We start from the raw sequence: 72,089 nt of genomic DNA on the forward strand, positions 1-72,089 counted from the left end.
CGGTGAGGCAAGATAGCCTATATTGTTTGTAGTATCGTAATTTGGCGTCATTTTGATATCAATACTTTTTAGTAACTTGGCATTTTTGTACGTTGAAAACGTGTTTTTTATGAGATACAGTATACTGTAGGTACCCCCAAAGTGAGCAACCAAGAATTTGAACATTGGGTAAAAATATTTGGCTGGCATAAATTTAGTGAAGTATTTTTAGAGAGCAGTCACCAAAGCAACGTTATATTGCTTCACATTCACACTCAGTGCTTAGATAGAACACTGTGACAGTCTTTGTATAATGACAGCAAGGTTTGAAGAGTTCAACACAGTGAGTGGAGCTTGGCATTAGCATATCTCAGTGCACCACGGGAGTCACATATAATTTCACATAAAATCTTTTGCGTTCATACCACATAGCACAGATTGTCTGGCTGGTTGATTTTTATTGGACTTTTTGTAATCCAAGTTCTTACTTGGGGGGGGTGGGGGTCGGAGGTGGTATAATTAAAACAGCAGTGAAATCCAGGCAGATCACCCACACTACTTCAGGTGAACAAGTTCACAAAAATTCTTTGACGTTTCAGAAGATTGCCCTCTGGCTTTTGTCTATTTTTGGTGTTCACCTTTAATTGAAAGCTGAAAGCATACAAGACAGGACATGGTCTGCAATCACTTGAGGATACTTGAGTCATGTTCAGGAAGTTCTTTGTCATTTGCTACTCTGACTGCAAATAACAGAATATAAAAGCAGAACGCCTAAACCATTTGTTTTCAGTTTGCATAACAGCATTACACAACTCCACTGGCTAATATAACTTACTGGCTTGATTATATTGTTTTTGCAACACCGGCAAAAGGAGACACTGTTGTAATAGAACTGAGTGTCAGTGTCAGTGCCAGAGCTTCCGTTCCTGTCTCCCGGCTGACACAGTAAAGACACACTGCTCTGTTTACTCTGTTGAGGCACACAGAGCAGGCTGTTTGAGGCCTAACACTTGTTATCAGTGTCTTCAACTGTCAAAGACCTGCAGGTCCGAACTCCAGCGGAGGGAAGCGCAAGCTTCATTTACCAGATTCTATCAGTCAGGCTCCACTGTTATTGCTCAGCCTACAAAACTCGAACCCGCGCAGATTAGATCTCAACTGACAGCACAGACAGCCCCTGACTGCAGTACATGTGCGTCTGGAAAAAGTCTTATTGTGCGGTTTTTGCGAAAACAAAACAAAAAATACCTGTCAGAGGAGGTCCGCTGTGATGCACAGTCAAAACATTTCATGAACCTTCACTGTTGGACTTGGAAAGCAAAAGAAAACTTAACTCAAGTAGATGTGACAATTCAAGACATGGAGTTTGCCCAATATTAAAGGAAACACTAATAGCAGTCCAAACATAGGTCAAGTGAAATGCAAAAGATACATGGTGTGAGCCTGTAATATGCCTCTGTACGTGTTACACGGGAGACTAAATCTCTTTGTTCTATTATGTCCCTTCTGCAAGATTTCACATTGAGTCATATGCGTTGTCCGTAACAATTCCAAGCAAGAGAAGCATTCACTTCATTCTCATGTCCTGGAAATTGGCGAAGACACAGGCATGCTGTTCCCGGCCTGTGTGTCTTAGAAAAGGAAGAAGTTGTGAACGAGTAAACAAGAGAGCCTAAGAGAGAGAGAGAGATGAGAGAGACGGAGAAACGGGGATGACACAGCAGCACCAGTCGGAGACTGATTCTCGGAGGTTGTCTTCATCCAAACGCCGCCCCCCCCCCCCCCCACCCCACATCTCCGAAAACACACTAAGGACACTCTGGCAGTGTCGCTGCACAGCCCACAGGGAGAGCTGCGGAGTTTCCAGCATTCCCAGCTGTGGGATGAGGCCATGGGAAAGTGCTAGGATGCAAGGGGAGGGTAAATCAGGCGACGTGTGGGAGACTGGAACTGTCCAAGTGCCACAAACACTGTAAATAAAAACCAAACTTCCCACGGAACGTCACGGCCGAGCCGATCGGCGTCTCCCGTCGATCCGGTCTGGCCAGACCAGCGCAGGCTCTCCCCCCGGTGTGGCGCGGCCCACCGCGGCTCGGCTCGGCTCGGCACGGCTCGGCGCGGCGCGGCGTGAAGAGGTGATGCCGACGAGGCGAGAAGAGCCCTTTCCCCCCGGCGGAGTCGATCTCCAGCGAAGGGTTAAAAAAAATAAAAAGAGAAAGTGCCGCGACGGTGGCGGCGGCGGCGGAATTCTGATTCTTTGCCGCGGCGGTGCACTCGGGGTGGAATTTCCTGTGACTTCATATTCTGCCGAAATAATAACAGAAGTACGGCTTTGGCTGATTATTTGGGAGCGCGCAATTCCTTCCGGCCCCCTTTCCTGCAGGTCGAAAAAAGGGAGAGGGCTTTCGGCAGAGGAAGTGGGAGCGTGCAAAGATGAACGCGATCGCGACGCGAGGCTTTTTTGGATAGCTGCATCTTCAAAAGGGAAGAGGAGGAAAAGGAGGGGGGGGCGGGGGGGTGGGGGTGGTGAGTGGGAGGGGTGATGCGCAGAGGGGGCCGGTCACGTGACGCGACGAGAGCAAATCAGCCCCCTGGAATCCAGGTTCAGAAGAAAGTTTACTGGGTCAGCACAGCTGTGCGCGGGAGCCAGCCAATAAGGTTCAGGCTCTTGTGTCTGGAAGTGCCAGTCGCTCAGCGCGAGCGAGAATAGCGCTCCAGACAGAATGCATGCGCCTGCCTGTCTGCTAGACTGGGTGTGTTAGAGAGAGGGAGGGAGAGAGAGAAAGGGAGGGCGAGGGAGGCAGAGAGAGAAGAGCATGTGTGAAAGAGGCAGAATAGAGTAGCAATGAGAAACCTTAAATTACTGCCTCCATTTCCAAGGGGGTCTTTCTTGTGTTACATAGTATGAATCTCTATACATCTGAGTGACAAATGTTTTTTTATTATTATTTATTATAATACATGCAGTAAATAGCAATACAAATGTAGCAGTTCTGTTTATGGTGTCCATAAGTATGCATTCCGGTTTCATACTGTCGGCTTTGTTAATGTAGCGTGGCTTCGCACACTACAATAGCAAAAGCCACGCGGTTTTCTCTGAATTCCTCTACCCATATACACCATCAGATATGACTCGAAGCATCCAGGCAAGGAGAATGCATCTCCACCTCCACAATGACTCCATCTCTTCGTCTTGCCAATGTGACAATTCAGTTTGCTCGCTAATGCATCCGCCAAAGACTGCATTGTGTGTCACATTGAAAGGATGTCCAATTACCAATAAAACATACTAAAGCTCTTGACTGCACAGCGTGCAAAAATCCCATGCAGCTACTCCGTGACAGACATAACCCTGCAAACACGGCGAGTCATCGCTCCCCTTTGCTGTTAAAAGCGAGTAAAAATAAAGCCATTTAGCACCTGAAAAAAAAATTCTAACTGACTTCTGTCGTGAGGAATTGGTAGTGCAATGTTGCTGCTGCTGCTGTTGCAGTGCTGGTGTAGTGGAGTGCATGGTGAAGGCTGTAGGTGTCAGGGTTCTCTAACGGATCCTCTGGCCAGAGAGCAGCCAGTCCAGAGACATGGAAGCCAAGCTGAACAGCAAGCAGGATAAGCAACACAGCTCCAGATTCTCCGATTAAGAAAATCTAAATTTCAGTTTATAGTGGCACCACTTACAAATGGTGAAATCCTGTAAATTAGATGACAATAACATGCACTATAGAATTGTAAACCCTCGATATACCCAACTGTGTTTGCTGGTTTTCTTTACAACCACAATTGCAATATCAGAACTTTAACAAGCTGTTAATTTTTCTTAATTAGGTGTTTTTCAGGTTTAGAAGGATTATTTGCCCTCTAAGTTACAGCATGTCAGAAACAGCAATGCATGCCATGATGAATAAAACATTGCAAACAATTACATAAAAAGTAGTAACAAAAAATTTTGAACAGGTCAAATCAAAGACTGAGATGAATCAACCAACATAAACAGTGGTCCCTCAGGACTGAGTTTGGGAGTCACTGTCATGAGGTTTAAAACCACCTTTATTATTTGTTGAGTTATGAGAGACTGAACAGTATGAGAACTAAACATTTGTTAAGAAAAAAAACATAAAATGTTGTTTTTAAAACACTACTCAAATATTCATTCACAGCAAAAATCTATAGAGAGGAAAACATAAGATTCATTAAAATCCAATTTGCATTTAATCTATTTTCAACATGAAAGTTTTAGTCTCATTTCTGTTCTCAATTACTACATATGTTTTGAGTGTTTTTTTTCCCTTTAATTGTGACTTACATCTGTGGTAATTGACTAAAAATTCAGATGAAATAGAACACTAGTGGGCATGTATTTAATCACTGTACAATTAACCTTTACTGAACTCCTCTTAATCACAAATGAAAAGAAACTGTCAACTGAAAGCTTGTCTCGGGTTTCGCATACTCAGTGGAACATTTAATTTAAAAAGATTTTGATTATGCAGTAGTATCATTTTATTTCTTTAGCATAGAGGTCCTGAAGGCTTTGAATGCATGCCATGTCAAAGAACATCAAAGGTTAAAACTGACATATGGCATATCTGATTACTACACTTTCTATTAAACAATATGTGTGCATTCTCAAGGTTTTACTGAGCTGAAAGCAAATCTCATAAATGTGATTCCCTTTCCTAGTATGTCTGTAGTTTGCTTATCTGAGTATCTTATCCAAGAAGACTTCCATAGTTTACATGGATGCACATTATCCATTTATGCAGCTGCAGTCTCCCTGAAGTACATTTTGGCTCAATAAGCTCCTTCAGAATACAACACCTGGGAAACAACCCAACCACCTGGATGGGAGTTCAGTTATTATGCCACACTACTGACCAATTTGACTGGCCAGTTCCCCTGAGATACATTGAAACCAATGGACATAATCACACACACGCAGGCACAAGCACAAACATGCACTGCTATTGACACACAGTGAGACATCATAAAGAAGTGCCTTTCAGCAATCAGCTTAAGGAAAGAAAATCTATCAGTCAACAGGCACCACTGTGAGCGTATTGTGCTTCGTTTGCGGTTTTGTTTTGAGAGCTGAAGACCCCAGGTGTACAAGGATCATTCTGGCAACTCTGAACATGGTTCAGCAAAGAAATTTCACAGGGGTGTGTTGAACCAGGCAGAGTGAAACCCACCTCAATGTCAAAGAGGCTTCCTGGAGGGCAGTCAATCAGTGTTGACCCTTGACCTTGCTGTCATCACAGGTCAGCTGCTCCAAAAGCAGGAAAGGGAGGACCTTCTGAAAAAGAACAAGAGCACATTTTAGGCTTGATGACAAAACTAAAAGAACATATACCAGCCATCAGCTTTAGAAATGAAAAGTCTGGTCTGGCTGAGAATTAGGTCTTGTTTGTTTATACAGCGAGCCATTTTAGTCTGATGGACAGACGTTCAAGTAATTTTGTTCCCAGTTTCCACAGCTGGGAAAACCTCAAATATAAAACTAATGAAGTGCCCCAAGTTGTGCAGTCCAGGAGGAAGGTTACCTTGACAGACTTGCATGCTGGGAAGGGTCACATAGGACTCATCATATTCTCAGTGGGCGTGAGAAACCCTCACTTCCCAGCATTAATGTATGTAATATTTTTTTCATAGTACATTTTAGTACAGATGTTCTACAGACAAACCAGATGATCAACTCCTCATCTATTGAATGCCCTCTACTTTTTTTTATTCCAGGAGGTTCTGGTTTATGAAAAGCTTCCAGTGCTGACCGCTGTTAAACTATTTTATTAAAATTGACTTCAACCACGCCTCTTTCATGAGTATTCATGAGTATACAACTGAACTTTGACAGTGGCAGAGGCAGAGTATTCAATGTGAAGATTATGGAGCTGGCCATCTGGTTAGTATCTAGACAATCTGTGATTCCGCATCAGTGGGTTTGTTTGGACAGTGGGAAAACAGGGGGCGAGCTTGGGCCAGCAGTGAATTGTGGGTTGATAGAATTTGGATCTCGGGTCTCTTGCGCCTAATCAAACGCAGCCTGATTGAGCTTCTTCTCCTGCACAGCCATTTTACGGCTTGCTGTGTGTTGCATCATACGCGGCATGGTATCCACTATTTCTACCCTCGATTAATAATGCACCTTTTCTCCCAGAGCCCATCAATATGGTGTGTTTCAAATGGACATAATGAATGTCTATCTTTGAGTGTGTTTGTTTTTTCATGCAATAGTGTGTTTATGAGTGCCTTTGCTCCAATGAGTGTTTTTGTCTGTATCCATCCTACCTTATTCAGTGAAGAACAGGAAAGTAGAAGAAAAAACTGAAGGACCATTTCAAAACCAAACACACAGAAGTGACTAATTTGATGTGACAAACACCACATAAGCAATTGGCCATAAAACGGAAGTGTTTCTTTATTATGATTCAGTGTGATTACACATGCTAATTTGTGTCTCTATCAATCAAGAGTCTATTCCTGGAAACGACAACAATGTAAATATAGGAGAGAACAGGTAAATGTGAACTGGTTAATATGGAGACATGAACATTTGGCAGAGATGGCAAGTAGCTTAACATCACCTGGTTTGAATGCTGAGATTCATCAATCTGAAATATTTCCCCTGCCTAAAACTGAACAGATAATAAAACAGAAAGATAAGAAGAACATAAATATGCCAAAAAAACAAAGTACAGTATTATTTTTATCACTGAACAGTAATACTGCACATTCATAGTACTTAATGAGAATCGTAAACAACTATATAAAGCCCTGTTTGAACAAAGTAGAATATCATTTGGCATCCCTCCCCGACACAGAACTGCATCTCTTTAATTTATCAGTCCTCCTTGCGCCATCTTCTTGTTTGCATTGAGGTCACGAGGCCACCCCCCATGTGACCTCAATGCAAACAGGTCCCAGGCAGCCCAGCATCTCCTCTCCTTATGATGGAACCATGCCGCTAATTACCCGTCAGCTGCGCCTCACCAGGGACCAAACCCACACACACTCCCCTGCGAAATAATCTCGGATTGATAAGAACAATTAGATAATTAGCCTCAGAATTAGCACTAGCGGAAAACTAATTCCTCATTAGGGCGCAACTAGCCAGCCTAATTGAGCCGGCCCTCTATCCGGGCAGTGTAGCTGTACCTTGAGATGATAGCAAAGGTCTGCACACCAGCAGACAGTTCTAGCACTACTCCTCAATGCTGCTTTTCTTTGCACCTGTTCGTTCACCTGTTCCCACTTTGACTAGGCCTTTTGTCATGGATTCAGTCAACGTTTGTCTCTAACTTTGACTTTCAAATAAATGAAAGTTTTGCTTTCGTTGCCTTCGCAAACAGTTTTAGCATTCACCGCTACTTAACTCACCAACCTGCATTTGCCCAGAAAAGCCAAGAGTTGCAAGTCAAATTTAAGGGTGAATGTTGATGGAGTACAGAACTTTGATGCGCTGCAGAGGATTAGCATGCACTGGAGCTTTATAATGCACAGCATTGTGTGCATGTCAGCTGAACAGTGCCTCTTTCACAGAAAGCATTGTTTATTAACTGTTTTATTATTTTTTTTTACTTCACTGCCGTACATCGCTGAGTGCAAGCTTCCTATTAGCCTTTACCGATCGCAGTCCTATGAGGCCGTATGATGAAGGAAACCTGTAGCTAGCACAAGCAAATATCACTAACCGATAAATGCTGACATTTAACATTAATTCTTCAACAGAAGGTTCAGTGAGACTGTAGCAGCACTGACAAACTTTACCATGCCCTCACTGAATGACAATAGTCCCTGTATAGATTTAATTATAGCTTTAAAAGTTACGCATTTTCTGAATCACCACCTATGTTGCTTGATCACTATCAATGATCCTAAGCAATCTGTGTGTACAGATCATGTACACACATACCTGATAATGTGTACAGTTGTTATGAAAATGACATTATAAGTTTTCAAAATCATTTGCTGCCAAAACTTTAAGGCACATGTCATCGTTAACGGAGAGACTGAAATGGAAATTTTCAGAAATCGCTTCAACTACTGACCAATAATTTTGCATGTATCAGTTATAGGATTTATTGTGTCCCACAAAATATTAACCTTCCTGTCTTTCACAATTTGGACAGTTAGAACTTGAGCCAAATAGCAAAAATGAGAATGTTAAACCATTCAAGAAAAGCAATCATTAAGTGTTCCAGACCCCAAAATGCTTACATAATGAAACGCCCAGGTTTTAATACTATTATTATTGATGGAATGTTGGGGAAATTTGAGTTTTAAAGTTCCAAAAATAATATATCACATTAAAACCTTCTTTTAGCCTGCCACCCAGCCCCTGGGATAACCACATTCCAGATGCAGTAACGATACGGGTCGTGAACATATCAGACTGAAATTTGACTTGACCATATTGGTCCCTGTGAACCCACACCCTAAGTCCAGAGAAGGATGGACTCCCCCTCTTCAGTCTAGTTCCTCCTAATGTTGGTTCCTACTTGCCTTCTAAGGAGATATTTCTTGCCACTGTCACCTTTGACTTGTTTTTTGGCAGTTAGTCTGGGGTTTTCCTTGCAAAATGCACACTAAAAATACATTTGGATTTTATTTTGTTTGAAAAGCAGGAAGGGGCGGCAACCCGATAGGGGGAAAGAGCGCAGCTGTGTAACAATACCCCGGACAGCGTGTGCCCACACACCAGGCTTTAGTTTTGAGGCTAGCTGGTTTCTGGAAGGTGGGACTGCGCTTGTTGGCACCTTTGGTAAAAAGAGTGGAAAGTTTGGAAAGGGGTGGGTTTTCAGGGTTGTCTGAGGTGGCTGGAGTGATGTGGCGAAAACTTGCATCACATGCCACCCTTCTCCTTCCCTCCTCAAAAACAAACCCAAAACAAGCTTTGAACCTTATGGCTGCTGTCTTTTAAGGGTAACCAAAATACCTGTCTCCGCCCACCATCTCCTGTTCCAGTCTCCAATGCCCATGATGGACTGTCACTGCACAAAAAAGTGTGTGTGTGTGTATGTGTGTGTGTGTGTGTGTGTGTGTGTGTGTGCATGTGAGAGACAGTATTTCTGTGTGTGCCTGCCTGTGTGTGCATGTGTGTAGACGCATGTGAGCGAGTGTACGTTGGCGTTCATGCACATTCATTTGTACATGCCCGCATGTGTGTGCGTCCTTGTCATATGATCCTGCACTAAGATCACTGTGTTCCAGATCTTATGGGGACACCTGCCCCTCCAGCACTCTGCTCACCAAGCCTCACACTGCACACAGCAGCAAAATAAGCAAAGACCAGGAAACAATGGAAAAACAAACAACTGAGAAACTGCATACCAGTCACAAAGATTTCTTGCAGATAGGGGGACTAAATTACTCTCAGTAAATGAATCTTAACTCGGCCTCAGATGTGGACAAGCCCACTTGCATGAGCCCCGGCATGCGCTTCTTTATGGCATGACTGAGCGTGAGAAAATGGAGCACAGGCTCATTCTGAATCCGGCAGAGGCGTCTCGGCTCGCATCGATCTCCCGAGACAGACTTCCTGAAAGGGAAGAGCTGCTCGTGGGCGCCTGGGGCTGCCGAAGAGGAACAGGAAGAGAGTGTGGCAAAGGGCCCCCCGCGCCAAATCTGCTAATGAAAGCAAGTCTGTGGACAGAAGATAGCGCTAGCGGTTGAGCGAACCCCATCACCTAATCAAACGGTCTTAAGAAACCAGGAGGCGCCCCTCACGTGACCAGCTAACAGCGCTCCGTGCGCTGCCTCCATACTGCCTCTCACAGCAGGTACCTGACACTGCCTCTCACAGCAGGTACCTGACACTGCCTCCATATTGCCCCTCACAGCAGGTACCTAAAACTGCCTCCATACTGCCCCTCACAGCAGGTACCTGACACTGCCTCCATACTGCCTCTCACAGCAGGTACCTGACACTGCCTCCACACTGCCCCTCACAGCAGGTACCTAAAACTGCCTCCATACTGCCCCTCACAGCAGGTACCTAAAACTGCCTCCATACTGCCCCTCACAGCAGGTACCTGACACTGCCTCCATACTGCCTCTCACAGCAGGTACCTGACACTGCCTCCATACTGCCTCTCACAGCAGGTACCTGACACTGCCTTTCACAGCAGGTACCTGACACTGCTCCATACTGCTCTCACAGCAGGTACCTAACACTGCCTCCATACTGCCTCTCACAGCAGGTACCTGACACTGCCTCCATACTGCCTCTCACAGCAGGTACCTGACACTGCCTTTCACAGCAGGTACCTGACACTGCCTCCATACTGCCTCTCACAGCAGGTACCTAACACTGCCTCCATACTGCCTCTCACAGCAGGTACCTGACACTGCCTCCATACTGCCTCTCACAGCAGGTACCTGACCTGCCTCCATACTGCCTCTCACAGCAGGTACCTGACACTGCCTCCATACTGCCCCTCACAGCAGGTACCTGACACTGCCTCCATACTGCCTCTCACAGCAGGTACCTGACACTGCCTCCATACTGCCCCTCACAGCAGGTACCTGACACTGCCTCTCACAGCAGGTACCTGACACTGCCTCCACACTGCCTCTCACAGCAGGTACCTGACACTGCCTCTCACAGCAGGTACCTGACACTGCCTCCATACTGCCTCTCACAGCAGGTACCTGACACTGCCTCTCACAGCAGGTACCTGACACTGCCTCCATACTGCCTCTCACAGCAGGTACCTGACACTGCCTCTCACAGCAGGTACCTGACACTGCCTCCATACTGCCTCTCACAGCAGGTACCTGACACTGCCTCCATACTGCCTCTCACAGCAGGTACCTGACACTGCCTCTCACAGCAGGTACCTGACACTGCCTCTCACAGCAGGTACCTGACACTGCCTCTCACAGCAGGTACCTGACACTGCCTCCACACTGCCAGCAGACAGACCAGACACAGCCACAGGCTGAAAGAGCCTGGTGACTGATAGCAGGCAATGTACAGTGTATCAGTTTCAAGAGTATCGCAGTTCTCACATTTTCACCTCATTGGCAGTACACCCAAGGTGTGTGAGACATGTATCAACTGAAAAAGGAAAACAACCATCCAGAAAGATTAGATACACGTTTCTTTTACTGTTAAGCAGCTACATCAGCTCATTTATGTGAAATATTTTCCAGGAGCACAGCAAATGGGTTTAATATTAAAACAGTGAACTGCACCTGGGCCGGTTAAACATTGTATCAAATCTCAATCCAAATCCCAAATACCATTGTACTCCTGAGCAAGACACAGTACAAAATTACTTGAAAGGCTTCAGGAAATATCATTTCAACTGTTGGAATGGATATGTAAGAATGCATGTGGAGAGTCTGGTTAGAAATTTATTTTTTAAAGCGACAGCTTTGCTTTTACCAGCAGAACACAGATTTCCACACCTCAATGTGGAGAAAAAAAGAGCACTAAATATGGTGACTGTGGTCCATGAATGTTGTTCAAAGTCACAGGGGGTTAAATAGATGGCTGAGGCCTTCATCTGAGAGAATTATTTCTTTTCTCTCAATTTCTGTTTCAAAGACGCACAGCATGCAACTCTTATTATTCATAAATGACAAAAGAAAAAATCAAATGAGCTGAGCTGTAATGTCTCCCGCCAACATGGGGCAGTTCTTATCAGTGATGAGTCACGCTCCTCCCACCGTCTCACACCAAGCCGAGCAACAACAGAACAGAGCGTTCTATGATGTGTTGCTAAGTAGCACGTGAGCGCTCTGTGGTTGCCCATTTCTCACTTCCTCCAAAAGCACTTTCACACAGGCACACGATACTGATGTACACAGGGCTCAACGACATGGAGTCAATAAACTGACTCCCTCGCCAGAGCGATTCAAATCATCGTTGAGCTTTCGTTGTTCCTGAATTTCTTCCTCAAAGCAGTGCCTTCCCAGCAGATTGCGGAACTAACACGCCACAAACAGCCCTGTTGTTTTGATTTTCAATCCCCGACGACTATTTGACGTTCTCAGCGAATCACACAAGCATTTCAGACAAGAAATGTGATAAATCATCATTTCTTTTTGCTTTCCCATTGTGGGTTTTAATTAGTTTTGAAATGTGCTCTGGGAATACATGAGGAATTTCTCTCTGCACTCTCAGGGAACACGTGACTGTCTAAACTCCATGGCGTCCGTCTAGCCAGCACACAGGATGTATTCTTTGTGCTAGGTAGTGTTACATGATTACATCAGTGTCAGAGCAGTCATGTGAAGAACATATGCTGTGACACCGTGGTGGAAAAACTGAAAAACACAACACTCCCATGAGCACGAGAGAATTTGATGACATATGCAAATGTCAACTGATAATAGACTCAGTGACTGTTCATATTGTAATTCAAAACCCCCGCAAGTTCAAAACTGTCATCTTTTCAGTGCGACGTCATACACTAAAGAACATTTTTAAGAGAACCTTTGAGTTTGAGCCTTTATTATAACAGTTATGCCCAGTTCGTTGGAGTTTTCTGACCGGGAGTAGTATGAGCTTTGCTGATTATTTGTGCAAGATTCCAAAAAAGGAGAAAAAGATGTGAGCCAGGAACAGTAAACACTCAGTTCCTAAGTGTTCTTTATTCTGCAGAAGGGGACTCAGTTCACACCATGATGTATGCCCAGTCCCACAGAGTATTAATATTATTTGTGTCACATCATTTGGTCAGTACTCCCTCACCAGCCCAGACCCTCTCCCATCTGAACTACAGTATTGGTTAAAAATTGCAGCTATGGATAATATTGATTAGTTACGGTGTAAGTCAATATAATATTAATATCGTCCCTCTCCTGGATCAATGACACAAACTGGAGGCTTACATGCATCGACACGCCCCTCTGAATTGCACATTACTATACATCTCTCTGCTTGAACAACCTATTTTACCAATAGACCACCTCTGACCGTAACCTACCCAAACCAGATCCCTCATTGCATTTCTGTTACCATTCATTCTATCTTAACGATTTCTCTGGGCTGGCCCGCAGAACAAGGGCTCCCCCCATAGCCAGGTTCCTCTTGAGATTTATTCCCAGTGGGAATTTTTCTCTAGCCACCATTTCAGTATTTTTCTTCTCACTATGAAGGTTTTTACTTCAATTGCTCACTTTTTTGGGAGGTTCAGGCCTGGTTTTTTGCCCAAATTTCTTTTGTATTTTCACTGTAAATCTTCTTTGTAACTGTTTCTCTGTAAAATGCACTATACATCAGGGCCGCCTGGGTAGTGTAGAGGTATAAGCACTCGCCTACCGCTGCAGAGAGTTCAATCCCATGCAGCGGTACTTCCGGCATGGTCAGACGTTCCTACGAACACAATTGGCAGTGTTCGCGGGTGAGAAGCCAGTGAGGGTATGAGTCCTGATTGTTGCATTAGCGAATCCTACTGGTTGGTCGGGGCACCTGTTCACCAGGATCTGGTGGAGATAGCGTGAACCTCCACGCATGTTACGCTCTCCCAGTGAAACTCCTCTCTGTCAGGTGAAAAGAAGCGTCTGGGGACTCCAGATGTATCGGAGGAGGCATGTGGTAGTCTACACCCTCCCCAGACCAACAGAAGGGTAGCGCATCGACCAGGACTGTGACACACCCGGGGAATTGGTATAACAACTAAATGGGCAATAAAGTTGAATTGAAAAAAAAATTAATCCCAACATTAGTCAGCAACCCGAAGTTAGACAGTCTTGCACATTAAAGTCTTTGTGCATGCATTGTAGTTCTAGGCTACATTAAGAGCAAATTACAGCAATGGTGATTGAGAATAATTCTCTTCCCCCGGTTGGCTTAAGATAGAGAACTGTGATGCTATGGATAATTTATTTATTTAATACAGCACTGACAGGTTTAAAATCAGGACCATAATATGAATTTCTGCCCAACAGAGCAGTCCTGATGGGAGAAATTTGTTTGATATAGCTCTTATGGATGGTGCATCTCTTCATGTTTACAAAAGTTTACTTGTACACAAAGTGAAATAAAGTCATCTTATAGTTTTTGCAATAATTTGTGCAGTTACAGCATATGATGCATGCTTTCCATGGAAATAAAACTGCTTCCAAGTTAACCAGGTTGCAATTAGCTGCAGGGAAATAATTTAATGCCTTTTAAAAAGGTATTCCTCTTTACATGGTAATGGTAAATGGACTGCATTTATATAGCGCTTTTATCCAAAGCGCTTTACAATCGATGCCTCTCATTCGCCAGAGCAGTTGGGGGTTAGGGGTTAGGTGTCTTGCTCAATGACACTTCGACATGCCCAGGGCGGGGTTTGAAACGGCAACCTTCCGACTGCCAGACAATTGGTCTTACCTCCTGAGCTATGTCACCCCTACATGGAAGTATTTTATGAAATCTCATTGCCTAATGAATACAGAAATGTCAATATTATTCTATTGATATAATCAAGGGGTGGCAGACCTTTTTTACCTGAAAAAGCCCACATTTGTTGTTTATTCAAGAAATAAAGACAAATTGAAACAAGTTGCAAAGCCACCACAACACAAGAAAACATAGCTAATGTATATATGAAGACTCAGGAACTGCACACTGCAGTTTTGTGTGTGTGTGTGGGTGTGTGTGTATATATATATATATATATATATATATATATATATAAAATATATATGTATATATATGCAGGTTTCGAGCGTGGTCAGTCATTTTGTGCTGATTTTTTCAAATTACAGCCCTGTAGCCATTTTTTGATGTATCAAAACTTCACAATTTAACACACAGACATTCTGTATGACACTCATGCCAAATTTGGTGAGAATTGAGCAATCACTGTCGTAGAAGTATGAAAAAGTTTGTGTTTCACAAAATTCTAAATAGCAGAAAATCCAATGAAAAATGAAGAAGGGAGAAAGAGAAGAAGGAGGATCCTAGCAAAAAGAATAGGGGTCCTACATACCCTTGGTGCATGGACCCCAAATAACTGGCTTACCAAACCATGTCTGGAGAAAGAATGTACCCAGCACCACGTACATGTCTATACATCCAGGTAGAATGCAGTACATCAGTAATGTTCTGCATACAGTCTGCTCAATATAAGATAATACAACACATACCTCCAGTAGAAAACGTCCTCATTGCCTCACCGCATCAAACACTGAATTTATCTATATAGGCATATAGTCTGTAACCTATGAATGAGTCATTTTAATTCATAACAGAATTTATAAAACACTCACAACACAATATTCTTTAAATAACAGACAGAAAACTTGACGTATAGTTGATACAATGCAAATTGCACTGTATGAAAGCAGACAAAGCACCTATGAATAAATGCAAGCACATATAAATACAAAATAAACACAGCATGAATAAATGACACAAAGATTTAAACATACTAATGTACACAGTGTGAAGCCTTGCCTAATCATATAGGACAGTTAGCCTACATATTTAGAACTGAGTGACAGTCTACCATGTGAAATAAATTATTGTGTACAGCTGAAAATATGGGGAAAATAAACAATAAATCACTTGAGATGTCATTCTGTGCCAAAATGTATTGCACACCATTAATATATTAATGTGTCCTGTCGCAATTTAAAATGTACTGGAATTACACTGAATATTTATGCACTCGTTGGTTTGACAACAGCTTCAAAAAATATTTTGGATTTGTATTTTTAATCAGGAACACCCATCTAAGGGAGTGTCATATAAGGACACGCATATGACATAGATGCCTTCAGCTCCATTCAATTTTCAACACAGACGTTCCTGAATCTCAATTGTGACATGACATCATTGACATCTGAAATCATTACTGAACCCGAAAGCCTCGTTACGTTAGCAGGTACTGAAATCACATTTTCAGTGATTATCTCCTGAAACCCTCTCAGGAAAATATTGGCAATGGAACTTACAGTATGGCAATGGACTAAACTGCTAATATTGCAGATAAATGTTAATAGCAATGCATAGCCTGACAAAATTATCTTCAGGTGACAACTTTGATACATTCATAAATTAACCGCACAGCCAAAATGTCATTTAAATTTAATTTATTTGTATCTTACAATATAATATACAATATACATTCACTGCACTTAAGGTGTATTGTGAAAAAACAGTAACATTTGTTACCATTCTATATTACAGTTCTGCACATACATGCATGCACAGAACTGATAACAAATAAAAGATCATACAGCACGGACATAATCGCAAATGAGCCTTCACTTAACAAAGGGGAGGAAGAAAAAGTAAAAACAGGAACAAGAAAGGGAACGGTTAGTGTTCTCATCCCTTTCCTGGTTTGGCACGGCCGAGGCACTTTCAGTGTGCGGTCTGGCTCGGTCTCCTCATTAATCTCCGTCAGCGCCAAGCACGTCTCTCTCTGCCCTGGCGAAGGAACCCAGTGACCTGACGCGCAAGGTTCCCCGCGGGCCACGCCCTCCTCTGCCCTCCCCTCTGGGCAGCGTGCGCTGGCAGACGCAGCCGACAAGCTCTTCCCCTCGCTGAGGTAAACACAGACTAATGAACCAGCTTCAGAACACGAATACCCAGACCGCGGCGTGTTCGGGGCTCGCCCCTGCCTGGGCTAAACCCCGGGCTCCGCGAGGCGCTTCCTCTGGGTGAGCCTCTCTTGCTTTAAGGGATCTCTCTTTTTAATGAGCTCACACGCTACCGCGCGCTACCCCCGAAGAGTGTAATGTGCGCGCAACGCCCTCGGACAAAAACGCTTCAAAGCCTGAGCAATAAGCCACAGAAGAGCGCAGTTTGTCTGGTCGGACGCTGAAAAACTGCTGTGTGAGGATGATGAGTTATAGTAAACTCAGAGCACTAATATTCTCAGGGATCTGAACTAGAGCACACACAGTAATTAATAAATAACTATTGAGTTCATATGTTTTGTTGTGCACCACGCACTGGCTGCTTTCAAATACTTGAAGCAATGCTTTACCGTTTTCCTTATGTAAGCCAGTAGTGTAGCACACTGTGTGGAGAACGGGGCTTGTAACCAGAAGGTCGCACGCTTTAATCCCAAGGTTGCCGGTCTTATGCATTGCTGCTCTGCCCTTCAGCACAAAGCCGAACATGAATGGATCCTGTAAAATATCCGGCATTATAAGCAGGAGGTACGAGGCCGTCTAAAAAGGAAATAAATAATGCAGAGGAATTGCAAGCATAAAAAAAAAACTATAAGGGCTGGGTCACAGGAAACAAAAACACCCTTAGGTGTTGAACGTGGAGGGAACAGAGCATTCTTCGAGAAAATAAGGGATTTCTAGGTCTTTTAAAGTGATAAATTCCCTTGCTTCACTGCCAATCACCATTTCTTCACACTCACTACTGTAGATTTAAACACCACCTCTTTTCATTAGTGGAATGCATCCTTCGGCCTAAACACGCCGCTCTGTCAGTATCTACTCCAATGTCTTGCAATTAGTTTCCAGCGAAAATACCATTATCCTGTGTGTGGTCTCCAAGCCCACAAAAATAAACAGCCTGTTCCTTGCCTGCAAATAAATTCAAGTCGCAGACTTCTCCCCACCCTTTCACTCCAGCAACCAGTCCTTTCAACCTGTTATTTTCCATCTCAAATTTAAGTGTCTCCAATTAAATTTCTGTGCCGCAGATCGCCTTGGTCTTAGTAGCATATGATGTACATAACACTTTTTAAACTCTGGAGCCACGACGGAGAGGAAAAGGGGTCACAAATTCACATCTTCCCAAAAGGTCATGAGATATCACACTGTTTTAAGAATAGGAAAGATGGTCCCAGATGGTGAATAAGATAAGGACAGCTCGTAAGTTCTCATGCAAATAAATATTTCCCAAGGTAGTTGAGATCTGCATTAGTCCACTGGACGAGAAGGTGGAGACACAGACAATCATATTACAAAATAAGAGCTGAACTCAATCCTAGAAATTACATGTCAAATCTGTGGCATCTCATTTTAAGGAGACGCAAATGAATGGCATGTTCATACTCTTTTCATGTCACCATGTCACTGCATTATTTTATCTTTTACATTAATATATCAGTGTTATTACTTTGCCACATATTTCTTTTATAATCTGCTATGTGATTGTAACCAGTCCCATCATGAACTAATGTGATTTGGCCGGCCTGTTCCATCAGTTATTGCATTTTGATTTACACTGTCTCGACTGTCAAGTCTACCTAATGCAAGCACAAACTTTTGTCAGGCCCAGTATGATTTGTCAATTAGTCAGTTAACAATCACAATCACCTTGTGCTAGCCAGTGGACATAAAGTGGCCTGTACTTGCATTTAACAACTTTAATGAAGTGCAAAATTTTGTGTGGCAAAAACAACCACACAGAATTCCTGGTGCAGAGAAATTGAAAGCATCTATGGTTTTTTAATGGTGATTGTAACAATCGAACAATACTGCCTAATGATTTTCATATTTTCTATCAGCAATATTTCTGCCAGAAGGGAATTTGTTGCTCCTTTTTTTGTAAATGTTCAATCAAACATAGTGATTTATGCAGTCTGAAGTCACAGTCATTACTACTTGATATTACAACATGTCCAAAATCAACTAGCTAGCTTACATAAGATAATTTTGTTTTGCCAAAATTATAAACTGCGTGGTAAACACAGGTTAAATGTAAGACAACCACATTCCATTTTATTTTGCCATAATTAACACAGTATTGGCAAAGAAAAGCAAAGCATTCCAACTACAATACAGTACAAGTGGTTTATGTATAGCTCTGAGTGAATTTCAATATTCCATGATGTAAACCTGGAATGAATGCTTTCAGTGTGGCATGAAACAAACCATTCTGTTACAAAAAGCAAAGCACTCCAGAGGAAAAGCAATGCACAGATGTACACTGCATTCCAGTGCATGCATTGTTTTTAATTAAGGCACGGCAAATGTTCACCATTAAGAATAATGCTGCGATATGCTTCTCATTTTGTTGTATTTCATTGTGTGTATTGCACTTAATTATGGCCCATTTAATTTCTCAGAGTGGATATGTTTTGAGAGGGAATTTTATTTTTTATTTTTTTAAACATCCATTTGAGCCACAGTGCTAAAAACTTGAAAATGATTCCCTAACCTGTAAAAGGCAATCAAGCTGAAAGAGATGAGAAATGCAAAAGAGCATCTCATTTATTCTCTAAAAACAAACTGATGTGGGGAAAAACAACTAGTTGACTGAGGCCTTGTAATGGATAGCTACGCATTTCATCTTAAAAACTCCTCCTGCACCATCGCGCATAAAAAGCCACAGGCCTAACTGTGGCAGCACTGGGGCCACAGACCACACAGATCAGCTGACTGTAAAAAAGAGAAAAGGCTTCACTTACTAGACTTTCAATAACTCCTGAAATATTTACAGTGAGCCTGCAGACACCTAGAGGTCACTCCAACAAAAAATGCACTTCATGAACGTTGGCAGTCAAGTATGATTTACAATCGAAAATGCACCTGTGTGACTAAACTACCTTTATCAGTATAAAACAGAGCTATTCACCTTCCTATGCCTCTTCCTGTATTTTCAAATTTGGACATTTGTACATGCACAACTGCCTTTGTTTCCAGTCGTTCAACCAAAATTGATGTGCTATAATGTTCGGAATCAGAAACAGTCAATTCAACAAACATATCCAATGCTGTCTGCACTGACAAGCTGCTCTTTTTTTAAATGAAATTGAGGAAGTGAGAAGATCAACTGAACATCAGTCTGACAGATAATGCAGAACACCAAATAAACACACAATTCTGTCATCACTTACTAATACTACTCAGTTGACCACACAACTCATTTGCATGTTATGGTCATACCTACACTCATGGCCATCAATATTTCAAATTGTATCTACAAATTTAGTTATATCTTTGGGACACAACATTTCCTATTCTACCATCAGGCATCACCTCCTTGCCAAAAGGCACTTTGGAAGCGTTGCCAGAATAAAAACCCTCTATTGAGGGAAATCTCACTGGAAATTCAATCGGAAATGGGTGTTTTAGTCATATAAGACAAAACAGAGTTTTTGACCTCGGAAGCAGGATGCTTATGTTGAAAACAGTGTAAAACCCATGGTGAAATATGGTGCTGAATATTTTATGTCATGGGATTGCTTTGCAAGACCTTTTGTACCAAGACCTTTTGGCCAAAACCCTTGTTTTGGTATGACCAAGAGGCGAAAATATGGTTGCAAATGGATCTTTCACCTTGACAATGATTCCAAGAATGCCTCGAAATTAACCAATAAATGGTTAGCTAACCACAAAATTACTGTTTTTCAAAGGCCATCTCAGTTTCCAGGCTTGAACCAGATCAAAGTTTTGTGGTTTGAATTGAAATGGGCATTTCACAAGGCAGACTGAAGAATCTGAAGTATCTTTAAAAATTATGTATGGGAGAATGGTAAAAGCTCCCTTCTAATGTGTTTTTCCTTTTTCAGTGAATAGTTCATGTATTGCTGAATGCAACTCAGTCTACATCTGTTCTGTCTGGATTGATATAAAAATCTGCAAATGTTAAGTGTTCATTCGTTGCACACACCTACAGAAAAGTTAGATGGCCGAGGGTTGTGTGACACCCCACAGTCTTGGCTTCCACCGGAAGATGTGTACACAGCTGCTAACCTAAGATCTCCAGGTTAGGGGGGAAACGGATGCCACTGTAAAATAGAGATAACCAACGGAACAGTTGTTCTTCATGGGATGCTTCATTTTGCAAAAGAGGTCAAGCAACTCTGCTTTACTACATGTCTCATCTACTTCCCACATGATTTACATATTAATTCATCCAACATCTGTTGAAATATGATCTCCATAAATGCCATTCTTAACATTCTTCACATTATAAGGTCTTTGCCTTGAGGAAAGGCCTTCGTTCTGCTGTGGGGGTCTGCTGAGGGGCAAAACATTCGGGAGGACCTGACAGAGGCCTTATCACTGTAACTGACCAAACATGTACCCCTCTCAATATAATCAGCACACAAACTGCTTCATATTCAGGGTTTTGTCATTGCCTACTAGCAGTTTTCAAAGGTACTGCTTAGTACAAGCAGACAGATCTTCCCCTGTACCACAGAACAGCACTGAAGTACAGCTGCCACTTCTGTCACTGCTCTGCAGCCTTACAGAACAGAGCAGGCCCCCGTTAAACAGGAAATGCCCAAATCGGACCAGGGCGTGCATAATTAAGGTCCCCCGAAGCCATGTCAGAAGGTCTCAGACATAAGCAGCTGTTTGTCGGCTTTCCCGTTTGTCTGTCACCCCACTGCAAAAATAAAGCAGCCGCAACAAGACGAATTAGCCTCAAAGGCTGTGGACCTGTAATCTTGGGAGACAGGAAAAAGAAAGAGAAAAAAGAAGAAAGAACAAGGGCGCCAAAGCACTTACGCATTTCATCCTGCTCGTCCGGTCGTCTTGCACTGCACCCTGACCTCCAGTCTGTGAAAGACAGAGGAAACCTGTGAGAGAAGTCTTGCACCCTTGCATGTTTTCGCCAAATTACAGATATTGGTGGAAGTGCTAAAGCATACCTCAAAGGACTAACATTAGGGCAAACACAGACTTGCACTGAAGTAGAATGAGCTCACAGCAGCCTCCTCTGGGACACGTGCAACACGCACCAAGTGGCTGCAGGCCTTGGGCATATTCAAGGTGAAACAGAGAGCCATGGACCTAATCACATGCTTGTCATCATAGCCACCTAGTCATGAGACACACCACTTGCTCACTCAGAGACTTCCACAGAGAACAGAATGGCCTATTCTTGACACAGAAAGCTAGAAATGCAATAGCTAATGCAAATGAAATCCGTCCCAAAGTAATTCAGTCTGAAAAACTGAATGCCACTATTTAAACAGGGCTCGTTCATTGTAAACATTAGGCCTGCTGTAACAGTGCATCCGTACATAGCATGACAATCAAAAGGGCCTTTCTTGAGGAATAAAGAACACTGGTCAATTAAGACACTGTATCAGATAGAGTCACTGTGACCAATGGTGAATGCCATATCGAAGGCCGGGTAGGGAGACTCCAGCACTGAAAACTGAAGGATAGTTTATCATTGTAGCTGGCCTGGCTGGCACCGAGTGTGCTTTCAGAGGACGCCGTTCGCAAAATTCCCATGGGCCTCTCTGGTCTTAAGCCAAAGGGAATAGCAAGCACTGTCCTGTGTCGTGGGAGGTCAAAACAAGCTCAGCGGAGCTTCGAACTTGACGCCTCGCTCCATTCCCAGCTTTCCATGCTGCAAAAGCACCAAAAGCAGCCATAAAACAAAGATCTGTTTCCTCTGAAGTTCAGCCCCAGGCCTCGTTGTGGGCAGTCTCTGTATGCTCTCCGCTCCACCTTTTGGCTAAGTCTCTCTGGCTTGGGACCCCACTGAAAGTGCACTGGTTCCTTTCAAACTGGAGGACATGCGTGTGCTGCAAAGCTGCTTCAAACCAGTGGCGTAAACCACAGTGATGCGGCAAAGGCAGAAGCACAACAGCCTTCTCCTACACTGACCGTCCCTTTGAGACCAGTAACAGGGGAGCGATGGGTTTTTTTTGTGGTTTTTTTAAATGACTGTACACATTTATTCAGTAAATAAGCCCGTCCGCACCAAATTCTTAACCTCTCGAGCTCCAAATGGCCAATAAAAACATAATTTATTCATATTATTAAATGGGGGGAAAGGTCAACACAAATGTCTTGTGCACTTTATCAAGCATAGCATATAAATATTTTGGATTATCAATTCAGGCCAAATAAATAAATAAATAAACTGTACTATCATACTACCCTACTTACATTTGGCTAAAAGTGACCTCACTTCTAATAAAAAATGATTGATTATATTTTACAACATCATCTTTCTCTTTGACACTGAATTTTTAACTACTGACTCTCTCAAGAGCAAAGCGATCACAGAATCAGCATAAAACATCGGGCCAAATATTGATGAGCGATTTAATCGTTGTGCTACAGTCACCATTTTAAGCTGAGAGCATTTTGTGGCCACCCAGGGTGTTCAGGATGATGCTAACAGCATTGGTAGGCTTTTCTCCAGTCCCTCAGTGTCACTCCGACTGGAGAATTATACTTCTCACTAGAAAAACAATTTTACGGGTCAGTTGACCAATCACCTCCTCTTAGCAGGGAGTGAGGGGTCGCGGGGTCATTCTTTCACAGCACTATAATGAATACGGCCCAGATGTAGCTTCAAAGATAATAACTGTACACCAAAACAAAAAAAAAACCTTAAGGGAAAAATCATTTAAATCATTTTTCTAATTGTAAACATGCAACAACAAAAAACACACAACAAATACAAAACTAACACGTTGTCAACAGCGAGGTCTCGCATATAAACTCTCAATTCCCCATTGAGAGTACAGCCATAAAAAGGATTCCATGTGGGTACATAAATTACATTATAAAAACCCATATAACACAGTTAAGGTAGTAGTACTTCCCTATCTAAATATCAACACCACATTGGCTTTGCAGGATTTGTAAAGTACACCACAATCTTGAAGACGAACCAAGCCCATTTGAATATATAAAGAATATAATAAAAAATACTGTTTAAATCATATAATACAAATAAGGTATGCCGTGTGCTTTTATTACTCATTCATATCTTCTTCACTATATCATATTCCATTCTGAAAAGCCATGGTTATTAGAAAATTGAGAAATCAATAATGTTTCTGAGTGGTTGAACTGCAAAGGTGTTCCCAAGCGAATGGCAAAAAGTCAAACAGAAGGAAGCCAACTTTGAATCCGAGTCATCTTTCTTCTCAGCTGTCTGACATCTGCTGGCTGGCAACCAGGAATTCTATTTAATAATAAACTGACAGTGAAGATGATTGATTTCACTGTACTGCGGCTTGTAAGTACCTAACAATAAATACACTTACTCTACAGTATATGCAGCAGCATGATAGCATTACTTAATGCCATTCCAGCATTATCATTATCATTATCATTGATTATTATTATTATTATTATTATTATTATTATTATTATTATTAACAATCATCATATTTTAAACCAATTGTTTTACTCTATTTGACTGCCTCAGCTGCGCAGTAGAAACACTGAAGGACAAAACCTAATGAGCAGGTGGTGCATTCAGGTGCCTGATAAATCAGAGGAAACCACGCTAACTGATCACCTCTCTCCCTGGAAGACAGCTTGTTCACTCGTGTGTCGTCAGTGCGTCCCTCCTGGCCACAGTCAGCAGTGACATGACCCGGATTCGCTTCCAAGCACAGGTCAGACCACAGTGCCAAGCACTAATATTCAAACTGGACACACGAGTCAGGAAACGCATCATGTCACAAGAATATCCGATTTGACCAATCTGTGTGCATTATTTATTGAAATGAGGGTGTCAGTTCTTAATTTGCGTGTTAATTAATTTGAGGGTGCAATTTGCAATTTAGTGGATAAATGTCATTAATTTTAGAGAACAGATTGTTAGATTGAGTGAAAACCTTTAATCATTCATTTTACGGTTCAGGGTTAAAAAAAATGAATCAGTAGTGTCCCCCTAAATGGGGAGGTACACTGATGCCCTTAACGTCATACCTGTGTGGCAGTGCAAACAAGGATCACTACATCAAATCACTGTCCCTCCAGTACACAAACATCACATGTGGGCTGATGGCCTGGTCAACCTCTCTCTCTTCAAATTCAGGAGTGGTTAAAGGTTGCTGTGACGAGGCTTCCAATATTCAAATTCCATCTGAGGCACTGGTTTACTGTCCTATGTGTCCTGCAGGTATAATGTGAGGGTCACAGGCATTACTGCTAATCAATGAGCAATCAATTTCCAATGCTTAAAATGTGGAACATTCGTTTAAAGGTTAAAAGTGCTTCTGTGACTGTGACATTTACAGATGACCTTGCACATTGGGGGTGGGGAGATGTGACTCATTTCTTATCACACAACCACATTATTCTGTACAGAAGTGCAGGTTCAATACTATTGTTTGCTAATTTTTACATCAACTATTTATAGGTCAGAAAAAAATCACAGAAGTAGTGATGATTACACTCTTAATTGAGCTGCTTAAAACAGGCAATCTAAATACTGACCCTACTTTAAACAGTTGTAGAAACAGATTAGGTGTTTAATAAAAATATATTTGTGCATAATGCAATCCACAAATGATTGTCAAACACAGGATTTCCTATTTCTGTCCTGCCGTGTATCACTCATGAACAACCCTGAGTTTCCGCTTCCTGCATATATAGTCCATTGTGCTCCTTTAATGTGCAGACAGACATGAATAAACATCCCAACATAATGGAAGGGTTTCACACCTCGATATAAATATTAAAAGGTAAAAACCTGTTTCGTTTTATAATAACAGTCATTCTATCCAAAGGACCAGGACACCATTACACAATACATTAGTCATTACTATTCAAATATAAGCCAGATGAGTGAGGGGTAAAACAAAAAATCTCATCAGGGTTGGCATCTTGTACGCCGCAAGACCGAGGCTAAATATTTCTAGGAGGTATTTGAAAAAGAGAAAGAAAACCGTTCGTCTCGTTGCAAGCAGATCCCTTCCCTCCCTTGAGTGTGTCTGTGGTGCCATCTCAGCAGAACGTCCTTTCCGATGCGAATCTGCGTGGTCCAAGATGTGATGTCACCCTTATGGAATGCAGCATGGCAACCGCAGCGCTGGCTGCTTTGACCCAATAGGCAGGCAGGCAGGCAGACAGAGTGTGTGCTATTCCCACTGAGGGGACTTGTGGGACAGCTTGATTGATGAACAGTAAAGAGGTAATGGTGCACTCTGTATGTTCATAAAGAGCTGTGAGCTCCAGAAAACGAATTCTGTGAAAAAGGCGACCACGCCCGCATTTAATGGCAGTTCATTTGCTAATTTGGTCTGGTAAGGTAAAAAAATAAAAAATAAAAAATGTAATCAGTAAATCTATTTTAAATTGATTTAGATTCCTGAGCTGCTGTATACACCGTGAGCTCCATAATGTTTTGGAAAAGACATTTTTTTAATTTTTTTTATTTGGCTCTGTACTCCACACTTTTAGATTTGTAATCAAACCATTCTCATGTGGCTAAAGTGCACATTCTCAGCTTAAAGGGTATTTTATGCTTTTGCGATGCATCTGTGTATAAATGAAAGCACTTTTTATACATAGTCCCCCCATTTCTGGCCTCCAAAGTGAAGTGCCATTCGATGAGTGTTGAGGCATTTGGCTGGATCGATGCAGATAAGACATTTATGTACGCTCCAGGATTCATCCTGCTGCTGCCGTCAGCAGTCACATCATCAATGAAGACATGTGAGCCAGTTCCAGCTATACATGCCCAAGCCATAACACTACCTTCATCATTTTTCATGAGGGCGGGGGGTGCTTTAGATCATGAGCAGTTCTCTTTCTTTCTCCCCACTTTCCTCTTTCCATCACTTTGGTTCGGCTTAATACTCGTCGCAGCTGTCGTACATACAACATCACATTATCCATTCGCCAGGCTGCTTACAATGACATTTACGCCAGCACGGTATACTGAGAGCCTGAAGTTAACGGCTGAATCCAGGCCCTTCTCATGCACCCCGCGTAGAATCTCTGCGTTATTGCACCTGTGGGATGAAGACCCCGGCAAATGCAGGCCCAGTAATGTGGAGATTAAACATTAGCGCATGCTCAATTCTGAGAGCACGTATCGGAGGAAATCTGGGCCCCGTTTAGTGCTTCGCTCTGCGGCTCAAGCTAAAAAGCCCCTCGTGGAGAAAAAACGGCGGCGCCGATTCCGTGGGCTGCTCTTTTCTCCCCCCTTCTCTTGAAATTGAAGCGCTAACTGCATGCAGCTCCGCATGTTTACCCAGACCAATTTGCGAGGGGGAGAAGAGGAACGTCTGAGAATTATCATCGTTACGAGATTCGGGGGGACCGTCGCCCTCCGAACGAACGCGGGAGAAAATCTGCAGAGCACGCGAAAACGCGGGGGGAACGGGACTCGTCGGAGACCGGCCCTGTCAGATACCCGTGGGCAGAGCGGCCCGGCGCAGCTGACAGCAGATTTAGAATATTAAGGGACGCGTTCCCGCTCGGCGAGTGCACGAGACGGCACTCAACGCGGGAGCGGAAGGGCCCGGGCTTCATTACATTACATTACAGGCATTTAGCAGACGCTCTTATCCAGAGAGACTTACACAACTTTTACATAGCATTTTACATTGTATCCATGTATACAGCTGGATGTATACTGAAGCAATTTCGGTTAAGTACCTTGCTCAAGGGTACAACGGCAGTGTCCTACCCGGGAATCGAACCTGCGACCTTTCGGTTACAAGCCCACTTCCTTACCCACTGTGCTCCACTCCATTTCGCTTCTCATCTCGTTCATCTCGGCCCGGCAGCGGCCCGTCCCGTGACCCGGCTGTTCCAGCTCACGCTCTGATCCAGATGCAGGCCTTTTCATCCATGTCATTTAAGAAAGTATCGCCCTTTCATTTGGTTTAGTTTACAGGCATTTAGCAGACGCTCTTATCCAGATCAACTTACATTGTATCCAATTATACAGATGGATGTATACTGAAGGTTAAGTACCTTGCACAGGGTACAACGCCAGCGTCCTACCGGGGAAGCGAACCTGCGACCTTTAGGTTACAAGAGCAATTCCTTAGCCATTATACTACACTGCCGCCTAGAAACAAGAAACAAGTCAGTCAGTTTGGTGACTGACAGTCTCAGATCACAGCTGGAAAGCTCTTAGTAGCTGCCATGAAACTCCACATCTCCTATGGTTGCATCACTCATCCCTCCCTCTTATTCCACCTTTGTCTGCCACCCTAATACTCTGCTATGGGGTCTGAATGCTATGCATGCATTGGGCATCCAGCTCTCAGGTTCCTGTTTACACACACAGGGCAGGAGGTGAGATACACTATTGCTAAAGAAGCCTAATTCTGTAACATTTTCCTCATAGCTTCAAAGATTCATATTAAGAGCTAAACTTGCCTACACAACAGTTAGCTCTGGAGAAAGCACATCGACTTTCCAGTCATCTTACTCATACGTACCATTAACCCTCATTTATTCACACACAAGCTTCACACAAATATCACCTTTACCCCAATGTTTTAGGACTGCTCAGAAAAAAATGCAAAAGATCAGTTTAGCCAATATTGTGAAGTCACTTATGTTCTTCTTATTTGTGTTTATCTATTTTACAGGGTTTTTTCTTTATTTATTTATTTACTTTTATTACCTTCCAAAATTTGAACTGGCTAGTTTTGCCTCTCGAGCCACCAGTGTACCTCCCACACCAGCAGAAGAAGCACATTTGTTCCTTTGACGATTCGCCATGAACCAGTTGCAATGTCCCTTTTTGTATGCCAGAGTACAACACAATAATTTTTTTTTAATGGTTTTTTGAAATATTTCTTCAAGGATAAATTTTATTCACAAGCTAATTGCACCACTATGTGGCATAGTACAGCTCCAAATTAGACAATTTTTTGCATTAAAAAGATTTCCCTTTAAATAGAAAAATTCAGGGAACATTATTAGTTGTGCAGATACATATCTGATGCATTAACTGGGTGCCGTGTTTAAATTATTACTCGTAAAACTACTTAAATAGAGTAAGTGGAACAGGACAGTGGCACCCTGTAAAAAAAATGTTCCAGTTTCAAAGAAAGGCATCTTCAAATCAATTCATCCATTTTTATTTGTGCTTAAAATTAAACGGACCAAATCATGGCCATGCAGTCCAACCTATTTTACATTGCATGTCTGAACAAGTCCCCTATCTCACCTCAGGTATGAATGTGAGGAGCAGTGGCACAGGGCATATTTCACCCTCCGTCCCAAAGTGAACATTAAAGTCACAGCTCCACGCTTCCATTCCTCCCCCCTCTGTCAAGTCATTCCAAACAAGGCATAAATATCTTTGCTTGGATAAAACCGCGATGCACCGATGACCTGTAAGAGCCCATACAGTTCTGAGCATGCTCAGTGTTGAAACCTGACTTTTCAAACATACAGGAGGATTTAAAGGATCTACGGTGTGCAAAGGTTTAAAGCAGAATAACAAAAATAGTTCCCCAAAAACTGTGGACTTATGAAAGGCCTATTTCTTTTTTTATAGGTTTAAGATATTAATTTCTCTGGAAAGTTCCATAAATGATTATGGAGGACAAATATGCAGATTGTAAAAAAATTAATAAAATTGGTCCATGGACATGCATTTTGCCACTTAAACGTACAAGGCGAAGTCCGTCCTCCCAAGAAGGTGGTCTGGCCTGTGGAGCAGAGCCTGGTGTGTTATGTGTTCGTTTCCAGAGCTTGGGCTGTGCCCAGCCCATATTCAGTGCACTTCCTTTTAATAATAACCACCCCACAGACACACAGAGGCCACATGCTCTCCATGCTGTCCGGAGGCCGAGAGGGGATCTAAACCGCACCTGACCGTGACCGCGGGTGGTCAGACGGAAAACGTGCCTCAGAAGACCGGCCACAGAACCGAGCAGGTGAATGCCCCGCCCGTGCTCACTGGGGTCGTGTCAGCCAAACAAATCCCCACCAGCCACCCGGGAACATAACTTATGGAGAGGTTAATGGGCAGAGGTATTCTATTTTCAGTACAGACGCATACATTCACTGTACAGTTCATACATATTAACTGCGTCAAAGCCTAGGATTTCATTGAGGTAGACCACACATATCAGGTCCAGGACAGAGAGGAAAATGGGGGAAATGGAAAGAAAGATGGAGAAGTGCCGTTAAAAGACCAGGAAAGATCTGTAAAGCAAATCGGAGCAGTCAGAAAAGCTGATTTGCTTGCGGTTTAACTCGAATGGGCTCCTGTCTCCTTGAAGGCTTCCCAATCTGTGCCTAGACTCAGTGCCACCACCTCAGAAGGCCCTCCCTTCTCCTGCTCTCCCTCTCCCGCCCTCATGCTCTCGCCAGCAGTGCTAACTTCATGAGCCGTCTGCAGTGCGCAAAGCCCTCGCTAGGACAACCATCCCACATTTAATGCAACGTGTTTTCTCTCCCTTATCTCTTCAGTTAGCAAGCTACGCCCCTCCCAGTACACAACAGCAAGAGGCATTGCCTCTTTTCCTTGTTTATTTCAACACTGCCCTGAAAATCTAACAGGGGTGCAAATTTTTTATATAATACCCTTTAGACACCCTGTGAGACCTTCACGGGTTTGACACTTCTCTTATCGCAGGTAGCCCCCCTCCACCCCCAACACAGGCAGACGTGCCGCAGGAGGCCCAGTGTGTAACCCTATCTCAGACCAGCACCGTGGGGTCACAAAACAGGAGAAATTGGGTTACACAGCACCAGGCCCTCAGTGTGGACGAGTACAGAGGGTCCAGTGTCTACAGGCCTCTGGCTAGGGGGTCATCCTGCTTTGTCAGGATTAAAATCCAACATGATTCCGCACCAGGGTGGTCATGCTGAAACAGCAGCCCCACAGAGTGGAAGTGGAGGGCCAGGTGAGGTAGAAATACACTCCATTGTACAAAAACACTGTGATCTGGGGGTTGGGGGAGTACAAGAGAGGAGAACATGGGGGAAATGTGAACAAGTTGGGTCAGATTTGTTTTGGCTGCATAACTGCCTGCTTAGATGGGCTGCCACTCATGAGTTGAGATAAGATAAGAAAGATCACACGGTTCAGTTTCAGTTCACATGAATAAGAGCCAAAGGCATTCTTTTCCAATCTCACTCATCTTTTTTGTATGAAAATGTATGAAGCGTCAAGACAGGATCTTCTGCCATCCTCACTTACATGAAACCATTGAATGAAATACAGTATGTGCAGCTAGACATTGGAGAAACCTAACACTGATAGTAACATTGACTCAAAAACTGTATGACACGGTCACATTTTTTTTTGAAAGGACAATATTCGAGTTAAAATATAAGCATGTGTGCACTCATGTGCAGGAGAGAGAGAGAAAGAAAGAAAGAAAGAAAGAAAGAAAGAAAGAAAGAAAGAGAGATTTCTCAGGGTTATTTGAGTTTACAGACACGACAACTCTATGGTCTTAAAAGTGTTAAATGATGAATATTATTTTTGGAAGGTCTTTTGACAAAGCATGGTGATGAAGGACAAATGAATCCAAACATCATTTGAAGGCACTTAAAATCACTCTGAAACATGTTCCTGTCTGGTCTCGTACAGTCACATAAACTTAAATTAACTAGTTTTAGCTGCAGGAAATACCTAGAACAAAACCGAATGATCTAAAACAGTCAACACGAAAGCAATGTCAGTCTGAAATCCCTGCCTCCAACAACTGTGTTCCAAAATACACCAAAGCTTTCATCTGAAAAAGCACGCTTCCGAGCCAGATATTTTTGAGTCTGTATTTTTACATTCATCCACATATTCCCATTCCTGCCTTTTTCTAAATCCAAAAGACGTCACGAAGGTGGAGGCCTTAGACTATGAAGACAAAACAATGTCCTAAACTGACGCAGAACAAGGGTGTATACACGCTTTGTTGCATAAATAGTTCCCAAAAAAGGACCAAAATACCAAACTCCACCTTAATCAGTAAGCACGCGAGAGAACGTGAGGAACGGTGTGACACTTTCTCCGCAACAAATTGAAGCCTCTTCCAAGGGCTGCCTAATTACACGTCTAGTGTTCCCAATGCGTCGGCAGGCGACAGCAGGTGAAAGCTAGGCCGTGTTTTGGAGCGAATTTAGATTTGTCTCGTCCCAGAATGTGAGCGTCTATGACGCTCAAGATGCGCTCGGCTAGCCTGCGCGAAAGCGGCTCGGTGTTTACGGATTCTCTCAGTCCCTGTCAATCCTGTGTCAGTGTGTCAGGTAGTTATTGTGCTGAATGGGCAGCCAAGCTGATTATTTATTTAAAAACTCACAGGGAAAGTCCTGTATCGCTCGCTTTCCAAGGTCATCATTTTTGGAGGTTTGGCACTATGTCGCTAGAGAGCCACTGTGTTAGGGGGTTTGTATAAATAAGTCTGCATTAAAATACCCTGACAGCTATAATAAAGAATACATAGACTCACGGGCAGGTACACATGTATAAGCCACTGATTTGTAAGGTATATGAATTGCATTACCCCCACCCCCCTCCCCTTCTGAAATCTATTTTCATATGGTTTTCTGTTCTCTTTTATTGGAGAAATAAAGCATTTGAAGTCCAGAAATACACTCTAATGACTAATCCTTCTCTCTCCTACCCTGCACTGTTTCCTTTGAAGTGGCTGGCTTCTTCAAAAAATGCAGTTCAAGGAAAAACACTCAGACACATGCACAAGCACACATGCACACACGTACACATGCATGCATACATATATACACACAAGTGTGTGTGTTTTAAGTATGTATAATAAAACTAGATATATTAGATATTACAGGCTTGAATCCCTATTCCCAGTTATTTTTTATTGTAATTGAGTGGAGTTGTGTTGCCTGGAGTTGGAATATTGCAGTAACAGCAAACGTTTATATTGCTCATTTATATGGAAAATCTATATCTACAATCACAAAGCAATGAATATATACAGTACACACACACACATACATATCACAGAGATATGTACGATGTGCAGTTTTCTTTAGCGGAATGGTGTATTCATTATAATTCAGTAAAATTTTTAAATGAACAATAATGTAATGTTCTCAGAAAATGAAATGGTTTATCTTAATTTTTCCAGATACATTCTCAGCCAAATTTTACATTAATAAGGGTGACATTTTCTATAGAGGCAAGTAGGAACAAATTTACCATGAAAAAAAGACATATGTGTTACATGCAATTCAATCAAAGCTTTTCCTGCGAACACTGTAAGTGAAATTATTAAACCTCTAAGATCTAAAAGATCATATTTAAAAGGAATAAAAGTTTTGTTTTGCACCTATTGCAATATCCATGAGAAATGTGTATGACACAGTTTTTCAGCTTTCCCAATACAGCAGCAAATACTTGACAAATACTTGACTGGCTATTTACTGATATAGGGCCTCAGTACATCAGTCATTCTACCCTGCTACAGAGTATATTCTGCTATATGACTACATATGCTGTGCATGTTGCCATTTACCTACATTTTTCAATAGATTTCTAAAGGTATGATGGCAAGATTTTTACTTTCCATTTTCCATTTCATTTTTGTGTTTGAGGCTTTTTTTTGTCATTACAGCAACATCCGCTTCAAGCGCTTCACCACACAAATACCCTCCATCCTTTGATTGGTATACATGCCTAAAATTTCAGAACCAAGTGTAAACCAGCACGCTTTGTGTGAGGCAGGAGAATGACTGCGGAATGTTTGTCAGAGGGATGACAAACCTTTTTCGCAGTCAGGTGCCCAAAGGCACTAGCAAGTAAAGTTTGATATATAAGGGATGCCAGAATTTTCCTGAATTTCTTTTTGTGAAATCTGTTAGCAAAACAGAGCAAGGACACAACAAGCCCAAAAATAAAATATAGCAAGTCACAATGATACTTGACAGCAAATCAAGTGACGGACAATAACGTCCTAAAATGGCCACCATCATAGTGGAGTCGGAACCCCTTGCATTCATCAAGACCAAATGTGGTACAGCAAAATTGCTAAAAATGGAAAGATATATCGATTTATTGGACCTTCATTTTACCAAGACTCAGGGACATTAATATTTTGAGACCTAGAAGATGGGCTGAGCAGCTTGTTTTCATCATTATGTGTTTTTATGCTTTTATGGTAGGCTTGGCTAATATTTTGCAGCCTGATTTAGGGTTCAAGGCAAGATTACATAATATAATCCTGAATAAAACAGATAGGAAGTGACATAACATTCTCTCTGCAATTCACAGGAACACATGGTGGAGTCTAACAAGTCAGTCACTAATGAGTACACAACACCCTTTGTGAGCTAATCTCAAGTGGGTGCTATGTCACTGAATGGACACCAAGTGAAGTCTCAGCAGTTGCATCAAAAACAAGATAAACATGAACACTCGCAGGTATACAGTGGTCTTTAGTGAAGCCCTGGACACTAAGATGATGTTGGCCCAGGCATTATATTACATTAATTTATCAATAATGTAATTAACAACCTGATGGGGACAAGGTATGCAAAACCGTGGTCTACATTCTGCCATAGTTTACAGAATTTAAATAAATCTACCTAAAGAGAAAAAAGCCCCTAAAGCATTTTAACCTTCATTTTAACCATTCTGCCTGTTGTTAAACCCCGCTTCATTCATTTGGATACATAGATAACATTAGCCAAACCAAAACCAAACCAGTCTTTCCAATGTTTTTAACATCCATAATTCACGTTGCAGTGAGCTGTTTCAGCAAAATATTCTTCATACAAACCAGAAAAAACACAGCAAAGGGTCAGCTCTGCTGCACATCAATGCCTCATTCTGGAGACAGGTGTTCAGAGTTGAGCTCATTCTCAAGAAGGAAGGACCCGCTGCATTAGCATAAGATGGCAAGATCCATTCAGCACAAGATAAATTGCCTTGTACCTTTAACCACAGCAAATTGTCAGGTAGACAGACATAATTTTATCTTTTAATGGGACTACCAAATATTCCTCTCCATCCCCAGCTATGCCATCCATGTTAATGGCAACTGTAACAGCACCTGTGATACCTGCCTAAAATTACGATAGGCCTAAAATTATCCTTATTTTGCAACATTTGCCTCTTGCTTATCTGATAAACTTAACCAGCGTGTCTTCAAATACTTTTTTTCTCCATAGGATTTTATGTAAACACAGCCTGGTTTCCCCAACTCCATAGTAGGTATTGTTAATTAGTTAGTCTTGATTTCAAACACACAATCTCTGATCAACATCAGCCTGGCATGTAATGTTCCTAGCGAGATGGACACAGAGTTCAGAAACACTGAACTGAATCAACCCCTTTCCAAACTGAACCTATCATTGACAGTTTTAAATGGAGAACCATCATATTTTTGGTCTGAGAAATTTGCCCTAGCTAGTTGCCAACTAAGCAAGCTCTACTAGCGTAAGTAACCTCACTACATGATAGCAGCACATCATGCTTCTTACACAGTCCTAGATGGGTCAAAGATATCAATTTAGTTAGCTATGTAAATGTAACAATGTATCTATGTTGAAAATAAATAAATAAATAAATACCATTTCATAAGATCCCCAACTAAGGTAATCTTGGAGCCATTGTAAGGTTAATGTGCCAGCTAGCAAATGTTAGCAAAGCAATCTTAATTCATGAGGATATAACAATCAATCTGTACAAGCATCATATTTTATTGTATTTAAAACAAGGTTGGCTATTTAATGGCAGAAAACTAACCAGCTTGCTGCCAGTATTCAGAAAGTCTAGCCAGCCACAGCTTTCTTAAAGGCATACTACATGGTACACATACTACCTCAAAAGTATTATAAACCAACCAGGCTTATCTGTTCTAAGGCTCATCTGTGATGCGCGATGGAAAAAGACAAGCCGACACGGAATGTTCAAGAACTAGAGTTAACCCTGGAATTACTTTTCCTCGGTGGCATCAGCTGAAGTACACCAAGAGATGAAAAGTGAGTCAGCTTGTTTTCTGTTGGATCTGTAAGTAACGTAACCTCTAGCTATTCAGCTAGGGGTTGCCAGATGTCCGGTTTTTGACAGGAATGTCCGGTTTACAAATTATTTGTATGTCCAGTTTGAGGTCTCGATAGGACAATGTTACATTCGGTCCGAGTAATTGATGGGAGAAATGTACTGGTAGTTTCAAATGAATTCACAAGTCTGTGACTTGGTCGGGTACAGTGAGCAGGGTTGAAGACAGAGGAGGAGACTGCTTTGATTGTAAACACAGGACCACAGCAAGGCTAAAAAAATCCTGCATAGTATGACTTTAAGAACTATAGAAAACTAAAACTGCATGTCTCAGTACATTTAGAAATCGAAGCTGCTGAAATGTCACTAGCTAGCTATTTACAATGATAGATTCCATCATATTCCTTACACTTTGGAGAAAGTTTGCTAACTTTCCACAACTAAAGAGTTAATTTAACTCTGTCACTGCTAATGAGTGTTTACATACTGTGTACCACTCTAAAGCAAGAGGGGAATAGCCACAGTTACTCCACCCATGCAAAATAGAAAGTCCTAACTGGGAATCAAATTCACAACTAAATTTGGATATTACAGCTCTACCCCCAAAACAACATGATACCCACATTCACATATCAGAGAGGTAATGTCAGTGGATGTCATAAAACTGTGCTATAATTCTGGAAACCGGGATGGACAGTTTATTTTTTTAAGAATAGACTGAAACCCAGTATGAGGCTAAAACTAGAACACATTTACGCATTAAAAAGAAGTCCACCAATGCAAAAAAATGTTTTCCTTCAAATGCAAACCATATTTCCAGAAACCCAAATGCAGTGTTATATGAGATGACTTCATATGATATATGATACTTACATTTAAAAGAAATTTCAGGAGTTAATTCAGTCAATAACAGCAACAACAAAAAAAGGTGAAACAAATTAATTTGTAAGGAGTATGATCACCTTTTGCAAAGAGAAAAGTAGATTGTGAGTTTAACCTCTTAGCAGAGGCAAGCCATGACATACTAATGCTTATGTATGTCAGCTAATTTTGTACTCTCATCTCTGGGAACATGACAGGCTGCAGTGAGCATCAGTGTACTCATTTCTATGGTACCACAAACCAGCACCCAGCAAATCAGGCAGCTCTTTACCATTAAAACTCTACTGCTGGCTGTAGCCCTTTAACCCCATCCTTGGGCTATTAGGCCTCACAGGCATGGCATTAATACACCGCCATCATAATGATGTACAGTAGGGGTTAGAGTGATGGACCTGCATGTTTTAGGGTTGAATAACACATTGCAATTCTGCGACTGAGAGTTGAACATGTAGTTATAGGTCTGCAAACTACAAATTGTGTAAAGTGTTCATAATTACAAGCACAACAAGTTTCCTTGGAAAGGAAAGATCTCTGCAAAATGGATGAAATTGCACAGGGCTTCTTTTCAGTTAACGGCCGCATCCATGTCTGGAAGTCCAGAGCTAGCACAACAGAACATTATTATCAGTCCTAGTAACATCACCAGGAGGAAACAGAATAAAGATATTTATTCTTCAAGTAAATGACAAACCAAGAGTATATCAGGAGGAGCTGAGGATAAGCTGGTTTGTTTTATTATATTTTTTCATAAAGCGTTCAATCTTTGACCCTGATTTTCATTTGTGGGGTACATAAAGCTCCATCCATGCAGGAGTTTACTTCCCATGTTCTACCGAGGTTTTGCATAACTTGTGTTCTTATCCCGTTTTCATTTGATGAATAATTTACCACAGCATTTGCCGAGCTGCAAGACGCTTGCGTTACAGAGAATGATCACTGATGTACACGTATGTTTTTGTTTTCAGTCGAGTCGGTAGGTTCCCCAAGTGTAACGGTGGGTAATGCAAGCATACTTCCTGCCTCCCTGCTTGTGGAACGCATTCCTTTTGTTGTGTTAATGATTACCACGCAAAGAAGGGAGTTAAGACCAACGAGATCAAACAGCAAAAAAAAAAAAACTGTAAACAAAATTGCGCTGGAAGGGCCACCCTGCTACCACTGCCACCCAGTTCCAGCGCCTCGCCAGGAATAACAATCCATAATTCATGACCTGCCGTCTAGTCCACAGACACAAGTCAACGTAGCATTCATTATTCATTGGATTACACCTCACGTGATGAATTATAAAACAAATGGGTTTTCCAACAATATTTTAATATATTTTTGTTTTGATTTTTGTTGTTTTGGTTTTTTTTTTTGACCGGGTTAGCAATATTTTTAATACCGATTTCCAAATGTACTGTAATATGGGACATCAAAAATTCCACTAATAATCTATGTCATGACAATACGGAAATGTTTTAGATGGTTAGCTGTGAAGCAGGGTACAGCAAATATTAAGTAATATAAAAAATTTGCACAAAATTAATCACCTTCTTTTATGTGGTAGAAATGGAGACTATGTTGCCAAATTCTCAGGCCCGTTTTTCTCTACCCCAGAGCTGGATGTGTGCTGTTCTAAACCCACCCATTATGGCGGTGGAGTCTCTGTGACTGCTGAAAAGCTGATAATCCCACAACAGCTTTAGAAGGGAATTTTTCCTGCTTATGCCTGCTTATATATCCGGGCTCGTGAACTACTTCTTTCAAGGGGCCAGATTTCTTCTTTTTTTTTTTTTTTGCATATGGGCAAAACATTCTCCACAGACTATCTGTAAAGCAATATGAATATGAACAGTATACATGTGTGAATAAAGTACATGCCTTCTTAAATTATGCATAGTCATTACTTATTATTTTGTCATTAGTAGTAGTTATGATGACACTTTGAAGACACAGGCCTGTACCCAGTCACTGATAAATCTGGATAATATATCATTATTATTTTATTTTTTAAATAATTCTCACAAATAATAATTTCCCTTTTGTTTGGTTTCCTGACAATATTTCTTATTCCCCGTTTCATTTTCCTGTAGTTTGGAATAGCCAGTTGTAATTATCGCTAAGTCCCAATTCTGCAGTTTCTTTTTCCGAAATGCTTCCAGCCAGCTGATGCTTCTGTTCCCACTGCTCCACCAGCTGAGTTATGGAGGAAGCCAAATGTCCACTGCCAAATGTTTGTGTACAATCTACTGTGAACTAGCAATGATGTGTGAACTAAAGACAACAGACTTGTGCTACTTTGCTAGGAGAGAATGTAATGCCAGTAGGTCTGCTGCAGGTTTATAACTCACCGGCTGTGCCACACAACAAGAGACACAATTAGCCCACTCGGCTAAAGACCAAGGTCCCCAGGCAAAGGAACCAATCACACTCTTATTGCAGCTCCAGGGGGTGGCATCACCTTCTGTAGCAGACGCTCACATGCTCATTGATGTCTGAAAACTCCAGGACATAAGCATTGTTAGACACCTTAGCTACGGTGTAAACACACACACACACACACACACACACACACATACACAGCTACAATATAACCGGAGATACAATCCTCAAAGTTAAAGACTAACCAGACATTCAAACATGGTATGAACCCAGAAGTACCATAGGTCATTACACCTTTTGAAGCTGTATACAATTCAAAGTGTCTTTGTTACTATGACCATTGCAAAAGGTATTAATAAGTTGAATCACACTTTCTGTTGATAAAAAAAACTGGAAATACACCTCTCCCTCAATAACAGCGTGTTGTTGACTCCATCTGAAATCAGCAAGTTGACACAAAGAGTCTGAGGGAGCAGCCTAATGAAACAAAGACAACCGTACCTTCCCGTGTTCAGAATACACATTGTAATACCTTTGGCAAAATACGGATGCATTTATTCATTAACCATCCTAGAAGCAGCAGAGTTGGATCGTCAGAAGAGGCCACATCCACAGACTGCAGCTCCCTTTTTAGATGTTCCGTCTCTTAATGGCTGCCATGTCTTGTGATATGGTAAAGACTTCCCAATCCTGCACTGAATGCACAGTTTGCTTTGTGTACCCATCTAGTTCTTTCCTTGGTGATTAGCTTTCAGTTTCTCCCTAACTGACTCACATAGGGTGTATTCTTGTATGACATTAACTTAGATGTTGTACTGTTGTCCTTATTGAGAATTGTAGACTGGTATAATGACTACATCTGTAATTAAGATTGGCCAATCTGCGGTCAACCTGGGTTAGTAGTGTAGACAACCTCCAGCTCACCTCAGTATAGCTGACCTACAGGTAAGGCAGATCAGAAGAAATGCAACTATCAAATTTAAAGGTTTTGTGATGGCAAATGTAAATTTGCTCTGAGTGGTGCAGTAGTCTTTAATCTATAGATTTCTGTGACGTGAATAGCATGTTTGTCTCGCTGGAAATTTCCGACATTAAGCCTCCACCACAAATTATAATTTGCAATGGAAGATGAAAATATAATTGGCCATAACTTGCAAAAGCTAGCCAAAAAATCAATATATATAGAAATGCTCCATAGAGCCTACCTAGCATGAATCTAAAGATTTATTCCTGGGGACTTAGTTTCCCATATAGGCACCTGATTGGTTACATTTTAAGCTGTGAAAAAATGTTTTTTTCTGAGGATTTCCCAAAATGCTCCTTTGAGTTGCTGTACTGTTTTCAGAGTGACTTCTTGATTAAAAGCTTGCTTTAAAAAAGGTTAGCTTCTAGTTAGAGTGGCTGAGGTTTATGCAAAGTAATGTTACAAAGCCATTTATAAACACAACCCCTGACTGGCCAAGAATAAAATACAAAAAAAAAAAACACATCTAAATCCAAGTATGTAAAATGGGTCAATAGGGCAATAGTGGAATTTTTCCCCCTGCATTTAATAAAAGGTCAAAGGCTTACCTAACCCCAACCAGCCCCATCTCCCTTCCGACTGTGTTAAATATGTACATCATAAATATGACATCAGTCAGCCTGAAATTTCCTTAGTTTTAACTGCATGTAGTGGCTACAGGTGTTGACTTTCTACCTCTGTTATCACTGGAAGTCAGGGCACATGCAGCTCAATGGCCTTAATCACATTTTAACAAGTATAGGGGGTGCATCTATTTTTAATGGTATCTAATTTAGGAATTCATATCCACCCACCCTCCAGAGAATCTGCACATATTGGTGACCTAGTTATGGAATGAAGTTCCAGAGTTAGCTGAATGCATACAATCTGTGACCCCCACGTCCTTCCACGATTGTTACAGCTAAGTCTTAAAACAACATGGGAGACCTGGAAAGGAAAGTAAGGACATATATGTCACTTCTTTGACCTTATAAACAGACATATTTGCCCAGGATCCTATGCATTCACCTCTCTGCATAAAGTTCAGAACAGAACACAATCAGATTTTGATCCCGGAATGATCTTCAAAGTTTTGCGGTGTTGGTAGCAAACTGGACACAGCCCCATTTTTCTTGCATGTGTCACTAAGCCACAGAAACTGATAGACACCACACAGACTCAGACCCTTGATATGGGTCATCTCAGTCAATTCTGAGTCAGAAAGCTTACTGTATAAAGGCTGTATTGATTTAAACAGAAAGAACGACTGTTGAAGAGTGAATTAAGGTCAGTGGTTTCATAGCTCTATAGTCCATGTTGTGTTGATAGAAATGTGAAAAGAGTTATGACCAATAACTCACGGCGAAAACTCTGAGTTACTGCCAGCTGTTAGAGAAAAACAATGTGAAGCAGTCAGTCTGACTGGAAGCTACATCTTGATGTGTTTAACTTAAAATTGATCCCCACAGTTTCTGCTGAACGGAGATGATGCATAACAGAAAACGTATGGGATTCGACAAAAAAAAGACATTAAAACAGTCATAGCTTTAAATATCCTCATTGCATCTGGTCACTGTGGAAAGTGAGAGAGGTGGGGGAGGGGAAGGGGGAGCAGATTGGTGGTTAGATCTGAACAGCACTTTTGAGACCCAGTGACAAGCTAATTTATGTCTGAAACGAGAGACTGCCGTGCCTTTCCAAGTGTCATGCCGGAGAAGTTCCCTAATTACGTGAGAGCTGGAACGCGGAATTAGACCGAGCTCTTGGGACCCCTTTTTCCTCGGACCACAGAAACCGAGAACGTGCCATGGAAAAAAAAACTCTGTAAAACTTGCTTGTGATAGATTTAACCCTCTTCCACCTTCGCCTGCCAAGAGTGGGGGCATTGCACATAACAGCTTTCTGAAATCTTGGGCAAAATAAGTTTTTTTAAACGTGCCTGCCACATTTTTTTTTTCGCTCAGCATTGCCTCATGCACAGGCGAGTTGCAGTAATCGGTGGATGTAAGGACACTCCCAGAACATTCATTGCAGAACTGGGGTAAGAAGAGCTCCTTATTTCATTAGCCACTTAATTCACTGTAGGGGACATCAACTCTGGGCTTGAAGACTGACCCAAAACCCATTTAAAGGGAATGGGAATATCCTGACAGGGAAGGAGAAAAAGGTCTCCAGCCCGGCTTATTTACTCACATTCTTCCTCAAACGTGTGACCGGAGGAAGACAGGTCACAGCTGGACGACGGTAAGGACTGCAGGCTCTTCCAAATCGTGTCCACGAGCACCTGGGGAGGGAGGGGATGGGTTACTGCCCTCGTTTCTAAAAGGAAATGGACTGGAAATTCAGGGGAACTTCTGTGACCCTATGGGGGTGCTCTTCCCCGCTCTGCTGTTATGGATTAGACCACCTCTGACCTGGCTGGAACGGGAACCCAGGTCCCACGGGAATGGGGTGAGCACCCTTATCCACATGGGATGTCTCACAGTCCCCAAACTATTAAGCTAAATATCGAATTACACTGATCGTTTAACCCTTCTGAGTGCGCCTGCGGGTGTTACTGAGTTAATGATCACGCAAGCAATATCTCGGAGTCCTGAGTATTTAAGTTCTACCGTTAAGAAGGGCAATATTTCCAGACAGCTAATATTCATTATTTCAGGAAAGCTTAGACGGCTCTCCACGCGAGTAAACAGTTCTGTACCAAACTGCATTCTCACTCTCTTTTCATCATATAGTGGAAAAACAAAGGAGGCATCCAATCGGTTTCTGCGCTTGATGTATGACGGATGCAGAGCTACCGCGCTGCCTGTGTTGTTTCGTGAGAGAAATGGCAGGGAGCGAAAGGCAAAGTGGGCTTGATTGGATCAAAGTGAAAGAAGTGCTGACTGAGGATAAGCTGCATTGCGCATGGGCGGTCCTCCTTGGCTGGGCCGGTCAGCTGAGGTAAGCAGCACCACTGGGAGCTCTGCGTGTTGCTTCTTGTCTCACTCTTTAGAAATTATTTTTCCTTTATCTCGACAATTAGGAATGCCCCATCATGCTCATGATGCAACGCTCATCAACCTCCGCTGACAATTTGGGAGTGAGGAAAAGCACGCGCTCTCCCCCAAAGCCCTCAGCTGCCGTTTCTTGTAGCGCTGCTACAGTTCTTAAGTTGGGCTCACATGAGTAGGAGGAAGACTATCCTTACTGTCTGAAGTGCACTTAATGTGTTCACGCCCATGGATAACTGTCACATAATGAGTATTGTACCTTATCAGACCTGTGTTTTGTAGTTGTTCCATTGACCTTCGGTGTGCACTTACTGTATTGTAAATCTCTTCGGATAAAGGCGACTGCCAAACAATGTAATATAATGGAGACGCTCAGCACTCAATGAGCAGTCCTGCGGGTGCCCAACCACCAGTCAGGGGACGCTGTGATTGGCACTGACTGAAACCATCCCATTCCCTGAGCGATTCTAAAGTCAGAGCGTTCCTCTGCAGGGCTACCGGCCACAGTCGGCACTGGCACTCTTCAGATTACACACAGGATGAGCCACCCACAAGTCCCTTGCATGTTCTTTCTCATTGCAGATAGGCAATGCTCACCAGAAATAAAATAAAAAGTTTTTAAAAAGTTGGAAACAGTACGTGCTTAAAGTGTTAATTAAAATGTGAATATTTATCTTGTTGGGCTTGCTGCGCTCGTGGGCAGCCACCACACAACAGAAACCGTCTGGGTTAAAGACAAAGGTTCCCCAACCAAGCCAAGACTATTAGTAATCACACACGCACCACTTTCTCCAGGGTGAGGCTGTATTCTGTAGCACACATAGACACGCTAACACACTTCATAGCCAAGCAGAATGCAGCAGCTGACATCAGCACGTGTTTCAGAGGAGAGCGTGTGCTTGTCTGTGCTCTCCCAAATTTGAGGTTTCAGCAATGAGACCATCTTATTAATACAATCGGGCATTCCAAATTGGGAGGAGAAGGAAAAATCTGGGTTAAAAAATGATCCAAGAAAAATAACAAATGCAGTTTTCTAACTTCACCCATCTTGCTTGAATTTATTTGGATAATTTATTTGGATCTGTCAATACATGCAGCTTGTTCTGATTTCAGAGAACCTTGTGAGCACTTGGCTTAAAAAAAGAAACAATTCACATTATTCATTAACTATGTTTATTGTGTATATCCATTTCATTATTACTCGGATAAATAAATCAAAAGGAGAATTAGAATTAGACTGAAATGAAATACATTATTTGATGACCTACCCTGACTCAAAAAAACGAACATTCACCAAAGAAAGAGAGGCATTCATGTCTTCAATCTCCCCAGATACATTTCCGAGTATTTCCATCTTCTCTGGCAGACTTCTTGGAAAGGGGTGATTTATCATGCATAGCCAATGCTTGCGCTGTAAATAAATATAAGATTGTAGTAATTCAGGAGGAAAAGGCCTCTCTGCACCATGGGTTATGCCCCCATCAGGAATGAGCTGGCCCCGTTTCATGGACCATGGGTTCACTGGCCCTTTTCCTCCATGATATGAAATGTGTTTAACTCACCAGGCATTGCTGTTGTGTGCTGTTAGTTCAGTCCTCATTTGAACTTCCCTGAGCGATCCTACCGAGAAGCCCGAATCCAGCACCGGCGGCGAGATTGTATTTGATTACGTTATGAAGGCGAGGACAGTTTACAGCGTTCCCCCAAAATATGAGTCCCCAAGGCAACAAATCACAGTTTATAATCCAGTTTCAATGTGAACCGTGTAGTGTAATGGATGTGAATAAATATTTGACTCCGAATGTCTGGTGAGAAGTTAGATTTAAATGGCTGTAATAATATACTGAATCGCGATGAAATGGAGATGATGCACTGTTATCCCATGCAAACGGGCAGCTTGATCACCTTCTCAGACTTCGGTATTTAATATTTCTTTGTGCTTTCTTGTGAACGTCAGCATTTTGATCGCCTTGGAGGCCGATTGTGTTATTCGTCTGTTGCAGCAAGTTCCTGTCTCGCCTCGTACCCCCATTATAGCATTACAGGGTCACACGCCGAGGCTCTCGGGGTCAGTGTTGAAGGATGTGCGAGTTGACGCAAAACAGACCGCAGGAAGCTGTAGCGACAGACAGTATCTCTCCACACATCACGCTGCTCAGGCAACTCAATCGACAGGGTGTATGGGAACGCTGGCAAGGCCTCGTGTTGAACAGGGAAGCGAAGCGACCGTATAATGACCAAAGCTGCTCATGTTTACCTACCTGAGCATGGCGAACCTGATGAGAAAAACATACAAACACCCCTGGCTCTACAGATGTGCAGTTACCGTGGGGCTGGCCGCACTGCTGTGGCTGACAGGCGGCAAATCCATCATACAGGCTGAAGACCTGTATCCCACCCCTTTGTGAGTGTGTCCCACCTTAGCCAATCGGAGCAGGCAGTGGCCGGTCAATCCGTGCTACTGCGCAGAAACACACATTCTGGGGAGGAAGGGGGAGATTCAGGGTAACTGAAGACCCCCTACTGCCTTTGAAGCTAGGCCTCCATTTATATTTTCCCCTTTGAAGCTCACAGCCCACATATTAGAAAGCCAGAAAAGACCACTGAATATTGATATGCCAACAATATAACTAAGGTCAATATATAAATGCATACACATGAAAATGCACGTCAGAGAAAAGAAGCAAGGTGAAAAATGGCCAAAAACCAAAAAGGTAATGCAAAATACAGCTTTCAAAATAATTAAAATGCACTCAAAGCACGTAAAATGTATTCCTGAATCTGCATCAACACTGCAAGAAAGCTGGTCAGAGAAAGATATTCTGACAGCTGTGTTCTGGGGCCTTAGATTTTCTTCCTGAGAGTGCCAGACAAATGCCTTGTACTCTCTCCAGAGAAAATAAATAAATAAATAAAAAATAACATTTTGAAAGCTGTTCAGCCCCACTACGCTTTACACTTCCCTTCACAAGTCCTTCTCACACGTCCATATGAGCCGTCAGTCAAAGTGCAGCAGGGAGAGAGATGGTAGTCAGCGGGTCACACGGGTCATAGAGTTTGTGAAGGATATCATAGTGCTCGTACGGAATGTAAGGTCTCTACTGCGTTCCACCGAGCCATGCGTTTTCATATTGTCATTAACAAGGGAAAATAACTGTATCCCTGCCTAAATATTCATTTGGTCATTCATTTGGAATTCCAAAACTATCTGAAATCAACCCCAGGGTGGTTTTGAAAAAAAGTTTACTTGTTGTTTACTTTTCTTTCTGTAATGAAGTTGGCAGACAGTTGCTCTTTTGTCGCCATATAAGTCTCGCAGGCGAAAACTCACAAGCCGCAATTTCTGCTTGCAGGGCGGGGGTGTGGTTGCGCTTTCTCCTCGGTTACCAGAGCCAGTCCTGACGTCCGCCCTCGGTCTCCCGATGGTGCCGAGCCTATGCAGCCTCACCCATCCACACCTCCGTCTGCGCACTCCACCCGAGGGCTACACCCTGCAATCTCCAGATCCAAACTGGACCTCTCAACAACACCCTTCCCAGCTGTTAACGACGGGCCAAGCTTCTAGGGCAAATATTAAAATGTTCAGCGAGAGCTCACAGCAAAGAAAATGGTCCTTTTTTTTCCCCCACACTGCACTGCGAAAGCTGCTGAAAGATGCCGTTGTGGTTAACCTGGTACTGGAAACGAGGTTATTTAAAACTCAGCGGGGGCTTCCTTTTAAAGCAGGTTACCGTTGCAGGGTAACGAGGACGAGGAGAGGTAATGAGGTTCACAGCTTTGGCTAATGCTAAAGTCAGAGCACTGTATTTGCCAGGCCGTTTGGAAAATCCCCCACAGCTACTTTTTTTTGCATTCTTTTGTCTGACACGCACCCACTGCCCGAGCCTCAGGCAGCCACCTACCTTTCAACACCTTGAAAGCTCAACGGCTGGACAATGAAAGGAAGGCAATGCAAAAACAAAAATAAAAAGGATAACATTTTCTGTTTGGGGCTGGGAGAACTCAGTGCCTTTCCTGTGTCACACTTACACAGCCTAGCACAGATCTGAAAGGTCATGAGACAAGGTCAAAGCTGGACCCGCAAAACAATTAACAGAGCCGCCACACTCAGCTCAGGCTGTTATTTTAAGTCCGCCCTCCCCCCCCAAATTCAGTACCGGCTGGAGACCAGACTTGGTGAGCAGCCATCAGTCACTGACAGGATACGCGGGGGTAGCTCGAGCGCTGGGAGATTTCTGTTTTCGGTTTAGGGGTCAGGTCGAAAACCCACGGTCGTGCAAAGTCAAGGGTGGGCGGCTGGCTTGCGGGTTTAAACAGATCTCCATAAACAGTTAGGTGACAGGGGGCATATTTTAGAATGCATAAAAAATAATGTCAGGATAAGTAAATATTTAGAGAGACCTGTCCGCTGTGTATTCATTCTAAATGATAAACATTTGAAGGAAAATTTGCTGATCCGGATAAAGATTTAGAGGAAAAATCCAGTTAGTGTATCTTAATTCCTTTTCATTTATTTAGAAGTCAAAAGAACAAAAACATGCACCGTTTTAAAAAGATGAGTAAGTAGCATTTGGATAAGAGGACTAAGCCTGTTTATCAATTACCTTTGATAGAATTACCATATTTTTTTAAAAAAAACATTATCTGTATTTAACCTTGTGTCCAGAAGACCATTAATCCTTTTAAATCCAGCCAGGATGATTCAGCGGTGAGAACACACGCAAAGCAAAAATGTGTCTCGGGCACTTTCTGTCTCTTCTTTCGCTGGTGCTAAAAACCCCCTGTTCCCAAGCTCTGGCCAGAGACAAATTGGCCTTTAATCGGTGCCGTCGGCACAGGAATGCGGCAGGCCGAGGCAGGGGGAGAGGTGTTGGGGGGGGGGGGGGGACAATCCCAGATATAGCCACCGGGCCTCTTCCGTCTGTCGTGCCGAAACAGAGATTGGGCGAGTGGGGCGGCACACTAACCAGATCCTTGCCCTTCTGCGAGCAGCTTCCCTCCCAGCAATGATTGGTTATTTTTATCTTCAACTTAGAGGAAACTTGGCACACTAGAAGAAGAAAAAAAAAAAAAGGAGAAAAAAAACTTTCCACACTGATAATAAATTAATATTCCTTCTCTGGCACTACTCCCTAATTCTACATTATTTCAAGGTTAATAGCTCTGACATCCAGAAGAGCTTAATAACCCAATAAAACAGATTCTTTAGTTGCTTCTCTACCTTACCTATACAATTCTTAATATTATTCGTCAGGAGACAGAGACCATAGCTCTCATTTTTGTACTTAGATCTTAATATTCTTTGGGACTAAACTCACAGCAAGTAGTAGCCTACAATTCACAACCAGTACGGAGAGCATTGTCAGTGTGTTCGTGCAGTTTAGCTCAGTATGATCAACGCTGGGTCTCATCGGAGGCGCACTTCTGCATTAATATTACTTGACAGTACTTGGTTAAACTTTCAGGAAGGATGTACAGGGTCATACTTCTGCAATACAAATTTCAGACAGCCTGTTAAAGGAGCAATTGTACTGTAATATGAATTCTGCCAATCACTTTAACTGAATAAGTGGAGCATGTTTCACAGTTGTGGGCTTATTGATATCAGGAAAGGTGAACCATGGTGGGGAGTACCGATTATGTTTTCCATATTGCATATAAGGTCAAAATATACAGATACTATTAAAAAAAGAAGTGGTACTGTCCCATTTTATATGGTAGTTTTCCCAACATCTACTTTAATAACAGTTCAAAATACATTTATATTGTGAAGTTTACTTAAATATCTATGATGCTAACGACAAGCAAAAATACCATGTTTTGGAGGTAAACAAGGTATGAGGATTGTGTTCTATTCAGAAAAAAGGTACCACAACACATGAAAAATAAAGGAAAATATAAAATGCAAATCCCTAAATAAACCCAATTTAGGGAATTCCCAAGGTATATTTGTTGCATGCTTTTCCAGAGTGCCATCATCAATCCAGTGTTTGAAATTGGAGGGGTAGAAACACAGGCTTGTGGATGGCTTCCCCTCCTGTGAAACACAGGGAAAGATTTATGTTTTCCCGAGGAGAGACTTGCTGACCTTGCAAGAAATTTTCAGGTCTCTGGCAGGATGGATGCAGATGGTGGCGCGTGTGGCTGCATGCAGTCAAGCCGCAGCACAAGTCTCCACCAGCTTCTCATCTGCTTGCTGCAGCTTAGTTTCAAGCAATGTAAAGCCATGTGCACAGAGCTTCTTACCCACACACTCTTTTTTCTTTTCTTTTTTTCTTTTTTAAAGCAAGGCTATATGTGGAACACCTGTCTGCTCAGCTATTAGTCTGACATAGTCCTGTTCGTTTGAGACATATCACAGCTGCAAATCTAATGACAGCTAAACCAATCAGAGGGTAGGGTACCTTGCTAACACTAAAAGTCAATTTTTTCATCACTGACCATGCTGTGTCCCACAAAGCTGCTTCTGCTTTTCACAATAATAAATGTCTTCTAACCTACCCAATGCTAGGCTTTCAGAGGTAGGCCCAAAGGCAAATGTTTTGGATACATTAAATACAATGATCCCAATGCTCTGAATGATGATTTCAAAATGTCTTTAATGTATGGAGGTGTTATGGAAATCAATTATTGTTTGATGGTTGTGATTGGCTTAAGCTATGACAATGGATGGTTCTCAGTTATGACTGGTGTGTAATGTGTATATATATATATATATATATATATATATATATAAATTTATGTCAATTCATTAGGACAAAGGCTCTCAAAAAGGCTTTGTAGTTGAAATGCATTAGGATTTGATTTGTATTATTTCAGTGCCGAGAAATAAGCGCAATGCAAGTAATCCATTTTTACTAAACTAATTTGTTGTTAGCTTGTTCTTTGTTGTGAGCAACAACCTTGGATTAAATGAAACACTGCTTGAGTAGTGTCCGTCGGTTGTCAGAGCTGAAACTCACGGCTTCCAAGAGGCACACCGCTGTTTGAAACTGATGAGAACCTGGGGAGGTGTAAGAACATTTTTGTCTCTCACCTCTCACTGGACAGTAGGACACTCTGTGCAATGTAAAAGGTGTAAAGGGTCCAGTTATGTCATCTGAGGCTCTAAGCATTTGCTCAGAAAATACTGCTAATTGCACAGTCGCTCCATTATTACTTCGAAGAGGAAACCACATTCATTGGATCAGGTTCAGACACAGCGCCGGTTAAATATACATCCTGTGCATTTGGTCTGAATTAGCCTAGACCCAGCATGGCCTTTATATAGTCATTTGGCGTGCCAGCTGTTTCCATGGATCAAAAACATCATCCAACCTTGTTGTTTACGGTATGTAAACAGTTTACATTAAGTGGCCAAAAAAATCTGTTCATGCATTTAAAACATAAATTCCTATATTGGCCCATCAAAGCGGCAGCAGTGTTCATCCGTAATCAGCCTGCGCACACATCAGCTAGAGGATTGGGAGCATGAATAACAGCCTATTTCAAATTCAGATCAAAGGTTGACCTTTAATGGAACCCACCGCAATAGGAAGGCTGGATTCAGAGCCATGGATAGACTATTAAAGAATTAAAAAGAAAAACCTCAGGTGCGCTTTGAGTCTCAGAAAACCTCAGGTGAGGAGCCAGCCCGTTCTTTCTTTGGCATGACGCGCTTCTTGTCCTCGGCTAAACCGCACCTTGCACGTGGGATTCCTCCAGCTTTAAATACGACCCGACAGGTGGAAGTATTCTGCTACTTGATCGGCGGATATCATCCCCGCCCCGAGTTACACTGCAATGCTAGAAGGAGAGCTGAAAGAGTAAAAGAAGTGTTCCTCTGAAGTAGCACAGAGCTCTGACAGTCATTCTCGAAACTTTGAACTTTGAAAACATACGGGGCAATGATTTACCCCTTAGCCCCTGCAAGTGCATAGTATAAGCATGGATTTCAGAGCTTGCAGATCTGAGATCAGCGTCATTATTAATGGTGAAAAGTTTCTCTGTGCATTCTCTTTCATTACACGATGTGTAGAAGGAATGAAGAAAATGGATCAAAACATTTAGAGCCTATACAGGAAAATGGTATAATAGAAGGAAGATGCAAGAGCCCTAGATGTCAGGCTACCAAGCTGTGACCTAAGAACCTACTATTCTTGCTGTTTAATATGCATTGGCTCACAGAGGTTATGAAAAATAGATCAGGTGGCTCCGGAATAGAGAGAGGGGGGGAGAGGGAGAGTGAGAGAGGAGAGGGAGGGAGGGAGAGAAAGGAGGGGAAAAAAGCTAATCTTCTCGTGGCATGCCGCATGAGGCAGAAGTACAGGCCTTGCTCTTAATTACAGTCCCAGAGCGCCGGCCGCCAGGAGGTCCTTTACCGCTACTTATGAGAGGGGTCCCTCAGGGACCGTCCTCGTGAAGTTCCACCACTGAGCCAGGCGACCCGCCACCGAGTGCCGGAGCGGAATAATGAGACAGTCCGGCGGGCGGGATGGGCACAGGGAGCCGCCAAACACTGCCTGGACCCGCCTTCCACCTCTCCATGTTACTAACAGCTTTCACTTCACGACCGCTTCGAGAGGAAACCTCAGATGAATCTCTTCAGACAGTCTCCGACTGAGACAACAGCTGGGATTCGATCATTAATTCAGTCCTTAACTTTGACTAAAATGTAGAAGAAAGGGGTATTACTTTTTTTATTCACAAACACAATTTGGAGAGTACAGCTATTTCAAAAACTGTTTTGCCAAACTAAGTTTGTCCAAAAAAAGTTACGCTTACAGATTTGTAAGTCAGAGTTAAGGACAAACGTTGATTAAATATAGACCAAAGTTCCTTTTAAGAATCTATTTTTGCCCTTGCCCTTTAGTGATCACATTGCTCCTTCCTGAATTTCTAGTCGGTGGAGTCCAAATTAAATATCTTAGGAAATACAGCAATTGCCGTTTTCTGCATTTATGTATTCAAATGAACTGAATTGGTCAGTTTTTGTAATCACACCTGACTACTCAAAGTGTCCATTTGCATTGGAGTTCCACCATAAGGATCTCTCAATCTGCTCAAGTTTGGGACATTCAAATTTTAAGATGGCTTTCAATGGAATTTAATTATAAATGGTGTGCGCTCTCCACAGCGGCTGAGCTGAACCCAAGGGTCACCAATCAGCCAAACGCTTTCAGAAACATTAATAAGAAGGCTGTCTGGTACCCAAAAACAGACTGCCACACAGGAACAGCAATTAGAGCTCTTGTTTCCTCTAGACTGAGGGGGGAAAAAAATGAGGCAGGAATCCTCATGGGACTCTCACAGGAAACACGGGGAGGGGTTCTTCTACCACTCTACCCCCAGGGCTGCTGGCCTGTTCCTTTAATCGGCTCCGTTTGATTGCTTTCATTACATCCAATTTCCTCCAGCAAGGTTTATTTCTCATTCACAGCCCACAGATGACAGGCGACGGCTCCTTTTTCCAGCGCATTGTTTCCCACCGCGCTGTCGCTCCATTCAAAGCCTGGGCGTGTCGGCGGGCCCCTTCAAAGCCTGCCGCCCACAACTCACCACCACACCCCCCCACCCTCCCACCCCCAAAAAAAAAAGTGTGTTCAAAGTCGAAAAGCGCCCCGAGAAACCGTACACTTCCTGAGTGGGTCGCTGATCCCGGTGTCTCCAATGTCAAAGGAGCCATCCGGAGTGCTCCTACCGCAGGATTGAGCGAGCGAGCGAGCGAGCGAGTGAGCGAGTGGGGCGGGAGGGAGGGAGGGAGGGAGGGCGGGCGAGCAAGCGACAACGGCCCCCCAGGCGGGGCATCTGCTGAACACTCCGCAAACCCAATCACTTAATGACCGCCTCTTGCAAAAGCAGGGACTGTGAAATGCACACCTCGCCATGTAATTTCCATTTTAGACAAGAGACGCCGGCTGTGGAGGGGCGGCCTGCGAGGCCACCGCCGCCGCGGCGAAACAAGGGGCCCATTCCGCCCGCGAGGCCGAGCTCCGCCTGGGGGGCTACTTCACGCCTGCAGATTAAATTGGACACCCAGCTCAGCAGCTCTCGAGAACATCTGTCAGGCGAGCGGGGATCCGAACTAGTCACACCCCATTTATCGCCGCACGCAGACGGGCTGCTCTCCCGCCCTTCCTGCTTGCCCGCTCTCGAGCCGGCAGACATGTCACCTTGCAACTTTGACCCCTTCTGACATCATTACACACTGCATGTTAGTTCCACTGTGAGAAAGGCAATAACTCAGAGGTGGTAGTACAAAACCGTCCAGGAGCCCCTAAATCACTTATTATCATTAGGTCTACACAGGTAGTATCTGTGTGCCGGTTTTGGTTTCCTTTATTCTATGAATTTGTGCAAAATTCAAACATACTGGCTGACTTCCTTAATGTTCTTGTTTAACAAAGGACAGCCTTGCGACTTCACATAATTGACAAGACAAGAATAGCCGCATATCCAAACATGAAAACATCAGGAAATTACAGAGACACATAATATTACTGCTGTAAAAAAAACCCATGTAACTGGAAAGCTGTCGTTCCCTTGCACTGTAATTTTCCTTTTCCACACCACTAAAAATTGATCTTTTAATTTGCAGTTTATTTTCCGTTTATGAGGATGGATTTTATTTGTTAAATGTGGATTTCGAAAGGCTCTCTCGTACCCAGTGACCTACGATGTCCTAAGATTGCGCAGTGACCTCAGACTCGGTTTGCCTTACCGGTTTAATTTCATACGTCTCGCCTGCCACAAACCAGAGCAGGGGCCAGGGTGTGCTGCATATGTAAAGACAGTCGAGTTTTTAATTAAGTTCTGTGGAAGAATTAGGGTCATCTCTGTAGACCTGGAGGTGACGGGATTTCACTCCACTTATTGAAAAAGTGACTTAATGATCTGCCAAACGAGTCAGAGAGGAATTGTGGAGCTTAATTAGACTTAATCCCTCTTATTTGTAGACTTAATATAGCACAGAGAGGAGATGTGTTTCCTCAGTCGCATAACTGGGGTAACACGCGACAGCAAGAAAGCACGTCAACTGGTATTAAGAAAGCCAACGTGATTTTTACGTCCACACTGGAAGCAGAGGGTATAAGGCAGTGTTTACCAATTTCAAGCGAGATCAGGGAAATATATGCATGCATTCCTGAACAACTTAGGTTTATCTACATTTAATTAGATTAGGCATTAGTTCATCCATCTCCCATCTGTGATGCATTAGTGCAGTAACTCCATACTTCCTTCATTTCTATTTCAAGCCCCATTTGAGACTGGAACACTTAATCTGATATTATGTATATATTAGGTCTATGAGTGCCTGAGCTGTGTTTATATCTGAGGTTCATTACAGCATGAGACTATCTCTTCAAGGTAAATGAGTTAAATGGCCCAACAGTTTGAATTTAGTTGATAAAAATCGACATGATTTAGTTTATGTTGGGAGCCCTTTAATGGGAGCCATGCATCACAGGACTTTTAAGAACAAACGCAATTGCCCGCTACCCTGCATCCTGTAATCCATCAAAACCGCAGGTCATGTGTCCATCACCGCAAACCGGCATGTCCCGTGACATAATGCAGTTACTATAGCGACCTCTGCATGACTCAGGAGGCACACTGAAGCCACAAGTTATGACTCGGCCCTTGCTTGGCATTAAGCATCCGCTTGAAGTCAGTCCCGGCTCTCATCTCACCAACAAAGGGCCACACACTGACAGCATAAAAGCCCTTATTGTTCCACACGCACGCAGGGCCCTCCCTTCACAACCCGAGCCCTCTGACTGAAGTTCACTTCCAGACAGGACTCCCAACGCCACGGATATGGAGGCAACACCTCACATAAAAAAAAGCCGCACACTCTCAAGCATAAAAAAGAACTGAGAAAGAGAGGAGAGCACCCTAAAGTATGTTGATATACGTCTCGGCTGGCAGGTACTTTGTGGTTTTTTGATTAAAATGACTTGATATCAATAAAAGTGACAGAGATTAATAGTCCCGGCGGAGAGAGATGTATATCCACGCTGATTTAAAATTCACAGAATGCAGATTGCCGAGCCTGCTTCGCGTCGGGCCGACGTCGCGGGTCCGACAAACCCCCAGCCTTGACCGCGGCCCGTGGCAGCGGGAGGAGACCGTGGGGGGGGGGGGGAGCCTAAGAGCGCTGTGAGCCCAAATCAAATAAGAGTAATAGGCCCAGCACTGCGCTCCCTCTCTCGTTGAAAGCTTGACTTATAGCCTGCTGAACACACTTTGTATTTGTTTACGGTCACTGTCACTCTCCATTTACAGACGCCACAAAGGAAAACACACGCACACAGAGCAAGAGTGACCACACTATATGCAGAAGACATCATGGGTTCCCAAACTGAAATGTACAGGTACTAAAGACCCCGGTGTTAATGCGGTTTTGTTCAAATGTCAAAACGAAGTCCGCTCCTCCCTACGCTGAAGCAGGCCGAATAAAATAAAACATTCATAACCAGAACAATGTATTATTTCATTATCCTAAACAAATTTCCAAGAAAACTCTGAGATGACAACTTCATGTGAATCGCAAACACCCTTGTGTTTCATCCTTCGTTTTATTCCCAATTTTTCAGTGCCTATTTTTTTTTTATCAGCGCTCATTGCCACAGCCTTCGTTGCGGATTCAGAAGAGGGCAGACAAGCGTGCTCTCCTCAAAAGCACGCCCTTCACCCCTTTCGCCTCTGATCGCTCCGCGGTCTACGGCGGGGCTCGCGCAGACACGAGTCTGAGGAAGACGCGCGCCTCCATCTTAACAGCCGGGCCTGCAGGTGCGCGACGGACGAGCGGTGGTCTCCAGTGCGCGATGAGATGCTGTCATCTGGCTGACTGGAATCCTCCCATCCCTGCACACACCAGACACGACTGTGCGTTCCCCCGCAGGGCTATCAGTGCGCTAAAGCAAGGCTTTAACAGGCCCCACGGCCCCCACACACACAGGCACTCTTTGTCTACACAGACGCTTGCGCAAAAACGACCTCTTTTTCTGAAACTCGCTTTCTCAACCTCCACTTTGGTTTCACAGAAGACAAGGGTCGATTTCTAAAAGCACGGTCAAAAACCATCGACAGTAAAAAATCAGTACAAATGACACGTTCTAAATTGACCGGTGCTAATCCCGGCGCACAAATGCAGGGTCGTTTCAATCCGCCCACCACAGGAAGCCCGGAATGGAAACGGCGTAGATGGAGGAACTGCAAACATGGCTGTTTTTTAAATCACTGGACCTTTACTTTTAAATGCCAGTGTCTGTGATTTGGCATTCCTTTTTGTCATTTTTCCATTTCATTAATAGTGATTTAATTCATTAGATAGCGGCTTATTAAATATTAACTGAATGTAGGTAAAACAGCAGAGAATGGGCTCCCCCTCTGTACCCAGGTTTCTCCCTTCCCACCAGGGAGTTTCTTCTCACCACTGTTTGAGTTTTTATTCTCACTGGGGATTTTTTTTTTTTTTTTTACCTCACCTGCTGGTTTTTTTGGGCGTTCTGGCTCTTGCATAATTTCTGTAAAGCATTCTCCTGACAGTGGCTTCTTTGTAAAAGGTGCAACACAAATAACATAAAAGTGAATTTTTAAAAAACAAAAAATAAAATTATTGCAGCTGATCAATGTGGATGTGGATCCATACAATTGACTGATGTGGATGTGGATTTACGCAGCACAGATGCAGTGCACTAGGGTAACTGTAAAGATGCTATTTTACCTACTTCAGTTCCATTTCTCACGAGACTAAACCTGCCTCCTTTTATCTCGCTTTACTTCTATTGCATTTCATTTTGTGGGAAGTATGAATGGCAGTATGAGAAGCACTGCATAAGTTTATCATTATTATTATTATTATTATTATTATTATTATTATTATTATTATTATGTGGAATGATTTTCTGAATCGGTAAAGGGCCAGAATTTTGTCTGAATGAAAATGGTGGTTTTTTGCCTTCTGAGGGACAATGTAAACATCGAGAGGTGCTTTTCCAACAGTTTTTTTTAGCCAAAAACCTGTTAATAACGAGTCTGCACCAGGAAGAAATGTGTTTAAGGTAGGCTCTCTATTTTATAATATACTACTATTACTACAACCAACTACTAGTATATTTGCCAACAAGAGCCATATTGCTAACCATCGGATGGTGAGTTTGCATGTTAGAGGTGTGCAGCCACTACTGATGCTGTGGGAGTGACTTGTGCTTTGTGCTTTGCCTTGGCTTGTAACAATTTCCCAACGGTGCCAGGCGGTGATGCATTCTGCCTGTAAAACATGACACTCTTGATGTTTGCAGAGCAGTCAACTGGTGAAATGGCACAGCGTTATTATCTTTATGGTGAATGTGGTATAGGGCTGTATAGGGAGATGCAGTGCACATGTAAATAGCAGAAATGTGTGTTTGGGTGGCGTATAGGGGATGGGTGGGGTGCATGTGTGTCTGAACAAAACCATATGACACTAGGACCCATCCCTTTAGTGAAGGTGCATTTCAGCTTGGGAATCCATGATGTTTTCTGTACATAGTGTGGTCAGTCTTGCAGTGTGTGCGTGTGTGTGTGTGTGTATTTCTAGGTTCTGGGTATTTATGGAGTGTGCGAATGTGTGCCGAGGAGGGTGGGTGGGTGGGTGGTTTCCTGTCTGTGTGTTTGTGTGCGTGCATGTGTGTTTGTGTCTACGTGCGTGTGGCGTGCGAGCATGTCCCTGGGTTTGCGCTGAGTGTGTGTGGGTGCGTGTCTGTATATCAGCGAATTTAAGCTCCTTTGTAAATTAAGCCATGGGCCTGTACCAAAGTTCCAAGTAATAGTACAAGCAAACATCTTTGCTTCATCTTTCCCCAGCAAACAAACAAAGAGATCCCACTGTGAAACTACAGCAAACATGGTGCGCCCACAGGAGAATAATGCTTTGACTGTCGAGAACTACTCATCTTTGTACTCCCAGGACTGGAAGATCAATGACAATTACTTTTCCATTTAGGTCCTCTCTGGTATATTCAGAAAGCCAGCAAGCCTGGGCAGCGAGCCTTGTTAAGTCACCAACCCAAGGGTTTGCATAATCCCATGTCCAACTAAAGCCTCCTGCTGGGAGGTCTCTCCCCCCCTGTCCCCTGGTGATCCCAAACACATGATATCCCATCATCCCACCCCATGCCTTCTGCAGGGTTACAGCACAGGCAAGGCCCATTAGCACAGTGTGAGAAGTGCACCAGCGTGAGATCCTAATTGATCCAGGCATTCAAAATTTCTCAGGATGCAACTATGAAAGACGCCCCTGAGGGTCATTCCATGTGCAGTCATTCATAGCAGTCAGAACCAATATCAAGACTCTCTTCCTATCGACCAAAGACAAAAAACCTTAAACTGAGAGGGAGGGCAAAATGAGTCAGCTGTCATTACCTAGGTGTGGAACTCAGTCCTACATTCTAAACCCATTTGAACCCTTTCTGATCTTGGCCTGGATTTTTCTGATATTTGACACCCATGAATGTCAATATATGTATAACCTGCTCTTGAATACTACTCACACCACCTTCTCCTCCTCTTGCAGAAAACCACTGCTGGGAAGAGTTTTATTACTAAATCCACCCTGCGTCATATTTTTGATGACTGTTTAATAAATGCTAGGGTCTATTAGGGTCTATCTGAGCTGCACGTAGTGAAAAAGGCTTTACTTCCAGCTTTTAAGCATAGAAAACTTACTGAAATTTGTTTGCACACAGTCCCATATAACTACGTAAATACCAACCTTTATGATCCTTGATAGCTAAAATCAATGTTTCCATTCCAGACTGTTAAAAGCACCAAGATTACCCAGCCACTCATGCTAAGTGGCGAACGAACGAGGAGGAAATTTCCGATAACCCAGATATAGTCATTTCGCTTGTGGGGACCACCTACTGACTGGCTGACGAGCTGTGGCAGGGTACGCTCCGCAGCCTCAGATTATGAGATGGAGGGGTGAGAGGTAACCGAGGCGGGAAGGGCCGATGTCAAAGGTCATCCACCTCACAAGCCCGGACACGCGAGCTCTCTCAGCAGCGGCGTCGTCCGCACCGCTCACGCCGCGGAAACCCGCATTGGCGCCGAGGGACTGGCATCGGCGGGAAGGGCGCGGAATCACGCTCCACAATCAAGGCCCAGGGCCAAAGGTTCCCCTCAATAAGGGGCTGATACCACAGAGCAGAGCCGAAAGGCGCAGGAGCAAACACCGGAGATATTGGCTGAAGCGGATCAATAAGGCGAATAAACGTGTCTGTGCTGACTGTTTACAAAGCAGAGCTGCCGTCTGGCGCTAATTGGTTTTCAAGACAATTTCAAAGTAGGTGTAGCCTTAAATAAATCACCGCCAGAGATCATCTCAGAGTTTAAAACACTGTTAATCATCTAGTTTACGTATTTACACTCGCACTGATTTTTGTTGTCGTATAAAAACTTGCCTGCACAGAAAATGACTTGATTTCTCCCTCTGAGAACATACTAATATAGTCATAATTTAAACAGGTGTAAAGCATATGAATAAAGCAAACTAACGTTGGTATACTCTTATCATCTTATCAAACACAATCCGTGAACCAAAGGGCTGTGCTCTTAAATACTACTCACGCCACCCTCTCTTCCTCCCGCAGAAAACCATATCTGCTGGGAAGAGTTTTATCATATTTGTGATGGCGGATTTATAAATGCTAGGGTCTACTCTGCAAAAAAAATGTCAAGAACGAGGAAACAATTTCCTGTTCTCGATTTTCTGCACATTGCAAAGTTCATATGGATGACACTGCTTTTTCCTCAGACTGTTCTTTACATGTCAGAATAAGGTTTACTAATTTAGAGGAAATGACTTGGGGTGGATACCTCATAAACAAAATGTCTTCATGAAGCTCCATAAGAGGATCTGACATCCACAAAGCCTTCTTAAGGCTTCCTACGGCCTGTATTCCATTTCGCTTCCCCAGTCCGTCGGCACAGAGCCATTTCATAAGGTAGGCATCAGGAGCTACTCACCACTGGAAATGCGCGCTTATGCAAAAACGGAATAATCAGTGGCCGCACCACGCGCATAGGAAATAAATAAAAGGAAAATGCAAACGCATGCACCACTCTTTTAATGTAGCAATAAATCAAGAGATCATCAAAAGCTGTGGTAATGCCACAGTGGCGTTTTATGTACAGTGCTATGAAGTCAATTATTTTCTTCAAATTTGCTCCAGTCTTTAAAATCACCACAACTCAGCTTTTATGGAACATTAAATGCATGTCCAGGGGGTCCCTGCTGCAAAGATTTTTTTTTGCGCCGTTTCCAGACAGAGGGGAAGGGGGCTCGGGAAAACGCTCATCAAGCTCCCAGACGCCATCCTTTCAAATGTCTCTCTTCATTTGCCCTGCTCCCGGTGTGAGAACCAATCAATAACTACACAGGAAAGCCGGTCGACTCGCCACCTTGGGAAAAGGTTAAATCTATTCAAATATGAACCGCCATATTGACACACATCAGTTTCTTTACAAAAAAATAAAATTAAAAAATGAAACGCGGGATGGCAGGTTAATCCATAATTTCTGCTGATGGCGGGAGGCCGAATGAATTCTCATTGTGCGGATCTATTTCGGTCGGCGTGAAACCGAGGAGACGGCCGCGTGAATCCAATCAGAAATGCTGCGGCCGGAGGAGCCCCTTCTCCGCCCGCGGACGCGCGTCGGCGAGCCGCCTCGGAGCGGGCTCAGGGGGAGCGGGGAGCCCGGCCGGGTTCGGGGGGAAGGAGCTAATTAATGCTGCGAAGCGCGCGCGTGCCTCGCCTTGCCCACGCCGAGCCTCAGACGTGCCTCAGACACCCCTCCGGATTGAAAAAAAAAAAAAAAACGATTAGACACGAGAGTCGACTGAGGTGAAGCTGTCGACTGTCATGTGATACAAAAAGGCTGGGGGGGGGAGAGGGGTAGGGGTGGGTGCGGGGGTGGGGGTAGGGGGTGCCAGGAGCTTCCTTACGTGAGCTGTTAATAATCCAGCTTCCTCAAAGGGGAGTCACGGTTTCGGCCTCCACACCTGCTGACTCAGAAAATTCTCGGACCGGTCCTTCTGCATTGTATTTTGGGACCATCGCCTCGCCAAAGTGTCTTGCCGTCTCCTTTTCTCTACTCCTGGCCCAGGATACTGCACATCTCCAGGCCCTCGGACCCACAGTGAGGCAGGCTGTCATTGGAGTCTGCTGGATCACCCTCAGAAGAGTCAGCCTAGGGTTCCGGTCGTTCTCTGGAGATGCATTTGATCGCAATTTAGGCTATTAACCTGAAGTAAAATCAACAATCAAATCGTGGTGCAAATCAGCTAGGATGTAACAAACCTGGCAGAAAGTCACATGACACATAATAGGAGCACGAGTCTGCACATGCCGTTTGAGCCCCTCTGGAGCAATTTCTGCTTTGAAAGGGAAAATTTAGCAGAACTAGCATATGAACTACATATCCAGATTTTAACCTTATTGACCTTATTGACCTTATTGATACCCAGGTGGTATGTGCAGGGTCAACGAAATGTTACATTTATATTCTCATTTCTACGTTTTAACTAGTAGCAAATAAATCTTACGTTGAAATTAATGGCACCATACTGCATTTGACAGTGTCAGTTTGGATCCCTCTGCATTGTTCTTTTGATGAGATGCCAAGCTAATCATAGAATTACACCTACTGAGGATTTATTCACTGTAACATTAACTGATAGGCACTCTGTTACCAGGGAAAGCTATGTGAGACATTTCTGGAAAACACTGAACAGGCAGAAGTGGAGCGTGGCATACCAGGAGGGGATCCCCGGGACTATTTTAATACTGTGTTTTTGAGGAGACATTACATTACATTACAGGCATTTAGCAGACGCTCTTATCCAGAGCAACTTACACAACTTTTTACATAGCATTTTTACATTGTATCCATTTATACAGCTGGGTATATACTGAAGCAATTTCGGTTAAGTACCTTGCTCAAGGGTACAACGGCAGTGTCCTACCCGGGAATCGAACCTGCAACCTTTCGGTTACAAGCCCAGTTCCTTAGCAAGCCCAGTTCCGACAGCACATTGTAATAGCTACATCCCTAAAACCTGCCTCACACACGTATCTATAGTTTTGTGGAGAATAACCTTAGTTTTACAAACAACAGTCCAAAGTACTGCGACAGGATACTTCAACATGAAACACTGACAAATACACACATCCAAATCTTGAAGCGAACTTGTAACCCTGAAATTACTGATTTAAACGTCTCCAGGTTCAAACCTGGAATACGTCATTGTAATGCTTCTTTTTTTAGTTGTAGGGTGTGTGTACGTGGTGTCCGCAGCCACGGTGAGCAGAATGAAAGAATTTCGACATAGTCTTCACTCCGGTATGCTCTTTTATTATCGATGTAGACCATATAAGCCAGGTCTCACGGCAGAATAGCCAGTGAACAGAAGTACTGCGATATTACCTTTGAGAGCTGAGGTATAAAATACAGAGGCGTATGACATTATTCTGTCATCCATCAGTGCTCTCAACTCAGACCCCACTACAGCAGTGTCAGTGGCTACAGTAAGATGCTCATACATATGCATATAATGACCAAACCCACATAAAGGGGCAGTCCCTAAAAATGGCCGCTACATCATGAGGTGGCTGATTAGCGCTCAGCTTTGGCAGATCACAACTGGCCTCATCCCACAATGGGCAGGGTGGGATTGAGTCAGCCTGGAACCCTTGTGTAAGCACTGCATTTGTCCCCTCCAATGATATGGCTACTAGCTGTCATCAGTGATGAACAGCAAGTCCTCTCCTGTAGTACTGTGTGGGCTGTAGGGTGTCAATAGATGAAATTTAATTGATTAAATAGCTAACTGGCACTCTGACCCTGTAAAATATATAGTATGTGTGTTGACTGCAAGTACCTCTCCTGGGAATTTTTTTAAAACTACAATTTCACAAGTGTGTTTTGAGTGTAGGTGTGATTTATTTCATTGTGTGAGTTCGACCATTTGGGAGTAATCCGTCGATAATATGAACAAATTCTTATTTAATACGCTGAAATATTTAAGAAATATTTGTGAGATTCATCAGTCATTCCAGCTTAAATTCCACAGTCTGAGAGCAGCTCAAATGAGTTAAAAAAAAACCCTTTTAATATCATGTTGTTCATCTCCCCACATTGTGCCTGATTAATTATATTAAATCAGCGTTAGCATACCACTTTGCCTGAAACAGGAGACCAAGTTCTGTTTCCAGCAGGTGGGGCGGCCAGTGATTTCGCAAGCTCTCAAAACACTTATTTAAAACACTGCCCAATTTGCCGTGCAATACGGCTCTGTAAAGCACTAAAGAGTTACACCGCAGTAATTAAGAGTGACATCACAGAACAGGTCTGTGCGTCTGGGGAGGGCATCCAGGCGGCCCGGGTTTAAATGAGGTCAGGACCGCGGCGGGACAGAGGACGGTCCTTGTTCCTCGGCGGTCGGCTCTGCCCTTTCCGAGAGGACCGCGGCTTGGCAGGGAGAGAGCCTCGGACGCCCGAGCCCCTGTGGGTCTCCCGCGCCGCGAGGCGGCGAGCGAAGCGCGCTAACGCGAGGAAGCGCGGGGCTGCGGAGGAGTCGCTCAGGTCGGCCCCGCTCACAAAGCCGCTCCCTGTTCGGGGCAGGATTAGCGGTTAGCCGCAGGAAGGCGCACGCGATTCCCATGCGTCTTTCCCCTTAAGGGTTTCCAGCTGTTTTTTTTTTCAAAGCGCCGCACCGAGGGATCGCCCTGCGGAGCGGGCCTCAGAACCCACGGCGAGGGGCAGACGAAACCCGCGGATTTTGGCCGCGACCGCAGGAAAGCGCAATCCTGCTGATAGCACAAGAACCTCCATTCAGCGTCTACACAAACTGACAGGAAGGCAGGATTTAAAAAATCAATCAAGGGAAAAAGTTTTCTTTCAAGAGCCTCTGGTAAACAGCTGAAAGTGGGTTTAAGAACTCGTGCTGGAAAACTAAAAAAAAAACAAAAAAAAAAACATTTTAGTTAGACTCAAAGAGGCCGTGTGAACTCATCACCTTAGGCCACCCACATTGGCCTTAGCAGGAAACTTTGACTCGTACACACAGTGTAAAAAAGAAAAAAACTCAAATCAGCAAGATCCTTTTCACTTTCATTGTTCGCAACCACTGTGCTGTAAATTCTAGTGACGTACTGCCCTCTGGTCCTGCAAGCAGCGCTGGACCGTGCAGTGAAAAACAAACTGGCGCGCACGTGCTCCTGTGGGTCCTCCAGCCACGCACGGCACGGTGCAAGTGCTGCTTTTACTTAACGTGACCAGAAGGCTCCAGAAGAAAAGGAAAAGCCCCAGCTTTTATAAAGTTGTGTTTAAAACAAACTTCAAAAGCATCTGCCTGCCAGCAGTTCAACGAGCATCCCACCCCTCCACTATCCCACCCCTCCTCCCTTAGCTTGCGGCAACAGCAACAAAAAAATAAAAAAAATAAGGAGCTCAGCAATTTGATTAAAAGTCCCATTAAGGCAAGTTTACACATTCCACAAATGCTTGGTTACATTTTACCCTAAAACTGCTTGGCCAAACCTTTTCTTTGGGGCTAAGAGCCATGGATGTTTGAAGTTTGTGCCCAAGAATAACAGTTAACACTATTACTCTTAAAGCTGACTGACTGGCCACCCAGGAAGAGAATGCTGGAAAGTTTTCCTCTGTTTATAACCAAGTGGCGGATTACAGGCTTCAGTGAGAAGGGCAGAGGAGGGCAGCTCAGCTGTGACCAATTAAAATATACTCCCCCCGCCGTACCCACCCACCCCCCCCCCCCCCCACCAAAAAAATAGCGTCACACAATAACCTCGTTTGACTACTTTTGCAGAGGAAGGAGCGAGATTTTAAGGCCAAGCGCACTGGGCCGGCCTCGTGAAAGGTAGCTCCTGTTGGGCCTGCCAAAAATGACATTCCGCCGAGCTCGACTGGATTCGCCGGCGTCCCGGGAGCATTCCCGAGCTCTCGCAAGGGAGAGCGGGAAAACGTGGCCGACGGCCGCGGGTCCGCCGGTGCCCTCCGCAGGCTCCCGGGCTCAGCTGTTCAAACACGCTGCCGATACGCGCCGCCCTGCCGGGGCGTGCCCAGCGCTTATTCGGAGGCGCGGTCAACCGTTTTCAGGGGCCCCCCCATGCGAAAATACCCCGCTTGTCCAGAGAGAGAAAGAGAGAGAGTGAGAGAGAGAGAGAGAGAGAGGAGGGGAGAGCGAGGGAGAGAGAGAGAGAGGGGGGAGAGAGAGGGGGAGAGAGAGAAGGAGAGCGAGAGAGAGAGAGAGAGGGAGAGAGAGAGAGAGAGAGAGGGGGGAGAGACAGAGAGCGGGGGGTGAGAGAGAGAGGGGGGGAGAGAGAGAGAGAGAGAGAGGCCACATCTGAACATCAGTTGCGCAGGTGTTGACCATCGCGCATGCTGCACGCTGCAAGCCGCACGCTGAAATTCCATTCCAGCACACCCCGTGCAAACTTTATCGAGCATGCATCTCTTTCTTTACCTCACTGACCCAACGCGGCCCGACGGCGATCGCCCGTGACGATGCCGCGGGAATTCGAACAGGACGCGGTCGTCTCTGCGTTTGACACTCCAGTGCTCGCCCACCCTTGCGTTCAGGGCTGGAGCCATCGTTCACAGACGTGCTTGTGCACGCAGACGCCTCTACTGCACGCCTAACCCCTCCTGAGAGGAGACCCAGGCCAGCCAACAGGAACCAGGGTGCCGCACAACCCGTGCAGCAAAGCCAGAGGGCCGAGAACCAGCGTGGCCTCAGCGACAAAACCCAAAAGCCACCGCAGCATCGCCCCTCAGGAGAGACGGGAAGGCCTCCCGCCGAAAGGTTCTCGCTCCGCACGCGAGGATTTAATCACGCTGCACACGACCTGGGGTCGGTGACATCACCGCCCATAGCAGGGGTGCAGATACAGTGATATCTGATACACGGGCCACATTTCCATTTGGATTTTAAATTACACGGATAATAGTTGAGATAAGATTCATGGCGGGGTCAGCTTATTGCAAGCCATAGCACTCCTGGCAAATCAAGCTTAGCTGGAGAATTTGCTCTTCTGACCCAAAAAAAAGGGGAGGGATTTTGCTGAATGCCAGTTTGATTCCAAATATAGGGATTTACTGCCGCAGTGTCAAAAGTTACAGATTCCATATTTTACAGATCTGTGCCGTTTCTCTTTAGAGAAAGACATCTCCATCCTGTGTAGAAAATCATTCTCCCCGGCATAAACCATTTTCTTTAGCGGCAGCCATTTCCAGTAGCTTTCAGTGCTTGGAAATGAAAAAAACAAAAATCAAACTGCTACTCTTCTTGAAGGTTTCTTTTTCACCAAAACAGGGTGCGCCTTCAGAGATGGCAGAATCCGTCTGGACCCACAGGCTCCACCGGGCGGGCGGCCGACTCGTTTCACCGGAGGGGCGAACGGGGCGTCAGCGCGGGGCCTCTGGGCCATCCAGGCGCCGTGTTCACAGCGGTGCGCTCCTCCCGCGCCGTCAAACGAGCCCCTCTCCGCCGGCATCCCGGCGTGCGAGTACGCGGTAACGCGGGCTAACCTGTGGCCCGACGCTGGCAGCCAAGCGGATGGCTTCACTGGCCGAGCGTCTTGAGAGCTCGGCCGAGGCCCGCGGGCTGTGGCTAAGTTCGAGCGCTGACCTTCCAGAGTCCTCTCCGACTCACCAGGACAGATTTAAACACACAAAAACTTGGCTGTTTCCCAGTCTGAAAGATGACCCTTCTACCCCTCCCCCCACATGTGCGAACACACAGAAACACACGCAGAGGCACACACACACACACAAGCCCGCACACATGCACACACACAAACACAGAAGACCTGGGTTAAGTATGTGCTTGAAATGCTTTAGATAACTGTGGATGCTGCTAAATTTGTAAACACCCCTGCAGATCCCTGAGAATTTTGAATAAAACATGTCACCAGCTAAAAAGTACAGCCATATAAAAAAATAATATGGTACAGAATATTGCTGAAAATAGGTTTGTTTTAAAATGGACAGAAGTTTTATGGTCTCGAAAGGGTTAAAGTATGTCAAATGATATCCAAATACATCCATTAAAAAACACATGCACTCCCTCTCTCATACGCAGTACAAATGCAGACACACTCTCTTTCACACATGCAAACGTGCATGCACTACATTTGCATACATGCACCCACATCCTCTTCTCACCCACAGATTCATATCCCAGCTTCACTGAATTACTAAGTATAAAATTATTGCTATGGTAATCCATCATCAACATACTCACTCACACCGGTTACATTGCACCCCCCCCCCCCCCCCCCCCCGCCCACCCCAGATATTCATCCTTTACAAAGGGGGTAAACATCAACCCAACAAAACTTGATCTTTTGTTATGATCTTCCTGTGCTGAAAGATTAAATGCATTAAAAGCCTCATATGAAAGCTCCTGTATCAAAGACGTGTCATTCCTGCAGGTTCAGGACCGGGTCACCCCGTGCTTCAGCTTGCTTTCCTCCAATTACACGGCAGGGAAGATAAATAGGCAACGGCTGGCTGTCTGAAGACCGCCACCATTGGGGGACTCCACACAGACCTGAGCGCTTCTCGAACGCGAGAACGAGTCCATCCATCCGTCACCACGCAATGACCAGAAGCACTGAGAATGGACAAGAACGAGGGATGGTGCAGCTGCCATTCTGAGCAGCAGGGCCGTACGACTATTCAAACCGTCTCTCCCTTTGATACATAAAGAAAACACTTAGTTGTGTCGATGCTCGATGCTCTGCGTGGGCAAAATGAATCCGCTGACAAGCTTTAATTTTCTGAGACAGGGTTTTTGTTTACCATAAAGAGAACAGGAAAGGTAGGCCACAGGTTTCCGCATGACCGGACGCAGAAACATCTCAGGTTACCCCCCGCATGCATGAAACAGGCAGCCAAATTAAAGTCGCAGGGACAGCAAAACCAAGCAGGGGTGGGAAACAAATTGGTCAGTACAACCGCGCACCTGTGGTGAGGCAGTTCATCCGCGCTGTGGCAGAGTGCGGCAGCGGGGAGGAGCACAGCACCCGGGAACGGGATTTCTGGAGGTGGGTGGGGGGAGGCGGTGACCAGCGCCCCCTGTCTGTGACCCGCCGCTGAACTGCAGGGATTAACTTCAGTTTATTATTTACCTCATTAGCCGACGCGTAATCGGCGAGCTAGTCTTCCCGGGGTTCACATGAAACATGCATTACAGCGCAAGAGAGAAGATGAAAAATTTAAATAACTGACTCCGGGACGAGCAGCCAGAGAACATTTTCCCTCCGAACTCCTCCTGGCACCGCGACGCCTCCTGTCAGCTCCGCTACGGCACTAATTACCGGGCCTGCCGAGGAGGGAGGTGCAACGTGACTGACGAACGCACTGGTGGAACCTTCCTCCCACGCTTGTTGACACACGAGTTAGAAAAGCAACCAAACGAATATAATCTGCGGAGAGGAGACAGACTAGGACAGGTAAAAAGAGAGCTACTTGAGAGGCCCTGGCTGTCAGAAGTGAAACTTGAAACACTTTTTTTTTCTCTTCTTCTTTTTGTCGTCGTTAACTTACAGATGAGAAAATAGAGTAGGAGGGGGCTGAGGGAGGTCAGGAAGCATCAGTTAACCCCTAGATGCTCTACAAGAGTTTCAAATGACACTTCGACAGTTGCAAGTGAAACAGCATAACCTTCTTGTGCACTTCCAGCGTTAGGGAACGCTGCAAGAACACTCACTTTTATATCACTGCGTAAAAGGTCACAGATTCTTAAAGATACGAGCGCAGTTTTCGGCGCCTCTGTCTTCTCTCAGCGAGCCGAAATGAAGTTGTTTCCACTATTACGTGCTGTTGTGCACAGACGTGCTTGCAGCAGAGGTGCGCAGCGGGAGCTGCGGCGCGTGTGAAAATCTGTGGTCTAGCACTTTACGAGAAATGCCTACGTCTAAACGAAGAGCGCACAAAAACACGGGTCAGCGAGCCGCCACAGCCAGAGGAGGATTCATCATTCGATGCTAGCGATGCATCAAAGAAAAAAAAAACAACAAAATGGCTCCTTTCGTATAGCGCAAGTGTTGGGACACGGACACAAGGAGGCCAGGCGGCTCCGGCCCAGGTTTGGCTCGGTTTGGCTGCGACTTTTTGTTTAACCGCACTCACGTTTAATTGGTAAAGTGCGACATTCCCGCCTGTGGGGAACGCAAACCTGTAAGAAGCACGTGTGCCGGGTGAAGAGGGGAGTCATGCCCCCCCCCCCCCCCCCCCCCACCGCCCAGGAGTGGCACCCTGACTTTCCCTGGGGTTCATTTACGCAGCTCTCAGAAGTGCGCTCGCAGCCTTTGATTCTGCTCCGCGGAAAAGTCGTCAGCACCAGCATCGCTCGTACCTGCACTTCACATCAAACGCGGACGAGAGACGGGAGTTCAGCATGTTTCTCTTCTCCCTCCATTTCATGGCAAACATCACACATCTGGATGGAACTGTAGGACGGGAGCACTAAGGAACGGGCGGGGGATGGGGGACAAGGGGGTTGTTTTTTATACGGCTTGACTGTTTATTGGCTTTGAAAATTTCACGTTAGCCTTGGCGAAAAAGGGGTTAATCTGAGAAATGACACCTTGAAAAATCTTGTCAAATTTGTAATCATGTGTGAAAGCATGCTGCTATGCCATAGCTTTGACATCAAATTATTATTCATAGTCAAAAACGAGCAAAAATTAGCAAGTGAAGGGAAAGGCTTTGGAAATCATTTTAATAGGTATGCAGCATTTTAAAACAGACGTTGAAAATGGTAGGTGTCAGACATTAATTACAATGAACAAAACAGAAATTAAATTAAAGCGATTAAACATTGTCTGAATGTGGATTGAACTAATTGGACCGTATAGATCACATAAAAGTAATTTGAATTCACTGTGTGTAGACGCCAAACTGTGCAGTAATATGACTATTTAAAGAAAAACAATCTCCTGCTCACAGCGCTTTGACAATACTCTTGAAGAAGGTCTAATACAGTACTTTAATTAGAAACTATTGACAGTGACGCTGAGATTTAGTACCACATCTATAAAACATGAAGTGGACCAGACCATAACTTTTGAAGCGAGTGTTTTACCAAGCACGCTGCCAGGTCTGAAGTCTTGGTATGCACACATGGTTAACATATATAAAAAAACATTGCTGTACCTTACATGGTATTGCCAACCAGGACAAAGTTATACTGGTACACACCCACTGTAAAGACCCAAAGTACCATTAAAACTCAAGGCCAATTTTATATTATTTTAAAAATTATTATTCTTAATTTGGTGGCCAACATGGGGCTGAGGATGTCTAATTCCCCCCACGTTCACAAACAAATCCACTGCCGTTTTGGGAGAGTGTAGACTACCGTGGTTCTCCTCCAAAGCACCGGGTGTCGCCAGCTGCTTCTTTTCACATCGAAGACTACAGCTGTGCTACTGCATGCAGTCCGCTGGCATGTGATTCAGCACCAGGGGTCACTAGGTAGCGATGAAACATAGACCCGACTGAGCCCTCCTGTAGCCTGGGCAACCACCAATTGTTACCGGCCGCAGTCAGCATGTGGTCCAGATTCAATCTGAGAACATGGGGCTCATCCCTGCAAAACAGCATGGTGTCTGAACCAAATGATCCACCCAGCAGCAATCCCAGGGCCAACTGTAAATAAAGCATCAGCACTCTTACTCAGAAAGCCTTTATGAATACAGGCCCAAGTAATGGCTGAAGCAGGTAGGCCCGGCAAGGACACAGGTAGAGGCTGGCTTCTTCAGAACGCTATGGCTCAGGTTGTGCATTCCCTGGTTTAGCAGCCATGTCTTGGGCCCTGCTTCTTTTGGCTACGCCTACAACCCAACTGGGAAGCTAGGCCCAACTGGATCAAGTAAGGCTCATCCTTATCCAAAAAATCAAAAAGAAGTAAAAGGGGCCAATAAAATATAGACCACGAGGTCCTGAGCAACCAACCGGGAAAGAGGGAGCCCCTTCGACTACAGTCCACCTTTTTAGTGGCAGAATCAGCCCATATGCAAGCCAGCGAAAGACAAAACCAAAAAAAGAAAAAAGCAAATGGCAGGGGTAAAGAAGAGTCTTGCTATTTGCTAGGATGCAAACACGACGGGATTGCAGCAGTGGGGGGGGGGGGGGCGGGGGAAGCTGTGGAGACACTTCAAGCTCTACCAGTTGAGCACGTTATTCCGCCGCCTGTCAGAAATAATAATGTTGTCATGAACCCAGGCAGCGCCATGTCCTTAAAGCTGCCTGTTCCTCCAGTTTAACCTCTTACCCATGAGAAAATTCTGTCCCGTGCATGTGACATAATGTGTCAGCTCCGAGCAGGCTGAAACTTGACAGTCACTTTAGGAATTTTTTCCCATATTGTTTTCAGTTTCAGCGGCATTTCCCCTCTGTTTTTTTTCAGCGCCTCCTTCCAATTCAATAGAAATGTTTGCCTCGAGTATTTCAGTTATGGCCTTGTCTATTGGAGTCGGCACGGCCGCCTGTTTTCCATAACATGCATGGCAAAGGTCAAGGATTACAAGAAGAATGAGCCAACCAAACATTTATTTTATTGGACACGGCAAATGTTCATGCCTTGTAGGGACCATTGGCCTGGTGTGTGCTTATATCACATAACTGATTATTTCTGCAGGGGTTCATTTTCAAATGTGTTCTTCCCCCAGAAAGCTTGAAATCAATTTCAAGTTCCAGTTTCACATACAAATAATTTTTTCTGCTAACAGAATCCTAGGTCCCCATACAGAGAAGAAAAGCTGTGGCGTGTAAATCTATAACATATCCAAAATTATATTCCTCTTACACATAATTCAAACACTTAAATGATAGAGATCCGTTGGGATTCAAAAAAACAAATGCGCAGATGTGAGAAAAATGCATGAAATGCGATTGCCCATGATTCCACCACCCGCCCACCTCCCCCCTCCCCTGACATGGGGTCTCCAGAGGACCTCCACTATCTCGAGTCCGACATACGGGAGTGTTTACACATGGACCCTGAAAGGTCGCTCTAAAACTGTCACAGAACATTTGTTTTACAGCCATCTTCATCCTGACCCTCTCAGCAATTTAGAATTGCTTCTGCAGCTGTTCACTGTATTTACATGAACCTATTCATCTCTCTCTCTCTCTCTCTCTCTCTCTCTCTCTCTTTTACTACGAGTCCTCTGCGGCATGCACAAATTCACCGCAGCCTGGAGACGCACTGCACCGTCTCTGGGCCGAAGGAAACGGACACAATATCGAAAGTCGCCTACAGTGAAAAGAAAGAAGAAAAATAAAC

The sequence above is a fragment of the Anguilla rostrata genome, chromosome 1, assembly GCF_018555375.3.
Source record: "Anguilla rostrata isolate EN2019 chromosome 1, ASM1855537v3, whole genome shotgun sequence".
NCBI lineage: Eukaryota > Metazoa > Chordata > Actinopteri > Anguilliformes > Anguillidae > Anguilla > Anguilla rostrata.